The sequence below is a fragment of the Solanum lycopersicum genome, chromosome 10, assembly GCF_036512215.1.
Source record: "Solanum lycopersicum chromosome 10, SLM_r2.1".
Lineage (NCBI taxonomy): Eukaryota > Viridiplantae > Streptophyta > Magnoliopsida > Solanales > Solanaceae > Solanum > Solanum lycopersicum.
In genome coordinates this window covers 1,544,848-1,609,000 of record NC_090809.1, presented here as the reverse complement: position 1 = coordinate 1,609,000, position 64,153 = coordinate 1,544,848, and the positions used below count along the sequence as shown (strand labels likewise).

Below are 64,153 nucleotides of genomic sequence, written 5' to 3'. Positions count from 1 at the left end.
TACGAGAAGTCAAAATATTAAAAAGTGGACGCACACGAAATTCAACATATAGTAAACATACATTCAAAAGATTAACACCCCTAGGAAAAATGTGGCTCCGATACAGGTTTTAGCGCCTCTTATTTCACTAGAGCAAGAAGGGAGAAAGTTGTCTTTGAGAAAGAAGGGCTTCAATTCAACTACGTTGCTTAGACTATCTAAAAATGTTATCACGCCCCGTGTTGGATCAAAAAATGCACTACTTTTTAAGAGGATCCAACACGCATCTGATACATAGCTATTTGTTTAGGTCCTCAGCAAAGGGCGTAGCAGCTACACGAAAGCCGTGGCAATTTTTATGCATTACCTGTAATTGAACCAACAATGATGAGTCTCTTTGAAGGATAATCAGATTGCTTCAAGTCATCAAGCAACAATCTCGAAAGAAGAAAATGTCCAAGATGGTTAGTTCCAACACTAAGCTCAAATCCTTCTGCAGTAAATGAAGGCTCTTTAGCAGTTGGTTGGTAAACAGCAGCATTAGCAACCAACACGTCAAGAGGTCGTCCCGACCTCCTGAAGTTATCAACGAATTGACGTACACTGTCAAGAGAGGCGAGGTCCAAATGCATGATGGTGTAATTCTCCTTAGACATCCCAACTGATTTTGCAGCTTTCTCAGCTTTTAAAAAGTCCCTACATGCCATAATAACATGCCATTTCCCTGTTTCAGACAGAGCTTTTGCTGTGGCTAAGCCTAATCCTGATGAGGCACCAGTGACTATTACACAACCTTTTCTTAGTGTTTTTTTTCCTGATGGAGAGTTAGTAGTTACACCAGGAGAAGCAACCATTGTAGCTCTTACAACACCGCCATTTGACGATCTTCTTTGGTTCTGTAACAAATCAAATCTCAGTAAAACATCATACGTCTCTATAACAACATTTCGTTATAAACCCCCAAATAATATAATACAACAAATGATGCCGTTATAGAGAGGTTAAACTATGCTCCCTTCATTCCAAATCATTATGACACTTTTTACTATCCCCGAGAGGCAGTGGCACACGGCTAGACATAACGTGTCCACCTTCTACCCTTCTCCACTTAAATACCAGGATTTCATCTCGGACAATAGTCAAACATCTGGAGTGCACCTAATCATATCACATCGCGGAGAGGTGCAACGATCATTAAACGAAAGGACTCATTGCAAAACTTTAGACTATTAGACTTCTATACAATCTACTTTACATTGTTAATATCTTTCAACTATTACTAATGTAATATACAAACATAATTAAACTTAATGGATACAAATTATAGTCACATAAAATGAAATGAAGATTAATGTACTACATTAGTACCTTAACTCTAAATGAAGATGAACCAAAATCAGATTTAGTATAATCAGAAAGAGAAGCTCCAAAAATACTAGAATTCTTCAAAGTTGCACTAGCTTTGCCCTGCAATATTAACAAAAATGAACAAAAAATAAATAAAAAAAATTAATCAACAATAACTTTGAGAATTCAAATTGCACACTAAAATACAACAACATACTTAGTGTAATCTTACAAGGGGATCTGGGGGGAGGGTAATGTTCGCTACATTAAAAATGATCATTAGCGCCGCTAAATATGTATTTTTAGCGGCAAATTAACACTCTGTGTATGTCCCTAAACCCTTTAGCGACATTAGTTCTAATGACACTTAACTAATGCTGATAAAGACTTTAGCAATTCTTTATAACTGTCAATATTTAATGAAGCTTAAAGTTATTTTTGTTGCAGTGTGTGTACGTAACCTTACCCCTACCTTGAGAAGGTAGAGAAGTTTGTTTCCGATAGACCTAAGGACATAATTAGGGTTTTCTACACATTTGGCCACTAGATTAAAAATATTTCATTTTGTAGTCGATATACATAAATTATACACTAACTATACAGACTAAACATATATTATACATCCGCCAGACTATTTTTTTAGTACAAAAGAAAGAAAAAATGTACCTTGGAGAAAGTAGAAGGAAGTAGAGAAGAAGCCTGAAGAGCCATTAAGAAGTTCAATTTTGGGAATTTTTAGTCTGTAGAACTACTGGTACTGGCAGAGGTTTGGTCACACACACACACATATATATATATATATATATATATATTTTTATTCATCTGATATTTGAAATTCATTAAATCGCTCTCGATAAGTCAACAAAAGGGGTAAAATTTCCTTCTGTTTCGAAACTCAAACTTAAGATATCTAGTTAAAGATCACTTAATTAGCTCTCGATAGGGTCCACTAAAGGGGTAAAATCTCCTTCTGTTTCGCAACTCGAACTTCAAGATCTCTAGTTAAAAATCAGGGGAGTAAATGATTTATGAGTTAAAGAATTCTCGTGAACTCATTAGCTTTTGTTCGGATCTTTTGTATATGTATTAGAAAAATTCATTAACTAGACTAAGTAATAAGTGTCATTTTTATTTATTCATCTGGTACTTGAAATTAACTGAATCGAGTAATCTTGATTTCTGCTAGATAGAAACGGTATGAGGTAAAAGCTCCCGATTTTAGCCGTAAAATTTAAATTTGAGATCTTTGATTAAAAAACGAGGTATATGTAAGAGGGTAGGATAAGATTGTTTTTGGTGGAAGTATCATATCAATTCTTAGCCACCAATGAAAATTCAAGGTTTAGATTTCCTCTGATATTTTTGTAACTTTTTTGTAGAAATGGCCAATTATTGGATGGATTATATAGAAAAAGGATATTTTGGCACACTGCCCAAGGCAATCCACTTCAATTAGGTATGGGTTTTTAATGTATTCCCATATCTTTGGATTAAAAAAAAAAGAAGTTTTAAGATTATTTTTAAATCGAGAAATTTTCGAGAACCAGTAATTTATGACTTGTTTGTGCAAGAGTTTGAATGTGTAATGTGTATATTCATACATCACGTGTTGCATTTTGATTTAATAGACGAAAACCTTATTTATTTGTTATAATGTGATGGTCTATCATAATTGAGTGTGTTTTAAGTACTATTAAATGTTGTGTTAGAGTAATAGAGGTGAGAATGTAAATATAAAATATCTCCGAAAAATAACTCAAGATCATCAACCAATATGATATTTTCTCCATCTCATATTAATTGTTCGTTTTCCTCTTTACACGTCTTTAGAAATTATAAATGCTATAACAACTCAAGTTAGTTAGTTAGTTAAATTTAGGCTGCTAGACTTCGAGGTGAAAGTTCCACAATATTTGCCTTTTATTTTCAATTATAAAAGATGGACATTTTTGAAAATATTTTTATTCTTTCTTGGGTGTTTGAGTTTATCAAAATGGATAACGGTTAGAAACTAAAAAATTAATCAAATCGTAAAAATAAAAAAAAGAATCAAGATAAGTAAGACAGTTTTAAAAAGTCTAACGTAGGTTCTACATCAAGTAAATAAAAAAGAATGTTAAATTTTAAGAAAATAACCAATAAAACCGAATCATCGACACGTCGAGTTGTCAACATAACTAAAATATCTTGTCCCAAAACATTTGTCAAACTTGTCAATTTACAAAATCAAAAGATATAACAAATTACTTATCCTTAAAATTAGTTACTTCTTAGAGGAAATAATATTAACTACATTGGGAATAGTTTAAAAAGAATAAACTAGTGAAAATCCTTCTTAGTTAACTTCTTAAAGAGCTTAGAGGAAAACATGACAACTAATATGCGACAGAAGAGTAAATTTTATCGCGAAATATCACACTCGGCTCTCATTAAGGGCGAAAAATTTTTATCACCCCTTTTGTGAAGAAACTAGGAACAATTACATATAAATGTTGAAGAAACAATTACACATACATTTTCTACATTTACTAATGTATACAAATACTATTAGAAATTTGAATGAATTTTCAAAGAATTTTGTTTCAACTCAATGAAATTACAAGATTTCCATCTCTACAATTGCTGATTACAGAAAACAAACTATCCCTTTTCTACCTTCTTTTTTTTTTTCCTTTTCATCAATACTACTCTTATATCATTATAGATCTTTTCCCCCTCTTCACAATTCCTTATCTAAGTTTTGATACAAAAGAAAGAAAAAAATCACTTATATTACAAATCTATCTGTACAAAGTTGGTAACTTGGCTGTAGCTGTGTACTGTGGCATCTCGGCAGACACTCCGAAAACATGGACCTTCTTGTTGGCACCTTAAATCCGAAATGGTAAGCCAAAATTTTGGAAAGTCCTGATCTCCCCGCGGTGGCTTGCAGTTACAATGACCAAACCCCAGCAGAACTTTGTTTGAGTTAAGCCATTGGAGAAGTCGATACTAGCATCTGTACTCACTCGAGGACTACGATATTTAGTAGCTAAGAGAAGTTTTTCCTCCGGCCATGTTGCTGAGATTCTATCAAAAAAGTAGTTGTTTGCGGCACTGGATATGGTTCCATGAAGAGGACTGTTACCACAGCCAGAAGTCAATGGCGAGCACTCATTGTCAATCTCTTCAACAGGTGAAGGTGGATGGTTAGCAGTGGAGACCTCGTCGAGACCATCATGACCACTTAGTTCTCCAGAAGATGAAGTATGATATCTCCAAGTATCCAACATACCAGGCCAAGGAATGGCCACTGAAACATCTTGAGAATGAAAATGCTCATAAGACTGTGTAACAGTAACACCTTTATTTCTGCTTGGTCGAGAGTGACCTTCGTGTTTCCAGATATAGACATGTGAATCCTCGCTAGCACAGACCACATATCTACCATCAGCCGTCATAGATGCTGAGATTTGCCTACTCGTATTGCGGAAACCTATCATAGTTGGAGCTAACTCAATGACTAGGAAGAGTACACGAAACAAAAACTGAAAATTGTACACAATAGTAATACATGACCATTCCTAAATAGCTTAAAAATTCCAAGGCACACAACAGGTCTATGCAGTGAACGGTGGGAAAGACTATTAGCAGCACAAAATAACAATCCAATATATTCATACTATGATTGTACCAGTGGTCAATGAAGTGGGACAAGAACCATGAGGTCCGAGGTTTGAATCTTAATGGAGATAAAAAACCATAGGTGATTCTTCTCAAGCCTAAACACTTGTGGGCAGAGTTACCGAAGATAGTGAAAGTAGCAGGTAGCAGATGGAGCAGTCGAGGAGTGCGCAAGTTGGCCCTAATATCACAACTTCTGATTAGCTTGTTTTCTCAGTTGTGCCAACTCAAAGCAGGAAAAAAAACCTCACCTTCATTTATCTCTCGATGAAGTTCAAAGGAGCATGTTGGCACTCAATGAGTAAAATGACTAAAAGGGTGTACAGTGCAATAGACCATGAAAAAAGGACTAGACTACTAAGCTATCGTGAACTGTAACAGAATAAGCACTTCTTTTTCAGAAAGAGAAGAAGAAAGAATGAAGAGAACTGAATGCAAAACCTTATCCAAATTATCTAAAAAATAAAGGGTACTGAATTCTCAAGGATCTCAATGAATTATTAAGATGCCAATTATTAAAGATCTATTCATCATTGAGAACATCCCATATATCCTCTCTCTTTCACATTCACTGATTATTTGAACAAATATAAATCCAATGATGTGCCCAAACAATAACAGTAATGTGTAATTTTGAAAAGTTAACTCAAGTACCATCAGAAGGGGTGAAAGAAGTGAATATAGTCATGCTACTCTTGTGAAATATTTAAAACACTACTTTGGTTACTCGCTACTCGTGTTTAACAACTGCATATTCTACACAAGCATATGACCAAGCAATCAATGAAACTGGTATAAGACTAGAATACGACATATGACCAAGCAATCAATGAAACTGGTATAAGACTAGAATACGACATATGACCAAGAAATCAATGAAACTGGTATAACACTAGAATACGAATCCTAGTTGAGATTTTTTTAAAAAAATGATTTTTTTCCATTTGCATGGACCTACTTAACTCAACACTTGTCTATAGGAGTATGTTTGTCCAAGTAAAACAGTCGATTTGTGTACAAGCTAGCTCAAACATTATCAAAAAAAAAAAAAGGAAACTCATTTTCCCAACTAAATGCTCCAAATAATTCAATTTATGTCTATCTAGGACAAGTATAACAAATTTCGAGGGCCAACCAACTAATTCTAAGCAACTGAACATTAAACTAAATTGTTAAGAGCTTGAGATTTTAGTAAACAAAACAATTGTGTGAAAGCCAACAATGTAGACCTACACTTTTGGGAGCTAAGTTCAAGAGAAATCGTAATGACTGGGAAGTGGATAAGTTCAAACAATTCATCCAATTGTTTGAAAGTTTCAGATTTCAGGAAATGGAACCTGACATATGGGCTCCATAAAGTAAAGGTACTTTCTCAGTCAATAGCTACAAGTTCCAATGACCTCCACTACATCAAAACGGAATCACAGCTTGTGGCTTGATGACAAATATGGAGGTTCAGGGACCATACAAGGTACTGTATTTTTGTTGGACTGTCACATATGAAGCAGTTCTTACACAACAGTCATTACAGGTAAGGGGCATAACTATTTGCAGTATGTCTACTGTGTGAAAAGAATGAGGATCCTAATCATCTTTGCATTGTAATTTGTAGCTTCACAACTCAAGTGGAATCTATTTTACAACATTTCACTAGTTAGCTGGGTGATGCCTAGATATATCAAACAATTACGGGACTATTAGACTGCTAAGGGTATTGGGAAGGAGAAAAAAGAGTCTGGGAGACCATTCCTTCTTGCATATGGTGTGTGTTGGAAGGAAAGGAAAATGATGTTTTGGAAGCAAATATGGAAGTATGCATACAATGAAAAAATATAGATGTAAATTCTTTTTGCCTTTTTTTGGTAGACTAGAAGATGTTAATACATCAAATAGGATGTTAGATGTCCTCAGTTTCCTACAGTGATGTAAAAGTACTGATTTGCATGAAACTTGGCAGAAACTTCGTGCTTCTGTTTATAAAATGTTACCATTCTCAGAAAGAACTGTTGAGAGGCCAACAGCCACTATAAAGCAAAAGCTGGTGCTTGGCTTCATTTATCAGTAGAAACCCAGGGCAGGCCAATTACTTAAAGAAAGTAACTCATTTCTCTTGTAACCATGGTGTCCGTTCAAGCTTACACGCACCTCAACTAATTCCACGGGGTACTTGTTGTTGAGGTGTGTGACCATCTTAAGCTATTAGAGAACACACTTTTATTAGATAATTATATTCTCAACACTTGCTACCTCCCACCAACATAGGTACCGGGAAATTTGTCTAAGGAACTCATTTCAAAGTAGCTCACAACATAAAAATTGTGTCCATCTTTATCCAGGAAAAAAAAAAGGAATCAGTGAAATCAAATTCTGGAAAAGGACAAACAACTCCAACTTAGGTTTATCATATTCTAAGAGTCAAGTCGACCAAATCTGAAGCTTTAATAAGTTCTGACAAAGTTAATCAATGCTACCAACAAGCTTCATATGTTAAATAGCAGTTAATATACCTTTGAACTTGTGAAAAAGATCAGCATCATCCACAACCCGAATTCTTGAGTCTGCAGATGTTATAAGCACTTGTGACATACTTCCTGGCACAAACTGTTCATTAAGAAATATAAGTTACTAATTAGCACACAAGGTAAGGACAAAAATTTACTTGGATTGCTTCATCCATTACAAATTTTGCCCTACTTCCTATTTTGGATTGTCCCAAAGTTAACTTTTTCCTTTACTTTTCAATATCTTTATGTGCAATATGTATGTGAGACTCAATTCTATACTCTAGAGAAGTCCCAATTCTTCAAACATGTAATCTTATCTCAAATATATTGACCAAATTATATTTACGTATGATATAATTCAACTTTACATCAATAACTGAGCCAAGTAAAATTGGATTATGAATTAAATAGCATGATAAAGGGTTTTAGCGATGATTCATCACTTTTTGCCATCTCACTTTTCCTGCTCTCTGGGGAGAGAATTTAGCTCCTAATCTATACCACTAGAAAGTGCAAACACCTATTTGTATGTGTACCCTACTTCCTATTTTTTACTCATTATTCAGTATTTTTGTTATTTTCTTTAGCTTGAAAAAAACCTTCACAAATTATTTACTTTGCCTTTTAGAATATAACAGCAGTAAACAGTTAAAAGTTGGTTTAAAATATGCACATACATAACACATGCACAGTATCTTGTTAATACAAGAGAAGTACTTCGCGTCTTCGAATAACTGCATCTGGGATAATAGAGGCGGCATATCTGAGCTAGCACAGATAAGCTCCAGCATCAGCAATCAATCAAAGTTACTGTACCTGGAAACCAGTAATTTTCCTTTGGTGAGTCCTCTTCTTCTTATTCTGCAGATTGATTTGAGCTTTTTGCTGCAATTTATTATCTGAAAGAGAGAAGCATAAATTATCAACACGTGCAAGTACATAACTTTCCTCTACAGAAGAAGGGAATAAGAGAGACAGGAAAGGCACAATAAATCAAACCTAATATGTTGTACAAATGACAGCTCCCCTTGTATGACCCAACAAGTGCCCCCTTGAAAAATAAGAAACAAAAACACTTTAGAAACTTAACTGTGAAATATGCAGATAAAAAACACCTAGTTTTCACCTTTATTAGGTTTGGCACAACATCAAAGCGAGCTCTATGTTTAGCAGAGTCTCACCTGACCATCTGGTGTGTAGCAAGCAGCAGTGACCATCTCATGCAGATCATTCCAATCAACAACTTGCCGCTCAGGAATGCTCCATATGCGAACCTTAGCATCTAGGGAGCCACTGATGAAGTATCTATCATCAACAGGGTTAAACTGGATGCAGGTTACTGAATCAAGGCAAGGAAATCAAGAAAACATTGTGATCAGCCAATTAGTGAAAAAGCTCCAATCTACGTATTCATCTATCATCAACTAATGCACACAAGGGTGTGGTCTAGTGGTCAATGAAGTGGGTTGATAATCATGAGATCTCAGGTTTAAATCCCAATGAAAGCAAAAACATGAGGTGATTTCTTCCCATTTATCCAAGTTGGTGGATAGAGTTATCCGATACATGTGTTGGTGGGAGGTAGTAGGTATCCGTGGAATTAGTCGAGGTGCGCACATGTTGTTCCGGACACCACGCTAATAAAAAATTATTCATCTATTGAAAAATCTCTTCCTGTCCACAGAATCTTACTACTGAAGAAACATTGAACTCTAAAACTGGTCTGGGAAGTAGAGGTGAACATATAAGAGTTTAGGTACACATACCATAGTCACTGTGTGAGAAGATCTTCAGACAAGTTTTACTAGACAGTTCCCAAAGCCGCACTGTTTTGTCCATTGATGATGAGAGCAATTGCTGGTAAAGGAAAGTGGGACGAAGACAGATGTTAACGAGATGTAGAAAAGATCATCACATAGCGCTCACTTGTTTAATAGAGGTAGGAGTAAGGTTTGGGTACACTCTACCCTCCCCAGACCCCACTTGTGGGATTACACTAGGTACAATATAGGAACTTATTGCACATCCGGACACAAATTTTTGAAGATAGAGGAGAATTCCTCGGGGGTTACCATTCATCAGTGTTTTTTTCTGAAAATTTAATGAAATTTTATAAGAGATAATCACCCAGCAAGTGCAATGATACAACCCAAGCCGTATATATATTAGCTGCATGTAAAAAGAATAAAGGAAATTAACCATATCCTATCTACTTCCTGTGCATTTTCATGGTTACATCGAAAGGTTAAAAGAGCTAAACATCTATGCTATAAGGTACAATTTTTTTCCCTTTCGCCTTCAAGAATCATAATTTCTTTCCTTCTAGACAATCCACCATGTAGCCACTAGAATAGTGCTCCACAACATTTTGATTCCTTTTTGTAGTCTCTTCTATTCAAACAATGTAGAAGGTCTCTGAAGATTCTGTCATGCACCATTTGACTTCAAGCAAATTCAAAAACATGTAGCATTATCTAGTTTGTGATTCTACAGATGAATAATTACTCACATCTTCATGATCTTCTCTGATCACTTCTTTGAAGTCTGTTAGGTTAAGAAAGCCTCTCTAGCCATGAGCCATGAAAAACACTCTACTTTGTAAGGTACTTTGTTACTTCATATTTCCATACCCATATTTGTTCTTGCTGTCTACTTTGAGACAATAAACTCAAGTTACCCAGACTTTACTGAGAAATCGTCATCCTTACTTTTTCTTTCATCCTCCATTTCTTAATCGTTCCACCTTCTAAGGGCTACTCCAGTGAACTTTTACTGTGGTATTGTGATTATTTATTACACTGAAAATGGTAGGGAACTGATCTTTGAGGGGTATATGTCCTCACCAACTTTCTTTCTTGATGAAGGTCCTAACAATCTTTCTTTCCAAAATAAAGTTTTCTAGTATCACCTTATTTTATATAAATGTGTTCTGAGAACATTTCCATAAGTTTCTGATATATTTTGAATTCCCAACTCCATACAAATGATTTGGTGTTACTGTGATCCAATAATTTTTCATCTTGTCCTTTCTCTATATTCACCTTCCTCCACAGTGCCTCCTCCTTATTGCGAAATCTCTAGAGTCACTTCATCAGGAGATAGTTGTTGTGTGCCCATTAGATTTACAACTCCCAAGTCACCTACTTTCTTACTAGGTTACCACTCACTAGTATTTTGCAAAGATCAGCCAAAATTTGTGTGAGATTATTATCTGATGTAACAGGTATTATCCTGAAAATATACTAGAAACCAAGAATGGCATAGAAGCTGGTGATTGTAACAACTTAAATCTGCCAGATTATAATGAACAATCCAACTAAAAGCTGCATCATTTTTTTACTTTTTATTTTAGATAAGCATAAAAGCTACAGCAATCCTAGGCAGCAAAGAAGAAAAAGACTGCAAAAGCATGAAAGAGTCATTGAAATAAAAACTCTGCTATCATCAGCCTATTTTCTGTGACTTTGTAGCGCATTTGTTCCAGTAATAACACACAAAACAATAACAAGGGGGGAACTGGCGCAGTGTTAAAAACGACAATTAGACTGTTGGTTTACTAAGCTCAATTCTTTTAGAATCTTTAGTACGCCATTTTATTATCTTACTAGAAACACTTTTATTGGAAAGACTCTCGTGTACAAGTAGTATACAAAAAAGTAGAGAGCCTACACAAAATATGGTTTTCTACAAATGACACCAATATATTATCTTCAGCGTCTATAAGTAACTGTGATAAGAGTGGTTCCGATGTCAGACTCGGCATCCTCATGTTACAAAAGATTATATCTATCACCAATTCTTTTTCTCGCTGTGTACTTGCACATAAAAGTAACTTTATGATATCATACTCCGAAAAACCATGAAAGTACCAGTTCACCTACCCCACAAACTGGGCTCACCATAACAACCAAATCTATTATTTAGTGTAAAACTCGCCCATTGAATTAATTCTCCAGCAACTTAAGAGACATTTGCAAGTAGTTTACAACACCGGAAGTCTTAGTCATTTAACCTTGAGGTGGCAAAGTTTCCATTCAAAAATAACAGTCTGAGAACTAACCAAAAGAATCATCTTTGTTGCATTTGAACAAAAGAACAAATGACTAGTGTTAATATCACATATTTAAAAACCACTCACAGGGTTCTTCTAAGGGCTCGTTTGGATGGGCTTAATAAAAGCAGCTTTAAAAAAGTACTTTTGAAAGTGCTGAAACTTATTTTTAAAATAAGCAGTTATGCATTTGGATAAAAGTGTTGGAAGTTAAAAAAAAGTTGATGTGTTTGGCAAATAAGTGCTGATAAACAGCTTTAAAAAAGTACTTCAAAAAGATCTTGTTTCAAAATGTCTGAAATAAAAATGTGGTCAACTTAAAACAGCTTATAAGCTAAAAAAAAAGCACCCCTACCCCAGCTTTTGACTTTTGGCTTAAAATAAGTTTTTTTTTAACTTAAAATAAGTTATTTTGAGTATTGTCAAACAGCTAAATAAGTCAAATACCAATTTTTAAGTCAGTTTGACCAGCTTTTAAGCTGAGCCAAACAGGCTCTAAGTTTGTTTGTAGATATTCAAAGAAACAGAAAGCATCGTGTACTCTAATTCATTCTATTTTATTTAGGCCAAAATTATTATTCTGTACTAAATTTAAGAAGGATAAATATTAAGCTCAAGCAATTAGATATTAAGATAAAAAATACGAAAATTCCAGCTAACCTGAGACTTGGACCACGAGAGGTCAAGCACATCATCCAAATGTCCCTCAAATGAACAGATGGGCTTTTCTGAAAGAGCAAAAACTGTCTCAGGCACCAAAATATGGTCAAAGCACATTGATTTTCGACTAACAGATGACCTCCCTCTCCGTTTCTTCTCCTCCAAGTGGACATCAAAATTTGGTGACATAGTTGTTGGCTCGGGAGAAGCATTTGCCGATATCAATAGGTTCAAATTCCCATCTTCTGGTTTATCCAGCAATAGATCACCCTTTCTCTCTGATGATGTAACCTCCCTAACATGTATGATGCGATCCTCACCGGCACTAGCAAGATATTTTCCATCCAAACTAAATTGTATGGTCCAAATAGACCCGGTGTGTGCCTGTATCTCTTGGCTCTTATAAAGAGCTGTAAGTTCTTTGCTGGACTTCCCATACTGCCTCACCCTAACTCTTTCAGGTCCATGAGGGGAAGCATCCTGACTATCATCTGTGGCAGAGCTTGACCGTCGACCACCCTTTTCAGAAGATGTATCCCTCTCATCACTACTCCGACGTTCCTTATGACCTGCCACCGAGCTAGCCACATTTCTAATGCTCTTCAACCAGCTACCCCTCTTTTTATTCTTAGGACCAGTCCCACCAATCCCATGCGTATTACAATCCAAATTATTATTATTCCCATCTTCCACATTCTGTCTTCTCATCAATTCCTGCACTATTGGTGAAGTTCCAACACACATATCAAATTCTTCAATAGTCAACTGCTTTCCTGTACTGACTTCCTTAAGTTTGTTCCACATCCCGTCCTCCCTCACTTCATTAACCACAAATTCCTTTCCATTATCAAGATTCTTTATCGTGCACACACTCTCCTCAATTTCAACATCTCTATTTGATTCCAAATCATCCTCAAGCTCACCATTTTCCACTATCGGTAACAAATTACAGCTCTCATTGTCCCTGGAATCGGTTCTAATCGTCAATACAGATCCATTGCCCTCATGTAATTGATCATCACCGCAACATTGACCTGAGTTTCCATCATTATTTACAACTATACATTCACCACCATTGGCTACACTGACAGATACTGATGACGAGGAAATAGAATTGACACAAAGAATATCACTACTTTTATGAACTGAAGAACTATTGCAATTGGAATCGCCATTCAATTTTGATGGAATATTCTTAGAAACACTACACTTAACACTACTAGCTTGGGAACTACTACAATTAGGTATACCTTCAGCACAAACAGCTTGACACTCCAAATGAACTGATGAAACCGATCTGCCAGCACCACGACTGAGACCCATTTGACGAAAAAGCCGGAGTCGACGTTCTTCAATAGAGGAAGGTTCAGAGATCCACACGTCATAGTTATTCAAAACTCCCATTGCATAATTGGGGAGACCCCAATTTGAAATACAATCTCTATCTTCTTCTCCTTCGTCTTCAGAAGGCGAAGAAGATGAGGAACAAGAAGTGTTTGCAGAAGAAAGCAAACGATCAAGAGAATCGTGAAAGCACTCGTTCTCGTCTTCTCCTTCTCTTGCTTTGCTCATTCTTCTCCTCCAAATGGAGGCATTCCCATGAAAATGCCACCAAAATCACCTCCCCCTACAAAAACACTAAGATCCACCTCACAACTCAGCTCAATGTAGCTTTAAACGTTCAAATCTTCAACACCCATTTCATCAAATTGACTAAAACCGATCAGTGAAGTCTAAAAAACGAGTTTGTGGGTGTGTGGGAAAATTCCCCCAAATCACCTCAACCCCCGCGAAGAATACTGAGATCCAGCTCAAAACTCAGTTCAACAGTTACTTTAATGGCCAAATCGTGCACACCCACTTCGTCAAATGGACTAATATATATCTCTGTGTGACTGAAAGTGACCAATACAGAGTCAAAAACGAAAATGGGAGTTTGTGAGTATGTTAACAATATCAGTTAAGGAGATGGGTTAGCTTTGGGAACTCAGATCCAATGATGGGTTTTAGAGAGAGAAAGAGAGTACACTGTATGTGAGAGAGAGAGAGAGAAGGGTAACAAGCCCAATGAAGAGGGTGAAGAAGAACAAAGCAAAAACCAAAAAATGCTCCATTGAATTGGGAAGATGGGGTGAATCAAGTTGAAAAATCTATGAAAATCTAGGACTTTTTTTAGTCAATTATTATTACTACTACTCTTTTTTATTATTATTTGCGTTCGATACTCGTATTGAAATTCAATTAAATTTGAATTCACAATTTATATAAGTTAGTTTTTAGGAAAAATGCATAAGTATGCTCGAAATTTCAGAGACATATTTACTTTCGAACTTATTTTATAAATAATTTTCAATCTCTTTACGATCTATGTAACACTATCTTCGGAGTCCAACGCGTGTTGACAATTTTCTCAAGTTATTCGATTGTTATTGTCACGTAAGCTTAAAAGGATAGAAAATTATTCATAAAATAAGTTTGGAGATAATAAGACCTTAGTATAGTATGAGCGTGTGTTTTGAATTTCAGATATAAATTGAAGATTATTTATACATTTTCTTTATTTTTAAGTAAAAACGCTTTAGATTATAATTTTTTCAATTGAGATTCTGATTAAGAATAAAGAGATTTCGTCAATTTGATCATGTTGAATTTTTGGTCAAGTCAATGGTTATTTGGTACTATGTGTATTTGGTTAAAAATATTTATACTTTTCAAATAGTGTTAAGTGAATCTAATAGTGTCTTTGATTAAATCTTTGAGTAGTAAGAATTGATGATATAAACGCGAGTTAAAGTTGTGATATGAAAGTAAAATTAAGATGATTATAAACGAAAATGACTTAAACTTAAAGGTGGGAAAAATTATTTTCACGAAAATATTTTTAAACAATCAAGTATAAAAAGAATATTTATAATACCTTTTTTTTTACATCGAAGACATTTATTGAAAAATAATCTAACATTTGTAACACTTTTCGTTTAGAAAATAGTTTTGGTTTTTTCATATTGATCTAAAAATATTTCAAAGAAAATAGATCCTTTAAATATTTAAAAGCAATGTAATTTTATAGCAGAGTTATAAGAAAAATAAGTATCATAAAAAACATTTTAAATTCGTTATATTTTATTCTGACCCCAACCCCTATTATATCCACCCTATTCAAACAGGTCCCAAATAAGAAATAACAATGATGTATACAATCTAATTCGATCGATACATCATTTAAAGATATTAAAGGACACTACTTAATTTTGTATATGTTACCAATATTATGAAATGAAAATTTCATATATGACATATATTATATTAATAATTTCAAGTTATAACAATAAGTATGAATAAAACGATAACTAATTAGGTACGTTATTCATAACTAAAAGTTATATGATAGTTAAAAGAGTAATATATTCAGTCTAATTTATCAATAAAATTTTAAAAAATAACGCATACGTCAACTTTACTTCTATCTTCGTAAAATAAAAAACTTATTTTCATACACCAACAAATTAGTTGGGCTTTGAAACTTGGAAATGGGAAAAAAAACAATTTTTCAACATTACCACACGTTGGCCTGCAGCCCATCACTATGAGAAATTTTGATTGTGACATGAGCTTTCTATTTATTTTTTTTCGTTTTAATTCGTTTGTTTATAATATTTTAATTGATATAGAGTTTAAAAAAGTAAATAATTTTTAATTTTTTTTTATAATTTTAAGTTAAATATATGTCAAATATATCAAAGTGTTTTTTGATTTTATCATTTTAAATATATTATTTGACAAATTAACATAACGAGCAGCACAGAAGAGAAGAAATATTTTTTTTAATATAAACAAAAACCAAAAATAGTACAAACAAATTGAAATGTATAAATTTGTGTTGTTTATACAATTTTTCAGGTTCTTGAAGAGTTCATTAATTCACCTCAACATAGATTTAGCTTTGACTGATTAATATTTAGTTCATATTAGAAATATAAATACAATGAATATGTGATCATATGTCTTTTCGATAGGAATAGGTTATTCTGAAATTAATTATATATGTGTGTATGTTATTTGTTTTATTTGGCATGATAATTAATAAAATATTGAAGGATATGTCAAAAAGGAAACTTACATAAATATACTATAATAAAAAAATATTATCATTTACAGCAATAATATTTCTTTTTCACTTGATCACTTTTAATTCATTTATAATACAAAAAATAATTTTTTATTCACATATAATACAAATTTTAATGATAGATAATTCATTTATCGCACATTTTAATACAATATGTCAAATTTTTATCAACCAAACCTAATATATTTTTAAAAATAATTATAATTCATATATATTGCATACATAATTCACTTTTAATACATATTGCAGATTTAACATTGTATTGCTATAAATGGTAATAAATAAAAAGTATTGCTAAAATTAGTAATTATTTATAAAAATGTATCAATTTATGTAATTTTTCATATATTAAATTAATTAGGCTAAAAAGATCCATTTTCATAATTTAGGGAAAAAATCAAAATTAACCATTATTTCTAGCAAGTTTAACACCATGTTAATTGTTGTTTAAGAGATTTCAAAATGTTAATCATACAATATTGAAAATGAATGGATTAACAAATCATTCTTGGACTTATAAATTGAAGTGGTATCTACTAAATTCAATTTTTTTTTAATAGATTTGACTGCAAAATATAATCCTCATGTTGATTATGAACCACTAGAAATTAACACATCAAAAGACACAATATTCTTTTTTCAACAAATTCTGGCTTTTTTGTTTAATTAGTAGACATTATAATCTATAAAATATCTTGTGTTAATAGGATTCACGATGTATCGAATGAGTGTGATGTAAATAATTATTTTAATATAAATATTAATGATTATATCTATTGTCTAATTTATGACCTATAAGTAACACAAAAACAATTTTATATATAATTGTTTAACAAGTGTGCACATCTTTACTGGTATGATTTTTTATTATAATAATAATAATAATTATTATTATTATTATTATTATTTATTATTATTATTATTATATATGTTTTGACATTGATTTTTGGGTAAAATATAGAAATTCTACTAGTTTGTTAGAAGTTAGTTACTTAGATTGTATCGAATTGGATTCACATGTATCTGACTCTCTCGCACATCTCTATCCTCTCTTACTCGCGACTCTCCTTTGTCACTTACCTCTCTTCTTGTATTTAGTATACTCGATACATATATCTAATGTATTTCGCTCGCCTATCCTATCTTGTTCACCTCTTCTTCTCTCGACCACTTCTCTCTCTATTACATCGTATCTAGTAGCAAAATTACATATATCGAAGTATATCTTATATGAATTATTAATTAGTAAGATAATATATAATTACTTTAAATTATAGAGAGATTTAATAAATATGACGATCAAGAACTTATGTCGTGATTTGTCAATTTTGCTTGTGTGTGGATAACCTCATAAGTCTCCTAATTAATATTTTCATTCAAAAAAATGATAATTGACCAACTATATATCACATGTTAAAAGTCGTTAATAACAAAATTTATGTATACATTCAGTGTATATAACTTAAATCTTTCTAAAAATTACTAATACTAATATCATTGTCATGAACATAATAATTTCCAAGGTGAAATGTATTTGTAAAGAGAATATATCCATTAAGTTTTTCTCCAAATATAAGTGAATTAGAAGTAAAAAAGAAGATGAGTTCTTTATTTTTGGCTAAATTTGGTTAAATAATGTGATCAATATGTGCTAAGTTATCATTTAATATTTGATGAAATGAAAGCTTTATCTTCAATATCCACTACTTGCTAGTTTAAAAAATAAGTTTACAATAAGATGATACTTTTAATAAGATGATCCAAAACTTATGTATATATATATACACAAATATACATATATAGTATATAATAACGATGAATTTCACGTCAGAAAAAATAACTAAGTAAATGCTATAAACCCTTTTTTAAAAAAATTAAGAATGTATCCTCAAATTCTTCTCTTCAATGGATATTGTGAAATTGATTTATTAATCATAAATGTTGTTACGGTCAATATAAACATAAATTATGTCACGAAGAAGTGATTTTGATCTTAAGCATCTTGATATTTAATTTATCATCATTCTTCATCTCGAATGCTTGAAACTCATATAAAAATACATGAATATAGCTTGTAGAGCTCTCTCACTTCTTGTTTTTAATTTTATTTTTAATTTTAACGTTCTGGCGTGATCTTTTAGATAATTATGCTCTGAAGACTCGAGTAGTGTGACCTCTAACAAAGGCTATGCTTATTTTGATAGATGTTCATTTAAATGGGCTAACCCAATAAAATTGAAACTTTAATTTAAATCTATTTAATTCGACTTAAATATACCCAATTCAATTATATTAGTTCATGAATTTAAGATATAAAAAATCACAATTGTGCTAACTAGTATTTTCATTTAAATACTGTAACATCAATTGATAATCTGATAAAAATGATATAAATAGTTACTTAGCATATTAAAATTCATTAACGATATAAAATATTTACATTGTCAGCATATTTAACTTAAATCATTTTCAAATTAATATTAATATCATTTTCATGAATAATATAAATGTTAAGGTGAATTGTATCTGAAAAGAATCTATCCATTATATTTTCTCCAAATACAAGTGAATGGATATGGAAAAACAGATGAGTTATTTATTTTTGGCTAAAATTTGGGTGATCAATCAGAGATTCAGAGTCCGTTTAGATAGGCTGAAAAAATAGTTTTTAAGTAAAATTAATAATAAAAATAAAACATTAAATGATTTTTAAGTCAAAAAATTAAAAATAGAGGGAGTTCTACTTTTGGTTTATAGCTTTCATAAGTCAATTTAAATTTATTTTAAGTTATTTTCAGCTTTGCTAAATATTTTCAAAAGTTTAAAGTGACTTCAGCCAATCCAAACAGGCTCTAAAGGAGTGTTTGGATTGATTTTATTTTTTATTTTTTGGTATTTTTTCAGCTTTGAAAAGTGTTTAAAAGCACTTTTGATGTTATCTAAATACTTTCAAACTAGAAAAATACTTAAAAGTCAAACGTCACTAAAAATAAGTCAATTCAAATACTCACTAAGATACTAAGTAGTTTATTCACGTGTGCTTAGTAGCATAATCGATTGATTACTGAACCTTTCACCTTATTCGCGAGAGTTCTAACTACCTTGTAAGTTGTAGTCCTATTCCTAGTGTCGTTTAAAAGATAAGTATACAATGAATATACATTTCTAGTACAATAAATGAGCTTAACAACTTGTTTTAGAATTGATAGATTTGTACTAGAATTCTTTGTATCTTGATTGTTGAATTCAAATTCAAATTTGATTGTGTGATTGATTTATAATCATCATGAATGCTTTTTACGAACATTAATTATTTCACAAAAAATGTGGTTTTAATGTTGAATACATTGATGTGTTTAATTTACTATCGTTCCTTATTTTGAATGCTCGAAACTCATATAAATCACATGTATACAACTTCTAATCGACTCTTGAGCTTAAAACCCGATTCGATAGATGCTCATTTAAATGGGCTAGCCCAATAAAACTAAGGAAAAATTACATAAATTAATACATTTTAAAAAATAATTAGTAATTTTAGCGATACTTTTTGTTTATTACCATTTATAGCAATATTGTGATAAATCTGTAATATGTATTAAAAGTGAATTATGTATGCAATATATTTGAATTATAATTGTTTTTGAAATATATTATGTTTGTTTGGTAAAAAATTGTCATATTGTATTATAAATGTATTTAAATGTTTGATAAATACATTATTCATTATTCAAACTTGTATTATCTGTGAATAATAAATTGTTCTTTGTCATATGTATTAAAATTGTATTATAAATGAATTAAAAGTGGTCAAGTAAAAAAAATGTTATTACTATAAATGATAAATATTTTTTTATTATAGTATATTTATGTAAGTTTCCCTAAAATAAAATTTCATTTTAAATCTATTGTTATTAGACTTAAATAACCTATTCAATTATATTAATTAGTTTATAATATTTATTTGAACTAATAACAAACTTATGATATAATTCAAATTTTTAGGCCTTTCTGAATTTTATTATCTTGATTAATTTTTTTTATTTTTTTAATTTTGTTTGTGACACTGACATTTGTGTATGTGTTTTTGTTAATTACCCAAATCAATGGAGAAAATTAAAGCATTTTGTCTTCATGTACAAAAATGGGAAATGGATTGAACCCTTAAACAGTGAGAGATTAAGACATGATTAAGCATACAGCTAATTAGTGAAAGCAACAATCAACTACGTTCGTGTGATGATGCGGTAAGTATTTATCTGTATATTTTTAATTAAAATTTTTTTATTCGAGATTTGAATATGACATTATCTTTTTTAAAAATCACTTTGACCCTTCAATGTGAGACTTTGTGACGCGTATTTCAATTTCAATTGGCTGACAATATAAATATCATACACTAAAAATAAGAAAAACAACTCACTAACGAAAAATTATGATGGAACGATAATGAAATATTATTTTATTTTTGTCTAGTGATCATGTAAAATAAGACAGAAAATATACTTTTTTTTAACAAAAGGGGATTAATGATGTTTTTTTTAAAAAAAATAAAAAATTATACTAATTAATGGAAGTATTTGCTTTTGGTGTCTGACGTAATTGTTATACTCAAAACTCCACTTAGCTAATTTCCTCCCTAAATATTGCAGGATTCCTGCCCTTTTTTTTTTCGCGATGCACGAAACAACTCATGTTTATATATGTTAGGAAATGGATCGCATGCACCTTTACGGGGGAGGAGTGTCTAAAGTGGGCGGTTTTTTCGGAGTACGAAGCTCCAACGAGGAAGGTGTACTAATATTTTATTATTAGGTTAATAATTCAATAATTTCTTTCTTGTGCTACTCCTAGGGCGGGAAATTGAAGATAAAAAAGCATGAAGCGATTTTTTTGTTTTTTTTTCAATATATTATTTTAAAATTTTTGTTATCTCAATCAGTTAAATTTTGATCCAGCCTATTATATATGAGTCCAATCTGACGTAAAATTAGTAATTAATTTTATGACTCGATTGAATTTTAATATATATATATATATATATATATATATATAGATAGATAGATAGATAGATAGATATATAATGTTATTCCAAAGCTCCAAGATAATGTTGCTATAAAAAGTTTTAAAATATATAATTAACTTTTAAGTGATCTGATAAATACCTAGTTAAAACTCACTACAATTAAAATTTCAATCGTGTGTTTAAGAAAGAATAAGAAATCAAAGAAACTTACGTAAACTTTTTCCAAAATATGTGAGCATTTGTTATCTCATAGAAATGTCATATTCATACACTTAATCCAGCCTGGTTTGTTTAATATCTACGGAGTTTAAGCCAAAATTACTGATTACGAAATTAATTCGTATTTAATAAAAGTATTATACTTGTATATCTGAAAAGGACGTATGATTTGACATGTAAGAAAGAGTGTGTATCACGTAAATTGAGTTACAAAATAGTACTACTATTTAGGGAATTCTCGTTCCTCTTCTTTTTTTCTTTTACCCCTTTCGTTGCTCACTAAAAATTAAAGGATCTAGAGTTTTTGAGCAATAATCAGGTTATTTTTATGTCACGTTTAATTTGGTTACGAGTTTGACTCGTAAAAGTAACTAGTCAACTATTAATACTTACATTAGGATAAATTACGTATACCACAATCCTTATTGAACTCTACGTGATCGGACACAAAATATTTTATGCACCGAACTATCTCATTATTTATTAAAAGTTGGAAAAGAGTTTTAGAACCATGATAAAGTTATTTCTATGTAAACTAGATCACGAGTTCTAACCGTAGAAACAACTACAATTAATACTATACAAAAATAAATTATAATTTACATCGTAATTTTTTACCAAATCTATGTAAATATAAAATACTTTGTATACCGAATTGACCTAGAGATTATTGAAAGCTCATGCAAATATGACTTATCTTTGTGGCGTAATATCTGCAAGAGAAAATGACCTTGTGTCTTTTCAAACGTCTACCCAACTCGTCTTTTTTCTTTTTCGATGTATATATTTAAATCTCGATAAATTTAAATTTACATGGAATAAAAAAAATTTATAAATAGAAAATAATTTATTTATATACAAAATTAATACAATATTTGATAGATAATTTAGAAATCTACATAACTAATTATACATGTATAAATTTTAAGGAAATCTATGTATTGTTTTATCGACGATAGAGGGTGGAATAGTATAGGCATGTATAATTAATGCACAACTAATAACTGCATAAAATAATATATATAAATTTACTCATAATTAATCATTACATTACTAATATATGCATAACTCTAACTAGCTGCTATCAAACTACCCCCTAAACTCTCTCCTTCTTCTTCGTCATTTTTCAAATCATTTTTGTCGATAGAATGGATAATTCATCGAGCTGAAATTCTTATAACTACGGTGAGATTAACTCCAACCAGTATCTAGGTAATTTGTTAATATAAATAAATTAAATGTATATCAATAATTTATAAGAATGTCTTTTGGAGGTGAGTAATTGTGAATTTTTGAGCCGGTTTAAATAGATTTTAGTTAAGATTTATTTATGAAAATAAACGAGAGTCAAAAATTTCAAAACACCCATGTTTCAAAATATTTTCAGGATTTCATTATTATATATTGTGTCGATGTTATATTAGTGAATGTCAAATGTCATGACTCAAACTCATGACATATATTGTGCCTTTGGTTCTATATATATATAGTTCTTAAGGATTTGTCACTTTAATAAGCCATCATCAAATCGACTTGAAAGTGTGTGTACCATGTAAATCGTATAATGTATAATGCCTTTGTATATTTCTAAACTTATCTTTCTCATTATTTTAACGGGGAACTCACCTAAAATAGCATTCATATACTCCTTCAAAAGCTTACAAGTTTTTCTCCATCGACCCGTGCTCATCTGTCTGTCTTTTATTGCGAGCATCATGGAAAATCACGAGAAAATGCAAAAGTACATAAGATTATGCAATAATAGAATCAGAATTTTCACTAATTATGTGTATTCAAAACATATGAAAAAGTAAATATACAAAAAAAGTCAAAAAAATTCAACATTTACTATATATAACAAAAATAATTTAAATAATATATAAATAGTGAAATTTTTCGTCAAACGACTTTCAACCCTATCTAGCTTCGCCCTCAACTATGTGCACATGCATATTTACACGTGTTTATTCCCTAATTGACATTAAAAATAGCAAGTTAGGTTTTCCCTTTTACATAGAAATAGATTGATAACCATATAATTTCACATAAATATTGTACTTTATTATAAAAATATTTGACTTAGATTCACATGAAAGGCTTAAAAAAACACATGTTTGAGAGCTTAAATTTTCATTTTTTATGATATTGCTGCCTTTTAACTTTATATTAAAAAAAACTATGACGCACATACATAGATTTAGGATTCACTATGTACATTGATAACGTAATTTCGATATAATATGATGTAATATTGTTCGTTTTGGATTAAGACATTAAACAAGTACAATCATTTCTAAAAGGCCTACCGTGCAATAGTATTTGTAATATCTTTTTTTTCTTTTCAACTATTAACTAATATGGGATTTGACAACCTCTCGTTTAATCTATCACCAATAACTAGGTTTTTTTGAGCTTTACACCTACACTATTTTCTCCGCTCTGTCTATGTGACATAAATCTTATTTATTAGGTTATTTTAAGGAAAATAACATATTTTTTCGTTCGAAACTAATTTGCCTTTAAAATACCTCCTTTTCCTTCACATTTTATATATTGTACGTTTGGCCATGGATAATATAATTTTCATATTTTGTGGAATTTTATTTCAAAAAGCTTTTTTGACATTGAATTGTTATAATTTTTCAAAATTCTAAAAACTTCAAAAGGCTATTTTATAAAGTCACTCACAAAAGCTCAAAGCAATTTTAATTTATATTTATGTCCAAAGTCAATTAATATAACTCCAATTTCCATGTATTATTTTCAATTTTAAAAATAAATACTTGCCCTTTATTTTTATTTTTTGGTCTTGTATGAAAAGTAACTTTGATTATCACATGGATTGATTAGCCTCTCTTTAAATTTGCAATTCCAAAATCAAATATTCCATTATGGTTAATTGTTTTTATCTTCTCATACATTGATTTGATATGTTTATTTGAATGTCTAGTGATGAACCTTTACTATAGATGACACACTATAGTAAAGAATTAATAGACTGAAGGGCTAGTTATTGATTAATTCTCGAAAAATGGATGAACGCGAGCTAGACATAAGAGTCAAGGAGCTAGTCAGCTTGCTGTAGTTGCTATGATAAACTGGAGTGAGACGAGTTGACAGTAGAGACCATAGGAAGAAGCCCGAAAGTGAATAATATATACAAAAATAATTTTATCACACAAAAAAGTAATGCATACATATATATATATATAAATAAAAAGGCAGAGGAAAAGATTTGACAGCCAATGCAAGCCTGGTCAATGAAAAATCCAACATTTAGACCCCACTTATACTAAAATCAAGATTTTCATACTTCTATGGTGGAAAATTAGATCCATGTCAATAATATTTGTTCTTATAATAGTCGTGTTCGATCGATTTAGATGTATCTCGATTAATTTTATAAGTAATTATTTGGCGATTAATTTAATATTAAAATATTACATCTATTATATGGATAATTATACAGAGATCGATTACCTAGTGTTTTAACTCTATTGTAACTAATTTAAAGACTCAATTGACTTCGCAGATCACAAATCATATTCTTTGATTCTATTAATATTTTTTTTTGCGATATTTCTATCTATCTTTTGGCACTTTTAGGAGATTTTTGTCACTTCAAATCCTAATAAGACAAATTTATGGTTCTTGTTCCCTAGATATTTATATTGTGTGTCATGGTTTATAGTCGTGAAATTAACCATTAATATTTGCGTCAAGATACACTATATATCAATATCGCACCACCAATGGATGTGGTTCTTCCCTTTTCTGATCTGACATTTATGAAATACTATATGCGTCTTTTTTTCTGATGTGTTGATCAAGAAAAGCTAAAAATATAATGAAAAACTAATTTTATGTGTGTAGCCTGATTTTTTAGCGAAGAGATTCGAATAAGCCTACTTTACCCCTTTAAAAATTTATCCATGTTGTCACTTGACCATATATATAGAGATTTAGATATAATTTGATGTAAGCATTATACGTGGACAAATTTTTATAGTTTGATGTAAACATCGAAAAATAAATAATTCAAAAGCAAATGAAGGACCATTCAAAAATTGTCCAAGTTAGGGCTACTAATTTTGAAATAGATTCCACTTGCTTTTTTCTTTAATTAGGTAAGTGCAACATCCATAAATATTTTTCAAGATATTTTTCCGTAATTCATTCACAATTTTTTTTAAAAGAATTATTTAGTGTTTACCTGTTTACATTTATATTGAAATTAATTAAATTTAAAATCATAATTAAGAGTGGAGAAATTTCATTTATCAATAACCTAAATACTTAATTCTCCAATGAAACTAACTATAAGATTTTTCTCCCTAATAATAGGTTCATTTATTTTAGATTGGTCATGTGAAGGATATGTGTTGAAACAAATCCCTAAATTTCTTATTCTTGTTAAGTTTAAAAATAAAAATGCTAAAAAATTTTTTTACAATGAAAGAATATTATAAAACTAATTAAATCCGTCCAAATTATATCATACGTATCGCGAGGATTCATCATAAATTGACTACTAGTCGTCGTATTTGTTGTCTCTATCCGAGTTCAAGATCAACGATACTATATATAAATACATCGATAGAGACAAGTTGTTGTAAAAAAATTCCAAGTGTGACACTAGGCCAAATTTGTCCAAAGAGTAGCCTAGAAATGCTTTCTTATCTTATTATCTGTCTGTCGAGTCATGTCAAACTTCTGTTGTAAAATTTAATCACTCCTAATTCGATATTTCAAAATCGAGTTTTGCAAATTAAGAAAATTTCATTGTAGGACGAGTTTCCTCTTTAATTAAATGATTCATATGAGCGCCACGAATTCAACTGAATATCAAATAAAATACTGAATGATTGATATAGATCTCTTTATATATCTTGTGCAGGATAAAGTAGTTCTGCGTATATGCCCCTTTTACTCGATTGTCCACGTGTTGGTACCAACTTGCATGCGTATCGATTAATTATATTGCCTAATTTTCAGTTATCAAGCTCTAATTACATCATTGTCATGTATTAATCTAATCACCTCTTCAATTTATGCTAATGACGACCTCCACTTCTAATTTAATATTAACATATACACTATTTATTTTTCCACTAACGACTAATTTTTTTAATTTTTTTTTGACAATATTTATATAGTAATTTCTGCTAAGGTTAATTCTTAGTTTTTATCAACTCATTTTTACTATATATAATTAATGTCCTTCTCAAAGCCTAATAACGCCCATTTTACGTTAAGTTAAACTGTTAGAATTGACGAAATTAGGATTAAATTTTAAAAAGAATCTTGAAATATGATTTAAATATATTCACAAAATTATATCAGAAAAATAAATAAAAAATTTAAAATAAAATTGTGTAAGAAAAAAAGAATTGTTATCGATTTTAAATAAAAAAGAAAAAATAACATATATAAAACGAAAAAAAATATATTTTTCTTAGTGAGTAGATTTATCCACACTAGTAATTGTGTGATTATTGTAACATATTATTCATTAGTCTAGGTACGAATTAATTGACTCGAATATTATCGTCCTAATAAAAAAAATATTCTTAATTTTGTTCTATTTTTTAATTAGCTTATTCCAAAGTAAAAAAAATCAAAGACATGTTCTTATATTTATGAACTTCTTAATTAAACATTTATAATTACCACAAGAATCTCAAGACATGTTTATAATTAATAAATTTAGATGTCTGTTTTTCTTTCTAATTAAATTAATATAATTTTACCTTTGATAGCATATATTTATAATTACCATAGAATTCAAAGCATGTTTACTGTTAGATAAATTTAAATATCTTCTATATTTTCTAAAACCTTTGGCGTCCAATTCGATCAAAGTATGTCCACACAATTCAATACTACAAAAACTTTCTATATAAAGAGAGATAATAGTCAAAATACATCTGAAATGTTACGTTTTTTGTAAAATTTCTATTTAAATTATCACGTGCTCAATTTTTTTTACCTAAATCATTATCAACTATTTAACAATACACATCTCAATTATCAGTTATTTTCTTTTTCTACTTGAATACAGTAATATTTCAGATAAAAAAAGAAAAAGAGAAACAATTGATAATTATATTAACGCGTGATTTGATAAATAATTAATGAGTTTATGTATAAAAAATGAACACCTCATGGTTCAAAAAAAAATCTTGCAAAAATATAATACTCTAGATACTATTTTTTACCATTAAAGTATATATTTCAATATATATATATATATATATATATATAAACAAAAATATATGTAATGGCATTACTGTAAATTCAGTGTTGCCTTATACCATATATAAGTAAGTGTGGGGGCTAAATTAACCAACTAAATTCCTTCTTGTTTATCATTTTCTCTCTTCCCAAAAAAAAATCCCAAAATTTAATCATAATACAATTCGAATTTATCAACCTCGTACTACGTACATATTTTTGTTGGTACGTAAAATACTGAATTCAGGTCAACTCAAACATCGTAAATTGTGATTTCTTTATGGAAAGTACGGATTCATCAACCGGGACACGTCATCAGCCTCAACTCCCACCGGGGTTTCGATTCCACCCGACGGACGAAGAACTCATCGTCCACTACCTCAAAAAACGAGTCGCCGGCGCTCCGATTCCGGTGGATATTATTGGTGAAATTGATCTTTATAAGTTTGATCCATGGGAACTCCCTGGTACTATTTTCACCACTATACTATATTTTCTTGCCCTATAACTTATATATAGGGGAAAAAGATCGGAGTCAGCGATGAACAATTATTGTGTCTAAATTAAATTTTAAATATGCAATAGATTGGTGACGAATTTCGTTGCTAATTAATTTTTTAGTGATAAATTAATATTTTTCCCCTTTTTAATCTTCATGTTTTTTATCACAAAGTTTTCTATGACCAACTTATAAAGATTTGAACTCGATCAATTTTTTTTTTAGAATGAATGAACTTATGTTATATATAGTGATATTTTAAATGCTTTTTTATATTTTCAAAAGATATCCACGATAACGTGTAAAAAGTGAATTTGCAAAAAAAAAAATGTAGTACCTTTTATTTAATTTTATTGTAGATAATTTAGATTTTAATTTTGAATTTGTTTAATTTAAATTCTGAATCGTATAATATTTATTTAATTTCTATTTTTTGAGTTTTTTTTTGGAGGGTGCTTAAAAAGTAGTATTCACAAATATAAAGTAGTGGACAAACATAAAGTAGTGGACCCATAATTTATTTTTTTAAAAATTATATTAAAACTATTTGTTAAGTTTAAATTCTGAATTATCTTCTTATCATGTGTTTAACGCAGCTAAGGCAATATTCGGAGAGCAAGAATGGTTCTTTTTTAGTCCAAGAGATAGAAAATATCCTAACGGGGCGAGGCCAAATCGGGCTGCAACATCGGGTTATTGGAAGGCTACCGGAACCGACAAGCCGGTTTTTACTTCCGGTGGAACACAAAAGGTTGGGGTAAAAAAGGCGCTCGTTTTTTACGGCGGTAAACCACCAAAAGGGGTAAAAACTAATTGGATCATGCATGAATACAGAGTTGTAGAAAATAAAACAAATAACAAGCCACTTGGTTGTGATAATATTGTTGCCAACAAAAAAGGATCTTTGAGGGTAAGTCCTAAATTTTGCATCGAAACTAATTTCTCTATCGTATCAGATAGGGATAAGATATACGTATACTCTAATCTCCTTGAACCCCACAAGTACTATACTAGATATGTTGTTGTTGTAGATGACTTGATTCAACTTTCAAATTTTTGATGAAAATGTTTAAGTTATATATACATATATATATAGGCGGAGCTAAAAATTTCGATAAGGGGGTTTAAATCTGAAAAAATGGATATACGAAATAGCCGAAAGAGGTTCGACATAGATTATTTTAACCATATAAAAATAATACAATTTTCATATATATATACGCGTGGTTAATATGAGGAATATTTTATACTATTAATGTACTTTAACCAGGGGCGGCTCTAGAGTTGATGAACCCTCTCAGCGAAAATTTACGTTGTATATTTAAGGTACCTTTTAATAATTTTTGTATTTATATATTAATTTTGAACCTCTTGAATATAAGATTAGACGTTGACTTAGTGGTTTCAGGGGTTCAAATCACTATTCTTTTTTTCCTAACCCCCTTAATGAAAATCCTGAATCGGCCACTAACTTTAACTGGTTATAGAAGGTTAATCTTACTAGAAAAAAGCATGAAATTCTAACCGACAAAGATGTAGTCGCCCAGTTAGATAAGACGTTTAAATTGGGACGGATAGAGTTACTTTATTTTTCACTGTCATATGTTACTATATATTGACACTTCACTTAAAGAGTTATCATATCGATATTTTTACTATTAGTGTACATAACACAAACTCGAATAAATTCAATGTTTCATTAGCTAGTTAATTAGTCTAACTTTTTTAAAAAAAAATATTTTTCTTACTCCACACTATTTTATTTTATTTTTTTGCAGCTAGATGATTGGGTTTTATGTCGAATTTACAAGAAGAATAACACACAAAGGTCCATAGATGATTTGCATGATATGTTGGGATCGATACCACAAAATGTACCAAATTCAATATTACAAGGAATAAAGCCTTCAAACTATGGTACAATATTGCTCGAAAATGAATCGAATATGTACGATGGAATTATGAATAACACGAACGATATTATCAACAATAATAATAGATCCATTCCACAAATATCGTCAAAGAGAACGATGCATGGAGGTTTGTATTGGAATAACGACGAAGCAACAACAACAACAACAACTATTGATAGGAACCATTCTCCAAATACAAAAAGGTTCCTTGTTGAGAACAACGAGGACGATGGACTTAACATGAATAATATTTCGCGAATTACAAATCATGAACAAAGTAGCTCCATTGCCAATTTCCTGAGCCAGTTTCCTCAAAATCCTTCGATTCAACAACAACAACAACAACAAGAAGAAGTATTGGGATCTCTTAATGATGGGGTCGTCTTTCGACAACCTTATAATCAAGTTACTGGCATGAATTGGTACTCTTAAAGATATAAAAAGGCAAAAAATAGTTAGCCCTGTAAAATCAATCGATCAATCAATCATAGATATATTATATATGGATTTCGTTATATTTTACTTTTAGTTAGAATTAATATATAGAATATCTTCTATCTCACATTAACAAATAAGAACATTTATAACAAATAGTGAAACTAAACTATCTACCATTAGATAGACATTTTGTTAGACGTCGGATACTTTTTCAACAACTATATTTAGCGTCTACGGAAAAGGGTCTAAAATACCCTTAAAGTATTGAAAATGGTACAAAATTACCCTTCATCCACCTACTGGCTCCAAAATGCGTTTTTCATCCACCTATTGGCTCCAAAATACCCTTGTCATCCACCTTTGAGTTCGAAATTGACCACTTATTTAATGATTTTAAATTTTTAAACTATTTAAATATTTATAAAATTATATTTTAAAAAAGTGCATGAATTAATTCGGGATGTATTACTGCTTTAAATTTAATCATAAATTTCTAATTCAATCTTGAAAGAGAATCAAATTGAAATAAGCGGCTCAGCATATGTTTAATTGGGGATTCGACTCTGACTCGAATAATTTTGGATGTCATTTTCATTAATTTATAATTTCATTGTGTTTTAGTAGTGTTTATGACGATTTTGATATTATAGTTGAATTATTAATTGAGTGAGGTTTAATTAGTAATGGGTGGGTAGTGGATTGATTTATAAATTACACTAATAAGTTAAATTATAACAAATAGTTGAGCGCCACGTATTTAAAAAAATATTTAAATAGTTTAACTATAAAATCGTTAAATAACTGGTCAATTTTGAACCAAAAGGTAGGTGGAGAGTAATTTTATATCATTTCCAATACTTTGAGGATATTTTAGACCTTTTTCCGTTCCATCTATTCGATTCAAATGATTGCAACAATAAATAAAATTATGATCGACGCAATTATCATTGTTATGATAATCTACAACTTTTACTATGTGCTTGTGGACCTATATAACTTGATATGTTGTTTTGAAGAGTTAAAATAACTAGCTAAAATGAGTTGATTAATTACACTAATTATATATATATATTTTTTTATAAAAGTTAATATATATTGTGTAATTAAAATGATTACACAATATGTTTTGTAATCATTTTTGTACTTAAAAGAATGTTTTACTCCTTTATATGAAACTTCTCATTATTTAAATTTAATTAGATACCAACAAAAATATCGAATACCCAAATAAAAAATAAAATAAGTCTAGGGGAACTAAAAAAAAGTTTTAGTTGATGGAGTATCGTCATTTATTGGAGGAAATTACGTGGTGAATAACGTACATTGGTACTTGTCTTCCTCAAACTTATTATTACGATATAACAGACATTTTATAGTTGATTTGACATAAAATTTAGGGAAAAGGGTCTGATAGACCCCTCAACTTTGTTATTTAGAGCTGATATATCCCTTGTTATGAAAGTGACTCATATATACCCCTATTTGTAAACAAATGGCTCACATATACCCTTTTCCTCTAACGGAAATGAAAAAAATAATAATTTTAATCTAAATTTTTATTATTTTTTTCTAAAAAATATAATACCATATGAGTAAATTTAATCCTTGTCAAACATATTTTTTTTGACTTTTTTTGTTTCAATGACTAATTTATAATTATTATTTTGATAATCAAATTTATTTATGTTTCACTAATATTCTTGTAAAACTTATTGTAGATGACCAAATTTTTTCTTCCAATACGAAATTAAATTACAATATACACAAAAAAAATAGTTTAATTTTTTATTCTTTAAACTAAGGAATGAAAGAAAACAACAAAATAAGAATAAGAAATTCAAATAATTATAATAAAAGAAGTCAAAAAATAATTTATGTATGAAAAAAATTAAAATATACCTTAAGCTTTGATAGAAGAATAATATATACCCCTAAATAATTTTTTTTTAAAAATTAGAAGTAATAAATATAAATTTAAAACTAATTTTTTAACTTCCGTTAAATGAAGGGTATATGTGAGCCATTTTATAACGGCAGGGGTATATGTGAGCCGTTTGTATAACGGTAAGGGCATATATAAGCCACTTTTATAACGAGGGGTATATCAGCTCCAAATGTCAAAGTTGAGGGGTATATCAGACCCTTTTCCCTAAAATTTAATAGCTAATGAGTTAATTTTTTATATATCGTATTTCTTTCAAAATTTATATTTGACATATTACATATGATTTAAAGTTATGGAGATAGACATCAATTGATTTCTCTATGAGGTCAATTTATTTAATTGTATGATGTATAATGTACTCCAATTAAATAAAATTACATAACACATAATTAAGGGATCGGAATTTTAATTAATTAAGAATAAAATAAAAGTTGACAACAATACTAATTAACCTAAATTTTTGTCTTTTTCTCCACATATATTTTAAAGGAAATTTACATAAATATACTGTATTAAAATATTTATCATTTATAGCAATAATATTTTTTTGACTTGATCACTTTAATATATTTACAGTACAATTTTAATACATATTACAACGAACAATTTGTTATTCACATATAATACAAGTTTTATTGATGGTTAATATATCTATATCACATTTTAATACACTAATAATATGATGTGTCAATTTATTGCCAAACAAGCATAATATATTTTCAAAAACATTTATAATACATATATATATTGCATACATAATTCATCTTTTAAATACGTTTTGTATATTTAACATTATTTTGCTATAAATGGTAATAAATTAAAAGTATCGTTCAAATAAATAATTATTTATTAAAATATAATTTTTCCTATATTTTATTTGATGGGCCTAGTATGATCCCTAGCAGTCCCAACAAAGATTTTCTTTTTAAAGCCCAATTCTCTTTTGGGTTACTATTTTGCTGTATCATAAAATTGGTATCAAAATAACAAGACAGGAATTTATAGCTTAATTTGGCTATTAAGATTTTCTTATTTCCAGAATTCAAATTAAAAAATAATATAGTATCTTAATTTATAATTATTTACGTTATTAATATGAATATGCATAACACCTATATTGTATACCAATGTATAATAGATATATAACATCTTATACCATATTATACTGTGTAGATACTTCATTATATTACTTAATATAAATGATTGGAAAAGGTTTAATTTAGAGAGGGTGGAGTATACGAAATTCTACCTCTATTTCATATATGAAGAGGTTATTTTCAATAAACAATCGGTTCAAGAAAAACGTAGATTGAAAAAGAAATGACAGTGGAGAAATCATATCAAAATATTATAGCAAGCATGACAAAGCAGATCAAAAGAGGACGGTGCGTCGGAGTAAGCCGGTGGCTGGCTCGTGTTCGCGGTGCGGACACGGTGCTAAAGTGGCTGAGATGTATACATCAACTAGATTTTGTTCTATTCCACTGTATACCAAGTCTTGGAAGGCTATTGTTTGTAGTTTTTGTGGTGCCATTCTCAAATCCTATACATAAACTCATAACAATAGGTGATGGGTGATTAGTTATATTCCCTTTTTCTCGAGGTTGCGGAGGTAAAATAGATCGATGAAGGATGATTAGTTAAACACCTTCTGATAGAAAAAGAAGATAGTATGTATATCATGTATATAGGTAAAGTATTAGTCATGATTTGCATGCAAATATTTTGAAATATATTTTTCCTCTTTTTTATTTGTACCTTTGAAATCATGATGATCCGCTATGGTTTTTGATTATTATGATAATATATGAGCTAGTTGAACATAACGTAAATTCATACGGATTTGTTATGAGTTACACGTTACAGCTGTAACTCTGCATCATTTGTCATATTTGTCGTTCAACTTGAGGATATTTTAGTCTGAAATATGTTCATTAACCTAATAGAGTCATTTTCAGACAAAATTTAAAATTTAGAGACGATATATAAATAACGGCCTAATGTATATCTTTTCGTGCAAATCACCCACTAGTTTCGAGGGTCGAGTTATTAAAACCAAACATATTCGAATTTTTTTTTAATGTACAATTGTTAATTTGAAAATGGAATAAAAGATGAGCAATTTGATAGAGGAAATAGTTAATTTTTAGCCAATAATTTTTTTTCCTCCTAAAAATATAGAAATATATGAAGAGGAAGGCAGATGAGGACCCAACATTGTTGGTGGCCATGTGCATTTGTATAGAGGAAATGGACAAAATAAATAAATAAAATTATTAAGTAATCAAATTTCTAAATTTTCATTTTTGATTATATAAAATGCGTTTAAATTAGCAGATTAAAAATAATTGATAATATCATATATTAAAAAAATCACGTATAGATATTAAGTATTAAAAAGTATTTTAAGCGTTGAGATTAATTTATCATGTATGTTTATGCATCATTACTCAATAGTAGAAAAAAAAAGAATTAAATTTTACATTCAAAATTAAATAAAAAAGCTTATTAAATCGTCAGATCCCTAATCGCGAAATAAATTTAAAAAAAACATTATTAAATTACCAAATTCCTAAAAACTCCCTTTTTGGCGATGTAAAGCATGTTTAGACTAAGGGTCCGTTTGGATGGGCTTAATAAAAGCAGCTTTAAAAAAGTACTTTTGAAAGTGCTGAAACTTATTTTTAAAAAAAGCAATTATGCGTTTGGATAAAAGTGCTGAAGTTGTTATGTCAAATGTGAAAAAGAAAAATAGAAGAAAGAGATGTTAGGGTTATATGGGTAATTTGGAGATTGTATAAAAATATTAAGGGAAAAAACATAAAAATGTGGTCAACTTAAAACAGCTTATAAGCTAAAAAAAAAAAGCACCCCTACCCCAGCTTTTAACTTTTGGCTTAAAATAAGTTTTTTTTAACTTAAAATAAGCTATTTTGAGTATTGCCAAACAGTTAAATAAGTCAAAAACCAGCTTTTAAGTCAGTTTAACCAGCTTTTAAGCTGAGCCAAACAGGCTCTAACTAATTAAAAACAATAGGCATATATTATGTATCAAAAAACTATTTTATACGATGAGACTAATTTTATCATGTCTAATTATGCAGCAGATTAATTTATTTAATTAAAACAACATCCATAAAGATTTTTCTTGTTAAAATGAGCGAAATGCAATTAATATATTCGAGTTTGAGTTTTGAAAATGAAAACGCATGAGATAACTCTCGAGCCATGTGAATTCAAATATGGTCTATGATGAGATACTTTTTCCGTCCATTTTTAATTGTCATAATATTTTTTTTAGAGCCAAATTATAAGAACTTTAACTAACATTTTACAAAGTAATTTTTTAATCGATATGCAAAAAATTACAATTTATGTACCTTTGTATAGTTTTTGAACATATATTTTTTTTGCTTTAAATCAAATTAATGTAATCTAATTTAACTTTGAAAATTAATCAAATTGATTTTCGAAAAACGCAACATGACAAATAAAAGTAGCCGAATATTGTAGTTAAATTTAATTTTGAAAATTAATCTAATTGATTTTCGAAAAATGCAGCATGACAAATAAAAGTAGACGAATATTGTAGTTAAATTTAATTTTAAAAAATTAATCTAATTGATTTTCAAAAAGCGCAATATGACAAATAAAAATAGACGAATATTGTAGTTAAATTTAATTTTAAAAATTAATCCAATTGATTTTCAAAAAACGCAACATGACAAATAAAAATAAATAACATATCATAGTTAAAAATATGAATCTATTTACATAAATAAAAAAAAAATCTTATTAAAAACATACTTTCCATAAATGAGCCCTCCAATACGCGTATCTAGACGGCCTCCAACAAGCCAAACAAAGCAGAAAAAAACAATTTTATATATATATAGAGCCGCGTATTCTGAGGTCCCAGCAAGGCCTAATTATACAAAGAGGCTACTGCATTTTGGTTAATTTTCATGCAAAGACTAATTATACTAAGTTTAATGATCATTTGGAAGAACTTTAATGGCAAATTCAACTTAATTAAACTGGAAAGGCTGCTTGAAAACAGCTGTTTCAAATTGGGTATGGAAGTGGGGTTTAGAAATTCATTCTTGTGGTCCCTTTTTTGCTATCCACAGCCTGTTAAGAGCTTGCTGTTGGAGTAACCACTGAAAAAGCTCTTGTTCATTGTGTTTTGAATTGGGTATTTCTTGTTTCTTTCTTCATTTTGGTTTACACCCATGTCAAAAGATTCAATTTTTAATAATGGAATTGCACTAAAAAGCTCTTCTTGATTGTGTTTGAATTTGGGTCTTTCTTGTTTCTTCCTTTTGGTTTACACCCATGTTAAAAGATTCAATTTTTCAAGGGGAAGTTCTACTTGATAGCTCTTCTTGACTCTGGTTTTTATGGTGGATTTGCACTAAATAACTCTTCTTGATTGTGTTTATGTGGTGGCATTTAGGTGACTTGACTTAGCTCTTGTTGTTTCTTCCTTCTGGTTCACACCCTTTTCAAAAGATTCAATTTTCATGTTGGAGTTGCACTAAAAAGCTGTTCTTGATTGTGTTTTCATGGTGGCATTGAGGTAATCTGAATCAAGTCTTCTTGTTTCTTCCTTATGGTTCACACCCTTTTCAAAAGATTCAATTTTTCATGGTGGAGTTGCACTAAAAAGCTGTTCTTGATTGTGTTTTCATGGTGGCATTGAGGTAATCTGAATGGGGTCTTCTTGTTTCCTCCTTTTGGTTCACACCCTTTTCAAAAGATCTAATTTTTTATGGTGTGGTTGCTCTAAAAAGCTGTTCTTGATTGTGTTTTCATGGTAGCATTGAGGTAATCTGAATGGGGTATTCTTGTTTCCTCCTTTTGGTTCACACCCTTTTCAAAAGATTTAATTTTTCATGGTGTAGTTGCACTGAAAAGCTCAACTGTATTTTCATGGTGGTATTGAGGTAACCTTTCTTCTGGTGTACTGTTCGAACTCGGTAGATAATTGGCACACCCCTTGACCCTTCTCCACTTAAATACGAGGCTTTTTGTTATGTCCGCCTTACTCACAAATCAGGCATAGGCATTGCACTCTTACCACTGAACCAAAGCATCTAGGAGCATTTCCAATCTGAAGTCTAGAGGAAAGTTGTTCGCTCAGATCTTGTCTAACACTATTTTTTTCGTGCTTTTGGTGTTAATCATAGTTTATTGGTAGTTTCTTCTGATTTTTCAGTTAAGAAAGTTTTTTTTCTGTATCAAGATTGCTCTAGATAGTTCAGAAAGATCTATAATGCTATAGTGTAGGTTCTTAGTATCATCTGGGGAATTGGAACTTAGCTTATTCAGCCACTCTCATATCGACATTGAGGCGTAGTTATTGTTGTTGTTGACCTAACTGGAGCAGTGTTAGAAAGAATTGAAGTCCAGTGTTTACCAATAGGCTCTTTAGAATGGTAGACTTGAGAACAATGTCATGGATGCCTTTGGTGCTAGCAGTAGTTGTGTCCATCTTTTTGATTCAGGATTCGAATGCTGCATTCGTTCCTGCTGATAACTACTTAATCGCGTGTGGATCATCACAAAATGTGACCTATATCGGCCAGACATATGTTCCCGATTCACTCCATTCTTCAGCTGCTTTAGAAAATAAGGAAGATTCTATTGCTGCAACATCCAATTCAAGTGCTCCATTTTCGATCTATCAGTCAGCCAGAATCTTCCATACTACGGCGTTTTACAAGTTCGATATTAAGCAAGAAGGCCACCATTGGATCCGTCTCTATTTCTACCCTCTTCCAGGGCACAACTTAACGTCTGCCTCAATGACAGTGGTCACGGAAAATTTTGTTCTGTTGAACAATTTCAGTTTCAAGAGCTATAATGGAACATACCTTCTTAAGGAATACGCGATCAATGTCAATTCAGATAGTTTGATTCTTGCTTTGATCCCTTCAAACAACTCCGTTGCATTTATCAATGCCATTGAAGTTGTATCAGTACCTAATGAGTTGATCCCTGATCAAGCAGTGGCTGTATCTCCCGTAGCACCTTTCAGTGGCCTTTCTGGACTAGCCCTTGAAACTGTTTATCGTCTAAACATGGGTGGTCCTCATCTCACTGCTCTGAATGACACCTTGGGAAGAACGTGGGAGAATGATGTGAAGTACCTTCACGTCAACAGCTCTGCAGTGAATGTTTCAGTTATTCCTTCAAGCATAAAGTATCCGGCTACTATGACTCCTGAAATAGCACCAAATTGGGTTTACGCTACTGCTGAAACTATGGGAGATGCAAATGTACCTAACGTGAATTTCAATATCACTTGGGTGTTCCCTGTTGATCCGAACTTCATGTACTTCATCCGAGTACATTTTTGTGATATTGTGAGCGAATCTCTGAATAGTCTTCTGTTCAACCTATATGTTAATGATGACGCTGCTCTATTGGACCTAGACTTGTCAAACTTAGCTGGAAATTTGGATGTACCGTTATACAAGGATTTCGTCTCCAATTCCTCAGTAAACTCGAGTATTCTGACAGTGAGTGTTGGTCCAGACACGAGTGCGGATTGGATAAATGCAATTATGAATGGACTGGAAATCATGAAGATTAGCAATGAAGCTAGAAGCTTGAGTGGGGTTCAATCTGTTGAGACTCTCTTTGTGTTGCCTCACAAAAAGAAAAAGATAGGTATCATTCTTGGTTCTGCCTTAGGAGCATCAGCTGTTGTCGCGCTTATTGCATTGTGTTGTTGCTTTTTCATAGCTCGACGATCAAAGATTTCCAACCAAGGACACTCATGGATTCCGTCCTTGTATGGAAACTCTTTAACTTTGACGAAAACAACAGCTTCTAGGGGAACAGCAAGCTGCATCTCCCTGGCTTCACCGAATGTTGGACGATTCTTTAGTTTCCAAGAGATAATGGATGCAACTAACAAATTCGACGAAAGCTTGCTTCTTGGTGTTGGTGGTTTCGGTAGGGTCTATAAAGGAACAATGGAAGATGGAACTAAACTTGCTGTCAAAAGAGGAAACACAGGATCTGAACAAGGCCTAGCTGAATTTCAAACTGAGATTGAAATGTTGTCCAAACTTCGCCACCGTCACCTCGTGTCTTTGATTGGTTATTGTGATGAGAGGTCTGAAATGATTCTTGTATATGAATACATGGCAAATGGTCCTCTCAGAAGTCATCTTTATGGAACAGATCTCCCACCTCTCTCGTGGAAGCAGCGTCTTGAGATTTGTATCGGTGCTGCAAGAGGGCTGCATTACCTCCACACAGGTGCAGCTCAGAGCATCATTCACCGCGATGTCAAAACCACCAACATACTTTTGGATGATAACTTTTTGGCTAAAGTTGCTGACTTTGGTCTTTCTAAAGCCGGACCAGCTCTAGATCAGACGCATGTCAGTACTGCCGTTAAGGGTAGCTTTGGGTACCTTGATCCTGAATACTTCCGGAGGCAGCAGCTCACGGAGAAATCAGATGTCTACTCATTTGGTGTTGTTCTAATGGAAGTTCTCTGCACCAGACCAGCATTGAATCCGGTCCTTCCACGAGAACAAGTTAATATAGCCGAGTGGGCTATGATTTGGCAAAAGAAAGGCATGTTGGATCGGATAATGGACCCGAATCTCAAGGGGCAGGTTAACCCAGCCTCCCTGAAAAAGTTCGGTGAGACAGCTGAAAAGTGTTTGGCTGAGTATGGAGTTGATAGACCTTCAATGGGAGACGTGTTATGGAACCTAGAATACGCTCTTCAGCTTGAAGAAGCCTCATCAGCGTTGACAGAGCCTGATGATAACAGTACGAACCATATCCCTGGCATACCATTAACACCAGTTGAGCCATTCGACAACAGTGTTAGCAATATCCAAGGTATAGTTAACTCAGGAACAGATGATGATGCAGGGGATGCTGCTACTAGTTCCGTTTTCTCTCAGCTGGTAAATCCGCGGGGAAGATGAGAAGCAATACTCCCTCGTATACGTGCTTGAGTATAGTATTGAATCAAATTTTCCCTACTAAAATGTTTCGAGTGTGTATTGTTTTTCATTGATGTACCTAGCATATACGATGAAAATCATCGTTCAAATACTGCAAGTTGTAGTATTGTTTCCATTGTTAGGTGATACATTGCATCTGATAGATAGTCATATGAATATGTATTTGTAAAAGCACTATAATTGTATCCATTCACAGATAATAAATATTAAGCATATGTTGCCTTTCTCTTCTATTTGTTACTCCCTTCGTTTCAATTTGTTTGTACCTCTATCCTTTTAGAGTGACGAGAATATTGGCACGCCTATTAAGGTAGCTCCACTATCGACAATGAAAACATTGCCCGATACATATTCTGAAGAAGCATGGATTAAGTACCTCACGAGTGATGTTAAAGCCGGATCTGTCGTTCCAATAGTTCTCAGAGGAGCAGTCCTAGAAATAACACCATGGAACCATTTCTGTTGAATAAGGCTCTCTGTCATCTCAGACTTGAAAATGCCTGGTGCTATTGAGTTTACTCTTATCTTGTGTACTCCTAGTTCGAGAGCCATCATCTACCATCATTCAAATACAGTCAAACTTCTCTATAATAATCGTATCAACAAAAGTTTCGAAACACTAGCTAGTGTGTACCTCGGTGAGCTTGTCAAGAGCCATCTTTGAAGAAGCGTAAGCAACACCTCCAGGTACTAGTACCCGATTCAGACCAGCGACTGAAGACACATTAATAATAGATCCTCCGCCCTGTTTAACATCGATCATGTGTCTACAAACATATTTCGACACCAACCATGCTCCTCTGAGATTCGTCGTAAAAGTATGTTCCCACTCCTCCTCTGGCAATTCCAGCGAAGAACTTACACAGCCTATAAATATGATCAAACAACAACCAAAAAAGTTCTGTTACAATCAAACCTCTCTCTAAAGACGTAGTTTTGTCTACATATGTTTTGAATGTTATAGAATTTCAATAAGAGGTTCAAAATTAATAGAATTAGACACATGGAGTAGCCGAAGGGGGTTCGACATCTATCTTATATAGAAAAAATATTATTTTAACCATGTATAATTAATTTTCCATAGAAGGGGGTTCGGATGAACCCCTGTAACCAAAGGTGGCTCCGCCCCTGCCTCTGACCCATTTTATGTGGCACTTTTCGTTTTTCGAGAGTCAAGCAGTTTAACTTGATCGCACATTTGCATATGGAATTTACAAATTTTTTCAAACGAAATTTAGTATATTTGTAAACTACGTAAAGAGTACTATAAGTCACAATAATTAAAAGAACTTATAAAAAAAATTATGATCAAAAGATACACTTGTTTGAATCTCGAAATGCAAAAAGTGTCACTGGTGACAGATGGAGTATTGTATAAACAAATAATATAACATAACATGAAAATCAATTCCAAAGAAAGACTCGATTGTTTCAAAGACGTAACCAGAGGCGAATCTACAATCGATCGAGTCTGAGATTATATCGAGTGGATTGGTTGAAAAGTAAAGGATAGATTGAAAGATGATAACAACAGTACTCAAACCTCTAACCCCAGCATTGTTGATCAAGACATCAATATGTCCAAAGGCATCCCAAGCTATTTGCACAGCAGCCTCAATGTTACCACCATTGGCAGTAACGTCTAGCTCGACAGCGATTGCATTTGGGGCTGGATCTAATTCAGAATTACCACGACCATTAATGTGGTTGCAGAGAGATTTCAGCTTGTCAACACGACGAGCTGAAACAATGATCCTGCAACCCGCTTTCGCCAAGTCGATACTCAACTCTCTCCCGATTCCTGACGATGCCCCCGTCACCATCACAACTTTCCCGCTCAGCCCGTCTTGCCACAGCGCCATTTTGTTTTCTTTCAGAGAGCCATTGTGCAGTAATAGCTGTTTTATATAAGCAGAGAGGCATTATGTTTATATTTGAAAACTCACAGATACACTTATATTATATTAAGGTCGTATTGTTTTTGAACTTATTTTATTATTAATTTTTTATACCTTCTCGGCCTATGCACTGCTTGAAATAAAAAAAATCAATCAGTGTTGGGTCCACAGGATAGTGCCACGTATGTCAAAGAAGAATAGAAAATTACTTATAAAATAAGTTCGAAAGATAATAGGACCTTAATATAATATAAGTGTATCTCCGAGATTTCAAATATAGATTGACGGGATACTCGTGCGTTTTCTTTTTTTATCTTTGGTACACATTCAAACAGCACGAATTGTACTATTTAAGTGTGTGGACCAAAAATTTTCACTATTCAAAAACACATAAAAAAGCATGATTGATTAACCAATCCATAAGTCAAGAAATATGGGTCCAGCATATTGTATTCAAAAACACCTTGTAATGCATTTAGTTGATACCAATGAAAAAAGGCACGGAGAAAAGAATACAAATATATATGTTTAGTTCACAGTCTAATATTTATAAACATGAATGATAAATATATAACCAAAGAAATTAAAAAAAAAATTATGAAAAAGTAAAACATCAACTATTTAGTGTCTGAAGAGGATTATTGGCAAGGAAACATTATCTTAGAACCTTGATGACGATATAAAGTGAGGCGAAGCGCTTAACATGTTTTGAGCCTCGCTTCAGGACTTAAGTGCACTTAAAGCGCGTCTTTGATAACACTATACAATAGCTTGTACAATATCACTCTCTCCGTTCCAATTTACATGACACAATTTGGATCGAGACAGATTTTATGAAAGAAATGAAAGTTTTGAAACTTGTAGTCTTTCACATTTCATTTGTATTTGCATGGCTATATTAACTTTAGAAACTTGTGGCTTTAAACATTCCATAACATTTGCAAAAAAGACGAAATTCCTTATATTTTCCTAGTTTCACAAAAGGAAGAATTAAGGGAGAAAAGGTAGAATTTTTTACCAAATTAAGTCATTATATAAAATAATACATTTTTTAAAACTTTACAAAACTAGTATAAAAGTATTTCACAGTGACGTTTTAGGGTATATTTCATTTTTCAAAACTAATGGCGTCAGGTTGATATATGTTACTGTAAATAACATTATACTGTGAGTAACGTATATTAATCTAACGCCGTCAGTTTTTTTTAAAAAAAATATACCCTAAAACGTTACTGTGAACATGTGTATACTAGTTTTGTAAAATTTAAAAAAAACGTATTATTTTGGTGAATTACTTTATACGATGGCTTAGTTTGGTCAAAACTCCAAAAGATAAATAGTTAATGGTTTCCAAATTTAGCAATGTATTATATATTTTTTGACTTTGCGTTGCATCATAGGCTGAAGCAGCTAAAATCTTAAGAGTTCGATTCAATGCAAACATTTTTATAATTAACGAAAAATGTAAATATGTTCTAGTTTTTGCACGACAAGACATTAATATTTCCAAATATGACGAAAGATATGTGCATAATATTTACAATAGTTCGAGGTATATTTATCTTTTTTTCTCATATTTTTATAATCATAATATTCAAGTTAGTTAACACTTACCCAACTAATTATATGGAACATTTATTATTATCTTCGCTGATGATTTAAATAGATAAATAAAATAATTGATAATCGAAGTCATGAAAAGATAATAATTCAAATTTTCATTAGCAACTCAATACTTGATAAAAAGGGGTTATGAACCTAATTAAGAATAAAATACATAAACACACTTCTTAGTGTATAGTAATATTGTATAAACATTATGGTAATGAAAAAATATGGTCTACCAAAATATAATACTCCACGTGACATTTTTAAGGCCACAAGATTACAGGACAATTTTGTATATTTGACATAACTTTAATTTATGACCACATGATCAAAAATCTTGTCTATTTTCTTAAACTCTGTGTCAAGTCAAACTAAATCATTCTTTGTGAACTGGAGGGAGTATTGATATTATACGAGAGTTACCAACATTTATAGTCGCGCACTGATGGAATGTTTCACCTTTAACAAAAAATTTCGAGTTTGAGCCTTGGTATTAGAGTCGTCAAAATGAGCTTGACCTGCGAGGTCGATCCAACCCAACCTTTGAATTAAGTGGGGTTGGGCCTAATTTTTTTGACCCATTTAGGAACGAAACTTTTTAGCCCAGCCTCACTTGGCCCGCTAGCCTCAGAGGCCAGCCCGTGGGCCATGAATATTTAAAAATATTATATATACATATATATTTAGTAGTGTTTTATTTGTAAATGTTTTATCATTAAATATGTTACAACCATAAAAAAATCAAGTCTTTTAACCTAGTTTTTTTTTTGTTTGAGAAGAATGTTTGAATGATCAACATTTTTCCGCTAAATCTTACGTTGACTATTATGTATCTTGGTAAGCATTCATCAAAGTGTGAGATTCATAAATGTACTTATATAAGTATTTGTTGAAGTGTGATTTATAAATGAAAATTTGTATGTATTGATGTCCTGTTTATAGACGTCAACATTTGATTTTTTTAGATACTCCTTCTAAGAGAATAATTTTGTTCATTTTTTGGTTAAAGAGTCACCTGCCCCAACCCGTGGCCCGCTAAGCGCTGAATTGGCTGCTATTTTATTGGCCCTTTAACTAAAAGGGTAAACCCACCCCAACCCATTTAACTTTCCAACCCGTTAAAATTGGGTTGGGTCAGCCCATTTTAACAGCTCTACTTGGTATTGAGAAAATTGTTACTACTAAAAAAGACAAGAAAAATTACATAAATTAATACATTTTAAAAAATAATTACTGATTTTAGCGATATTTTTTGTTTATTACCATTTATAGTAATATTATGACAAATCTGTAAAATATATTAAAAATGAATTATGTATGCAATGTATTTGAATTATAATTGATTTTGAAATATATTATGTTTGTTTGATAAAAAATTGTCACATTGATAATAAGTGTATTAAAATGTGTGATAAATGTATTATCCATCATTAAAACTTGTATTATATGTGAATAATAATTGTTCTTTATAATATATACTAAACTTGTATTATAAATAAATATTAAAGGAAAAATTACATAAATTAGTACATTTTAATAAATAATTACTGATTTTAGCAATACTTTTTATTTATTACCATTTATAACAATGCTATGTTAAATCTACAATATGAATTAAAAGTGAATTATGTATGCAATATATATGAATTATAATTGTTTTTTGAAATATATTATGTTTGTTTGGTAAAAATTTGACATATTGTATTATAAGTGTATTAAAATGTGCGATAAATGTATTATCCATTATTAAAATTTGTATTATATATGAATAATAAATTGTTATTTGTAATATGTATTAAACTTGTATTAAAAATGAATTAAAAGTGATCAAGTGAAAAAAAGATATTATTGCTATAAATGGTAAATATTTTTTTATTTTAGTATATTTATGTAAGTTTCCCTAAATTAAAAGTGGTCAAGTGAAAAAATAATAATAATATTACCATAAATGATAAATATTTTTTTATTACAGTATATTTATGTAAGTTTCCGAAGAGATATTATACCAGAGTTTGGTATATTTTCCAAAAAAGAGAAAAAGACAAATAAAAATTTACTAGTAATTAAAAATTATTACTAAATTATGCAAACTTAATGAATAATTATAAATACCATTTGTTGAATGCATACGATCAATTCGAAAACGCGATTGCGATTTCTCTTCTTCTCATCCAGCTACACTCATCGGCGGTCGAGGAATTAGATCGGCGATAATTTTCCGATAGCTTCTCCATTTCTGGTAACTCCGGCGACCGGCACTATGAATGAGAAGGCCAACGTTTCAAAGGAACTCAATGCCAAGCACAGGAAGGTTAAAATCGACTCAATTTTATGTATTGCGTTTGTTCTTATTTCGATTTTGATTTGCGTTTGGTGCATGAATGTGATTTGTTTTTCTTATATTCCTTTTTATCGATTAATTAACGGTTGCTGTATTGATAATTAATAGCTGAACTTTGTGGTTATGATATTTTGATTATTGAAGGTATGATCTGCTTCAAAACAGGTGATTAATCTGTTTTCATGATATATTTAAAGGATCATTTGGATATGAGAAAATGCATATATATTTTTCTATCCACGGGATATCTGTCACCTCGCAGCAAGCAGCAACAATAGGTAGCTCTATACACCAAGCTAGGACAGATGAAAAGAAATCACCGAGTCTTATTTTGTATTCCTTGGGATTTGAACCTTAGATTTCGTTGAACACTATGTCACACTGTTGGGTGTTAGAAAATGGATAGATTTTCAGGAAAAAGAAGAAATGTTATAGGTTTTGAACTGGCAGGGATGAAATTTTACTTCTCTTTAACCTGATTAATGAAATTTCAGATGAAGTTTGAAATGAAGTCGGATTAACGTTGCTCTATTGGTTAATAACTGAATCCTTGTGGTTATTATATCCTGAGAGATGAGTACTGAAGTGATGATCTGATTCAAAAACAGGCAGTCAATCTGTCGTCCTAATGGAAACAGAGTGCTATATGTTTAAGGGATCAAACTTTTTATTCGACAAAATGGATAAAGAAGAAATATTAGAGGTTTTGAACAGACAGGGGTGAAATTGGCTTCTGTTAGGCCTGATGAATGAAATTTCTAGTGAAGTTTGTTTTCTAATAATAAGATAGATCAGAAGAACAACCAGCTTGATTTTTTTGAGCTATTAGGGATCGTTCTACGCAGGATAAGATGGTATATTCCAGGATAAATTTATACTGTCAACCAAACATAGTATTAATCTAATCCCAAATATCTCACCTTATCCCATCAGTCTTGGGATTATTGGATTATTTTATGCCACCTTCCAGGTGGGATAAATTAGTCCAAGGATTATAATTGCAGGACTATAATCCCGGGATAATTTAGTCCGCGTACCAAATGGCCACGTAATTGATATGTCTAAATATTAGCTGGTTCTAGCTAATATTGCTGATTATTTTAAATAAGAGATAATGATCACACATTTGAATTATCACTTTTTTCGCAAGTTTCACACCCAAACAATCAATTGTTCCCTTTTCATACTTGAATTATCACCATCTATGTTAGGTCAGGTAGGAAAAGTAGACAACTACGAGTGGTTAAGCCAAACACTTACTGAAAGTGTACTCTTTCAGTGTTCTTAAATTTTAATTGCCAAAGTTATACTAGGATCCTTAGCTTGAGGCGTGAAATTATAAGTACTACCATGGAAGTATTCTGCAAGAAAAGACATGTTGTAATATTTCTTGTTGGTGTACTTTCACTTGCCTCGGACAGGAAAAATGGAATTCTTTTCACAAATCTAAGCAAATAGCATGGCTTAACACATAGGATACGGAAGATTATCACCGATTCAGTGGTCTGATTTATATTTTTCTCAGTAGTGCTTTTTGCGTACACAATTTGTTTCCTGGTTTATTTCATTTTCCCTTTTTACATGCATTTTTTTTCGATGTAATGTGGACTGTGTTTGTTGGCAGATTCTCGAAGGACTCCTTAAGTTGCCAGAGAACAAGGAGTGTGCAGATTGCAAAGCCAAGTATGTACATATATTTAAATTTGATAGTGTGGCATTCAGAACTTATGCTGCTGAGAGGATTATTGACATTAAATGGAAACTGTCTTTAATATATGGATTTATTTAATAATCTTGCAATGATTGTGTTCTCTTTTTTTCTTTTTAATTCAATCCAGAGGTCCTCGATGGGCTAGCGTGAATCTGGGGATCTTTATATGCATGCAATGCTCCGGGATCCACAGAAGTCTAGGAGTGCACATATCAAAGGTAACTTACTGACTATTCTACACTCATCATGGCTGAGATTTTCTAGATATATCTGAACTATGAAATGGTGCAACAATGAAAATGATCATGGTCTACTATCCTGCACTTTATACTTTAATAGCCCTTTTTTGTATACTTATTAAGGCTAATATTCTTAATTGACATAAGAACCATTTGAACTACTAAATATAAGTGCTTGTAGATACTAGTACAACATCTTTCTATTTAAGATATGTGCCGCCTTTATACAGTTTGATACAACATTATCTATTTTAGAAACAGGAATTAAAGTAGTAGATCTTTTAACCCGTTATAGCCGTGGAGGAAAAATCGGACTATTCAAGGGAGCTGAAGTGGGTAAAACAATACTGCTTGTTTAGTGCTGTGGGTGCGAATATATATGTATATATATATATATATATTGTTTTTTCTGATAATCGTAATGTCCGATCCAACTATATATATACATATATATATATATATATGTAATGTCCGATCCAACTTGTGTGCACTTCGACCAATGTTACGGGCCCTCCCACCAACACATGTACCAATTGACTTTGTCCTCCAAGACTTGGACAGATGCCAAGAAATCACCTATTATCTTTTGCCTCCTCTAGAAATTAACGTGAGACCTCTTGGCTCTCAATCCACTCTATTAACGACCAGACCACACCCTTGGGAGTGCTTTGAACTACTAAATATTATGTGGAAAGTACACTTATACTTTTTTCAGCCGACAGCCCCCTAGTGAAATACATTTATCCTTGGATCGCCAAGATAGAGATGGCTATACATCTACCTTAGTTATGACTTTATGGTGGGCACCGAGAATGCCTTTACCAGTTACCATACATACATTAATGTACTTTATCTTCCCACCTAAATTTTATCTCAAGTGGTGGAATTGAAAGTTATTAATGTACTGTGGTTGAGCAGCACTCTACTTTTACTTGCCTCTATGGCTGAAGTAGTGGATCGGGTGGGACAACTTGTGCATTATGCTGTTTGTTCAAGTTGCCTCATAGTTTTAAGGGTCTTGAAGGGAAGCAAGCCAGGATTGGTTTCTCTGTTTCTAGGGCCCTCAATATTGTTTTTTATAAATTTATTTCTGGTTATTAACCTTAGTCATAAACAACACGCGATACATGCCTAGCATCATTTTTATTTGTGACTATGTCTGATATGTGAACAACTTATTAATTAAAAAAATTGTTCTGTTTTCTGTTGTTTGTGTATTTTTGCAGGTTCGATCAGCTACACTAGATACATGGCTTCCTGAACAAGTTGCCTTTATTCAATGTAAGGTTTCCCCTCCAAACTTTTTACAGTTTTGATATTGATGTGATACAGAAGTAGCCCAAAACTGTTGATCCGTTACATTAATGGTCTAATTGTATGAATCCTTTTACTGATGCTGGTATAGCAATGGGAAACGAGAAGGCAAATAGTTATTGGGAAGCACAGGTTCCTACAAATTATGATAGAGTTGCTATTGAAAATTTCATCCGTGCAAAGTATGTCCTTACTTATTCCTGGCTTAAGCAGTCCTTCAATCTATTATTTTGCAACTTCATCCAAGGAACTATACTGTGTTTTGTCTAGGTATGAAGATAAGAGGTGGATCCCTAAGGAGACAGAAAAATCAACTTCCAGGATTCAAGAAAGAAGGGCCACAGAGAAACAACAAAAACATTCTGACAGAAGTGGGTTTGAGCATGCTAGTAACTCCGGTGGGTCATCTGTCGAGAGGGTAAGCCTACAACGCCCTAGCACAAAGCAAGACTTACCTGCGGCTAGATTCAGTATACCTCTGCCTCCAAGAGGGCCAGAGCAAGTACGTCAAACTTATATTCACCAAGCTGATTCTTTTAGATCTGTTCAAAACTTTGAATCTTACTGTTCAACTCATGAAACGGTATCTTTGGGTGTGCTTCCTCACCAGACAAGTCAGACGACAGAACCAATTGCAGTCACTGAATCTGCAAAGCAGGTCACAGCAATTGCTGATCCTCCTAAAGTTGAGACTGCTACTGATCTTTTCGACATGCTTTCTATGGATTCTCCAAGTGACAATTGTGCAAGTGCTGCTCCTGTAGAGGATAACACATGGACAGCTTTTCAATGTATTCGTAAGTCACAGTTTTGTTAGAATTGTCTTTTCTGTATCTTTACTAGGAGAGGATGGTCAATCCCAGCAGAGGCAAAATATTTAGTTCATCTCCTCCCATCTACTTAAGTATTGATGGACAAGTTACGCAAACCTAGACAAAATATTTAGTTGATCTCTTCCCATCTACCCAAGTCTTAGTGGACAAGTTACGCAAACCTAACTTTATTGATACCTTCCTCTTTATCTTGAGGTCTACATGGGTTCAAATCCCAATAGGGATAAAAAAAAAAGTTGGATATTCTCCTCTCATTTGCGTAAGTATTTGTAGGCAGAGTTGCCCAATAATAATTGTAACGGTGGAAGAGTTCTTGTTGCAGTTGGATTAGAGGTGCATGCAGATTTGCTAAGCCACCAGCATTATACCAAAAGAAATCATTTCTTTCTCTTTTTATTATGATCCATTATTTTCAGTTCCTTATGTTTCTACTTCTGGAAAGAGGGAAGAGAGTGATAGTTTGAGAAGAGCAACATGTCACGGACTTTTAGACTCGGACAAGACTCCGTGCGGCACTTGACGTTTTTGCTCACGAATCTTTCACGATCTCGCAAAATCAAGTCAGCCTTTCACAATTTGGATCGCTAAGAGAAAGTAAGAAGAAAGACTAGAGACGGAAATTGGAAGAATGGACTAGTATCTTTATTAGTCAAATTTGTTGGATGCTTTACAAATACATTGACCCTACTATTTATACTACTCTACAAACTAAGAGTAAATAAATGCTATATACAAGTCCCTATGTACATGCTTCTTATTCCAAGAAGATGTCTTGATTTCTTCCAAAAGGACTCCTAGATTTCTCTAGTCTGCCCCAAGACTCTAGAAGACTTCTAGAATCCTTCCCAAGCCTCTCCAATGCCCAAGGCTGCTGCCCCTTGGTCTGCTGCACGCCCAGGCCGCTTCTGCCCCTTAGTCTGCCAGGCTTTTGGGCCGCCTGTGCAGCAGTCTGCCTGGCGCTGGGCCTTTGGGCCGCCTGTGCTGCAGTCCGCCTGGATGGGTGGGCTGCCTGCTCCCTTGCATGCGCTGCAAGCTGCACGGGCTGGTGACGTTCTGCTTGGATAATTGGCGGGATGTCACAAACAGCTTGAAAACACTCAGGAACCTGTATTACAGTTGCAATCTCGTTTCTTTAGCTCATTTTATTCTAATCAAACCTTGTAAACTTCTCAGCTTCTCAAGAAGAAGTAGAAGCAAAAAGCGGTGTTGCAAAATCTGATCATCGGAAATGCCAATCCGCTTCTGCAATTGATGATTTATTCAAGGATTCATCAACACTGTCATCATCAGTTTCAACTTCTTCCTTGTCAGAGAAGCTTCCGAAAGATGTCAAAAATGATATCATGAACCTTTTCGACAAGGTACTAATATGCTATTTAATAATGGAGCTTTAGGGTGGTTGTTATTATTATTATTATTATTATATTGTCATTGTTGAACTTGATTGGGGCAACATGGTTAGTGAGGATTCATATAGCTATTCTCAACTAGCATAGGATTGAGGCGTAGTTCTATATAGTCAAAAAATCATTTTATCTAAAATAATGTACTTTCTTCAGTCCAATATGGTGTCACCATTTGCTATGCATCAGCAACAACTTGCCCAGCTAGCTCAACAACAATCTCTTCTTATGGCTGCTGCCGCTGCTAGTGGCAATTTGAAAATCCCTGGGGATGTTCAACAAAGCCCAAATGGCTCCAACATAGTAAACCAAAGTTGGCCACATGCAGGCTACCAGTTCCCTGGAATGATGATGCCAGCCAGTGGAAAGACTGAACTGGAGAAATATTTTCAGGTAAAATGTCTGAATTTTTCAAGTTCTATTGAAATGTGCCCTATAGACTCTGCTAAAAACTGTTTTTCTGTGCTTGTAAACTAGGCGGGAGCAGCACATTCAGCTGGAAACTTTGTGCCAGTATCGACATCCAGGTACGGACTTCTTATATGTCATTTGAGGACTGTTATAAATTGGTCTCGCAGTGCTAGATTTAGATGCAACAATATTTTTGGAAGGCATTATCTGAGGTGAAATACCTGAATATAGGCTCTGTCTATGCAAAAAAAAAAACGTTAATTAGACACAGTCTATCCTCAAGTTTCACTTCAGATTCCCATGCCTAGTAAGCAGAAGCGTAAAATAGAGAAAACTGTAGCACAATAAACAAGTAAAATGAATAAAATCAATCATCAACTAAAATTATGTGCAAATATTTACGGAAAATGCAATATAAAGCTTAAATCATGGATCCGTCTCTGCAGAATGCAATATACTGGAGAGTATCTGCTATAAACCTCTCCCTTTTAATTTTCCTCTTGTATATTGCAGTGTTTATCAAATGGGACAGAATTATTCCGGCAATGGTACAGTTCCTTCTATGCCGAGTGGAGATGCTGCTACCACACTTTCATCAAGTTCTACACAATCGACAAAAGAAGACGACTTTTCATCTCTGACTCAAGGCATGTTCTCGAAACGCTGAAACTTTTTAAGTATACTAGTTTTCGGATCATAGTATACATATAGAGTTTTAATAGAAAAATAGCTACATACTGAGAAATATGCGTTGCTTAGGATAATAAAGATATTGAACAGTTCATCTAAGAACAGAAACAGCTAAAGTTAAAGTTCTACTTCTAAAATTAGATTTATTTGCTCAACTCATTAGCAATTTTATTTATACATTTGGGGTCAATTGGTTTTGTAATTCTCATCTTGTTTTTAGTTATATATATTTTTACAATAGATTTTTATTTTTGTGCAAGACTTATTTGCTGTGTCGTAAAAATTGTACAAAGCTATCGTGTGAAATGCTTGAATTGTGAGTTGGATTTTCACCGAAGAAATTCAAAATATAGAGAAGCAAACATAAACTCAAAGGGGATTCATTATCTACTAGATATACGCAAGGAAAAAAATTTGACGCAATGTATTACTGCGGCTATTAGCACAGAGTTAGTTTGATGCTTATTCCCCAGCTACTACTTCATTGTGCCATTTAGGATTTCATTTCCTAGCATATTGATCAAAATGAACTTCTCCCTCCATTATTTGTTTCAAATTTATGTTCCTAGAAGGAAAGATAATTATATCGACCAAAATGAACTTCTCCCTTCATCATTTCTTCTAAATTTATATTCCTAAAAGGGAGATAATCAAATTATGTGATTAGGTGTTCCAAAATCAAAGGAATGGAGGGAGATCGTAGTGTTTTTTCTTTATGTGAGAGTGGAAACCCTAAAAGAAGAATTGAGAATTTTTCTAGGAGATCGTAGCGTTTTTTCTTGGAGATGGAAAATCACTCACGATTTATTTGGTATCTAAATATATGGTTCATTTCTGTGAATTTTAACCGGCCTTTGTAACAAATTTTATTTGGATATTGTTATACGCAAGAATAGAATTCCCTTGTTAGCCGACTTTTGTAATAAATTTTTATTTGTTCTTCGCCTCTTTGGATTGTAGGGCTTACTTCCTAGACACCGTGGGAATAGTAACTGTCATTATAGGTCGTTAGGCAGCTGAAAAGTTGTCACAAGTAAATTTGGGGGGACTAAGGCAATTCTTTGTGCACCAACCATGTAGCTTACTAAATCAATGCTACGAAAGATAGGGTCGATTTTGATACAACCACAATCTACTCAATATCTTCCTCATACAAAACACTAAATATTTATAGCTAACTTGGTTGTTTAAATCGAGATAGTAACAAACTCATATGGCTTGAGCATATTTCTTCCTAAAAAATCTCTCATTGCACATCCTTTTCATGGAAAAAACTTTTCCGCACAAGGTTTTTACACCAAAATTCATTACTATGTGATTTAATGAAATAAAACAAACATTAATTAATTAAGATTGAGTAAAATGAACCGTAAATTTAAACACGTGGTATTGCATGTATTAAATTGATGTAAACACCCGATGCGAGTAAATTTTACCATTAAAGTTTTACCCTTAATAGTCTCTTGTCCTTTTCCATTAAAAGATCAATTGCATAGATATAATTCATGTGAAACTTATCACACAAATTAGCAAAACTACTTTAGATTTTTGATAGTTCTTAAATGGTGAACAAGTGTAATTAATGATCTAAAATTATGACTTCTCATATGCAAAAACTTGTAGAAAGAAAAAGATAAAATTATACATAATAAAACCAAATATAAATTAAGTATGGCAATGGGACCTCAAGTTACAACAACTATGCCACAATCTCGAAACAAATTGTGATCAGGCTATATGAATCCTCTCTATTCCTCAGAACGACCTCAAGTTGATACAAAATAATGATTGGGTTTACAATCAAAGTATCTATAGATATTCCATCAATTCCATAATACACGTACAAGATCTGAGTATAGTTCCTGTGAACCTCATAAGTTACATGTAGATCCGCCTCCGGCATCGAGCTGAGATCTGCAGAACATCTTAATCTTCAGCTTAGTAGATCATCAAACTAGATCATTAGTATATATGAGTTTCGTATTCATCATATCATATATAGAATTCAAATAGAAATATTATATACAACTTCAACCATGATATATAGGTGCAAACTTTTTATGATGACATATGGAAACTTAATAATGAAGGGCGGAAACATTTTGCATTCACTCAATGTTTGAGAAAGAGTTGCACTCCAAGGGGGTGTGGTGCAGGCAATCTACCCCTGACGCAAGCATCAGCTCAAATCCGTGAATTATGTATCACAACGAGAGAATTTTACCGTTGCTCCAAGATTGCCTTCAAAGGAACTTGTAGTTTTCATACACAAAAGAGTATTTTGGTCGGTGAATTTTACTCTTTGTACGATGAGTAAAGTTAAGTAACCGGCATCAGATTCCAAACCAAACTCAGGATGTTGTTTCAGAGACCAAAAGGGAATAAAATGCATGCAAATCAAATCAAATTTAAGGACTAGCATAGGCACTTGCAATGGTGTCTTCCATACCATTTCAGCACATTGTCAGCATTTAATCTAGGATATAATGGTCAAAAACACATCGGAAACATCACTCTTTTGCGAGTTTCCACCCGGTGTTTACGTTTCTTATCTGAACTGTCACCAACTATTTATTAAGACACACATCGATTAGTATATGATGGTGTGGTGTACACTCTTTTTTTGTTTAAAACTTGTGTCGAATGGCACTCCATACGAATGATTAGAGGAATTAATTAGAAAATCTAAAATAAATGATGAAAAGCACACTTAAACGACATTTTTTACGAGTTTATTATTTGAACTATCTGGTGTTTGTCTCCTACCTGAATTATCGTGAATTATTTATCAAAACATCTCTCGAAATTAATAAGTCAACTGTCATGCGAAAAAAAAAATTTATTGGCAAATTAACTTATCACCAACCTTTCGGTGATTGTGTACTCTAACACTTGGTCTAGTTAGCTTCGACGTGTGTTTTGATGAATAATTGGTGTAGTTCAAGTATAAAACGCAAAACACCTGATAGTTTGAGTATGAAACTCGCAAAATGTGATACTTCAAGCAGTGGCGGACCCAGAATTTTCATTCAGGGGGTTCAAAAAATAAAAGTATAACCGTGTAAATAAGTCTTTAGAAATGGGACCCTTGATTTTTTTTGGGTTCAAAACATACTTTTAGCACGTTTTAAAATGAAAAATAAGGCTAAAAAAAGCTTGAAAAACATATCTGATCTTTTCTTTAAAAAAATGAACTAAAAAAGGAAAATAAATAAATGTTGTCGTAGGAATTCGAACTGGGGGAGTGCAGTTTAATATTCAAGGACTTGCCACTGAACCATCTAATTCTATTTATTATTGAGGGGGTCCGCCCCTGACTTCCGGTGTGTTTTTGACCACTATCTCTTAAACCTAACTAAGTTCAAATCTCGTCTGGGGTAAAGTACAAGGTAACTTACGAGTTCAGCTAAACAAGCTAAACCCGTAGCTTTGGCCAACACCCTATATATATGTCGAGAAATCTACTACATATGTACAAGTATTCAATTTCGTACCTAGTAACTCAAATGATCAGTGAATTCAGTAGTATACCAAATCTATAAAGTTCAAATCTTGGATTGCCTCTAAGCTCACCGTCGAAAAATGCATATGATTCCATCATAATGGAACTAAAACTTCTCTTAACCCTTGCAAAGTTTTAGTTGGGTAATAAAATCAAAAGAACATGTCTTGCATACCTATGAGGTGGAAGAACCAGGCGAAGTATTCCTTAATCCCATGACCAGTTTCTGTCCTGGTTCAATTCGATAAAAAGTAACTGCAAACCAAAAAACTGCAACTCAGGGTCCGATAAACGATGTTCCATACATGAGTAGAAGGAGCATTACACTACACTGATGCATCTGAACATGTCACTACTTATAGTGCTATAATCAACTAATTCACTAATGGTCATCATAGATCAACAGGACATTCTATCAATTTTCTCAGTTAGAATTGCACTCTGCCTTTGAGTGGCATGTTGGTTTTATCTGAACCACTGTGAAGTCTTTTCTCGACATTGCAGATCCATTGACCACGAAGAAAGTACTCAAAAATTTAAATGGATAGATTACTTCAATTACCTACATCACCTGCTTGCCACTTCTTCGAGACCATGTAATCTCTAAGTCCTTCCAGCACATACATTTTACTCCTTGAATTAGGCCAAAACCGGAAGTGAAAATTCCATTCCTTGCCGTCGGTATCCAGTATATTAATGGGGATCTTGTGTGGCCCAGAAAGTGGAGGAAAGTAAGCCTACAAACAGGAGAGCTTAGAACAACAACAACAACTACAACAACATACTCAGTGAAACCCCACAAGTGAGGTCTGAGAAGGGTAGTGTACACCGACCTTACCCTACCTCATGGAGGTAGAGAGGTTTTGTTTCCTAAGGAGCCTCAACGCAAGTGCAGAAAATAAAAGTAGTTATGAAAAGGGAATGTGAAAGTGAAAAATTGGCAAGAGAAACTTGCTGAAATAAAAGATGTCGCAGGAATCAAAAATATAAAAAACAGTGGATATTCACATTTACCCCAAAACACATCTTGCTAAAGAAGGCATGAAATTCCAGGAAAAATAGAAACTCACCTCAGCACACTTTTTGGGAATCACAAGACGTGATAATGTGAGATCAGCATCAGTGGCAGTCAACGATTTTTGAAACAAAGGGGTGACACCATGCCCACAGCTAAGGTATGTCAAGGAGCACAAGAATATCAATCGTTAAATTCAAAGTGCGACCATGAAGAGAGATCTTGTTGTCAACCAAGTCGCATCTTTATGATTCAAAATCTCAGTCATCAAGTGCAGTTAATTTTTTTAAAACAATTACAACCACTGAATGAATTAGAATAACAAAGTCTCAATACGATTAATGACAATTCACCACTAGTCCATCCACTTTCACATCTAACCACCACCATCATCAACGACCACCACCACCGGCAATCACCACAGTCAGTCATCACCACCAATCACCATTACCACAACAGTCATCAAACACTTTTAACAAGCATCACCATTATATATTGTCAATCACACTATTAGTACTGCCACAATTAGTTGTCGTTATCATCCACCGTGATTATAAGCCTCCACCACCATCAACCACCACTACTAAACAGCATTGTTAGCCACCACCCACAACCATCACCATTAGCGAACACCACCCTCTGTCGACACACACAACCACCACCATTAGCCATAACACCACCACCCACCATATAATTTTTTTGAAGAATATTTTGTTGATATAGTATCTTATTTGAGTTTCATATTTATTAATTTATAAATAAAGATAGGTTCTATACATTAAGATGTTGAGGAAACAAATAACCGTAATTATATGGTATTCAAATCCTAATACAACATTTTAATATTCAGATATGTATTCAAATTTACATGTTATAATCTAAATATACGTGTTTTAATATTCAAATATTCAATAAAATTCAGACGTTTTACTCTAAATAAAACAATTAGGTTCTTATTCATCTCCATCTCCAAGAACTAAAAATGAGAGCAAACTTTATTTGTTTACATACCACTTATTTTATTTGCTTAAAAAATGGCTTCAGTGCTCTCCCTTTGTAGTTTTCGGAGGCCAAGATGACTGAGTATACAACAAAGGATATTTTATGGAGATCTTCTGCAATTTTGACTCTGTGACACGAGGCCTGTACTGAGATTCTATCATGGTTTGTGTGGCATCCAGCTGAGATTTTTCAGTTGGTACTGGAGTTTCATGGGACAAGCAGCGATTCCGTGCCTGCATTAAATAAAACTAGAACTTCATAGCATTGATCTCCTTGACCTCAATAGGAATGGCAATAGGATGAAGAACATTTTGAAGCATACCCTGATAGTTATAACCTAAAAGAGTTGACCTTGCAAAGTTGAAAGTTTGGAAAGTAGGGAGAAGAGTTGCGACAAACATAGTTCAAAGTAGACTAGAAGTTACTATATGTCTAGAAGTCAATATTTGAAAGATCCAAGAGTAAACTGGAACTGGTGTAAGAGCAGCTCTGTTTAGCTAGATTTCACCCATACTAGTTTTCAATGGATCTTACCAATTGCAACAGGCCAAAAGTCAGTTATGACTGAACCCCAGAGCTTCCATTACTCTGAGAACTTCAACAAGATTCAGCAAAGAAATAATGAAACATCTTCTACATATCAGCCATAAACTAAACTTGTGTTGCATATAGTACAAATAGGATGGAGGAATATGAAGCTGAATTCTCAAGAATCACTTTAAGTGAAGGTGTTAATGACCAACTCAAGAGATAGCCTTGTAATTAGGAACAGATTTTCTTGGAGGAAAACATGTGCTGTGAATTGTGATCACATATTTCAGGTTAGAAAGGATGGCACTTATCTAAGAAGCAGCCATCATGGTTAATGCTCTTACACTCAGTTGGAAATAGTCCATCATAAGTGGATTTTGGTGGGAGCAGGCATTCAATGTTGCATTTTCTATTATAGATGGTGGATTGTGAAAACGATGGATTCTGCTATGCAGGTCAATTGGTCATCAGATGAAGGCATACTAAACTGTTCTAGTTGGCATTGTAAGCTGGAAAGAAAGTGAGAGAGAGAGATGGTCGATAAATATTGACAAATGATCTGGAGGGAGTAACAACGAGTTAACTACAAATTAAAAATGCCTAAAATATTCTTACAAGAATGAAGTTCTTCTTTGAGCAGTCCATGCACATAATTCCACCAAAATCCAACAGCAGATATGAGTTGAAAGACACAATACATCCACAATGGATCAACTGCAATGAAAAAATATCACTGCTAAGAAATGCTTCTCACAGAGCATACAATATACAAATGAACAAAACCCTTCATTCATAGACATATCTATCTTTGTATCTACACAACTATGACTGATACCTTTTCCACTAACCTTCCCACAAGATTCACAATCTCTCCAGCCATCGTCACTTGGATGGAAAATCTCACAGAACCTCCCGTACTCATATACAGAACTAAAGGAAAATAAGAAGTAATCAGGCCAATGAAACTCTCATGTATCAGAAGAAAGATTGCATTTATTAATAGCCCTGCAAGCCTCAACATGTTACAGCACATTAAGCCAAGTAACGGGGAGAACTGGAATCTCTTCATCGCACTCAGCACAATTATGACACACACAATTTTCCTGACACAAATTATCATCACAAAGAAAGCATTTTTTCACATCTCCATTTACTCTGTGAGGAAAGGTTCTGCACCATAAACTTTTTTTGGTTTACTGGATATTGGCTTTGCCCAGCAAATACACGATATGAACTAAAGCTGTTGTATTAAACCAAACCCATAGCTCCGAATAAGGGGGCAATTTACTTTAAACGCTAGGATAGCCACATTACGCATTCGTAACTGTATTTTAAATTCAACTTCTCCACATTTATGGTGAATTTCTTACTACAAGTTCATATAGTTCTGCAGCATAATCTTTAAAAAAAAATTATTTTTTTTATGACAAGGAAAACCCGTAGCCGCTACCCTATGGGTGCGCAGAGGGTAAAACCCCCACTCCTATGCAATAGCTCGCAAACCACATAGGAGAGGTAACCCGCACCAGGCCGAGCTCGACCCAGAAGGCAAACCCCTTGCTTTCGCGGCAAGGGGTTTCGAACTTGAGACCTCCAATAAGGAAGTCCCAAGCTCAAATCACTGGTCCACCTTGAAGGGTAATCTTTTATTTTGTTTAATGCATTTTAAATATATTATTAATACATATCAAGCAAATTTTTAAGAGTTTAATGATAAAAAAAAACATATCTAAACTATCTCTTGCGAGTTTCATACCTCAACTTTCCATTATTCAAATTTACCTACCTAAACTATCACCTTTTGACGAGTTCATACGACAACTATCACTCCATTTGTATTAAAATTCAAAACACACCTCGACTCCAAGGTGTATAGGCCAACTCACCATCGACATGTGTTTTGATACAAATGTATTGATAGTTTAGGCAGGTAAAGAGAACAACGAATAGTTTAGATATGAAACTCGCACTCCATTTTTATTAAAACACATCTCGATTCTAAGTTGGCCTACACACCTTATAATCAAGGTGTGTTTAAAATTTTAATACAAATGAAGTGATAACTCACGTATGAACTCGTCAAAAGGTGATACTTTGGACCAATAAAGAGAACAATGGATAGTTGAGACATGAAACTCGCACTCCATTTCTATTAAAACACATCTCGATGCTGAGTTGGCCTACACACCTTAGAATCAAGGTGTGTTTCAAATTTCAATACAAATGGAGTGATAACTAACATATGAACTCGTGAAAAGGTGATAGTTTGGGCCGGTAAAGAGAACAATGGATAATTGAGATATGAAACTCGCAATCCATTACTATTAAAACACATCTCGATGTTGAGTTGGCCTACACACCTTAGAATCAAGGTGCGTTTCAAATTTTAATACATATGGAGTGATAATTGACATATGAACTCGTCAAAAGGTGATAGTTTCGGCTGGTAAAGAAAACAATGGATAGTTGAGATATGAAACTCGCACTCCATTTCTATTAAAACACATCAGTTGGCCCCCACACCTTAGAATCAAGGTGAGTTTCAAAATTTTCTTAATACAAATGGAGTGATAATTATCGTACGAACTCGTGAAAAGGTGATAGTTTAGACAGGTAAAAGAAAACAACGGATAGTTGAGATATGAAACTCGCTAAAATTGATCGTGTAGGTATGTTTTCTACCACTTATAAACTATTTGGGGTCATTTGTAAAAGTTAAAAAAAAAAAAAAAACTTACGCGCAACGATGACAAAGCTGTGCGAATTTGCCACTACGAAGGCGCCAGCCATTTCTGAAGGTAACTGAGTTTGATGAATCTTCACATTGAAAGCAGAAAGTTGTTGTCGAAGAAGAAGGAGAAGCCATAGATAGAGAAGAAGAAGAAGAAAAAACGAAACCCTAAAAACAGAGCAAAGACAAAATTTTCAGAATGGAAACTGATTAGTATTCAAAAAAAAAAAGTGTGTGATTAACATTTATAACAGAAACAGAGAGATAATTATGTAATTACTTTGATTAATTTTTTCTCTCAAATAAGGAAATTAGCAGTTAAACAAGATTAATTGTTATTTTTTTTAAACCATAAATACAAAATTGGAAATGAAGAATTTAGTCTAATTTGGTAGGTTGATGAAAGGGCATACATTGGATTTTGGGAACATTTAAGACATATTAGACCAATATGGCTTGTTTTGCGACCAGAAAGTTTTGAGTTCGAGTCTTTCGAGAACAGTAATTTTTATGTTAGGAATATTTTGATAAGTATTATTTCATCTTTACTCAAAAGATTTAAGTTCGAGTCTTTTGGATATGGAATTACTTCTATTAGAGAGCGTCAAGTCAGCAATGTTGAAACTTCCCGCGCAATTTTAAATTTGATTGGATTTCAATGTGAAAACTGGTGAGGTGAGAAACCAAAAGATAAAAACTTAGAAATAAACCTTGCAATGTCTAAATCTTATTTTGATTGAACTTTAGTATAGATATTAAATATCGAGACGAAAAATAAAAAAATATCATATTAAAAATGTATACAAATTCGTAATTTACCTATTTAGAAACAACTCAATTTTATCTAAATGTGGCTCAATTAGTGAATTTTGCTCACACTTCAGTTATTTTTGTCTAAACTTTGACTAGTTTTTTGAATTTTTTGTGCATGTATAATTGACATTGAGTCATTTTTATATGAATAAATCATAATAATAATAGGGAATTATCTCCTAGCCTATACCCAAAATCTCTACGGCACACCTTATCTTTGATGAGGTCCTATTACCCCCTCCAACTTTTTTTTTAAGTAATATATTACCCTTGCGTGCCTACGTGGCAAAAATAATCTGCAAGATCGATTTGTTTGTTGAACACGCGTCGGGACCCACTTTTTCAGTTTTCGATAAACTGACTTTAATGAAATATACTCCTCCTCTCTCACGTCCCACCCCACTCCCTATGCCCCATAATTAATAAATCTATATGAATAAAGATAATGAGTTTTGTTTCAAATTGTTAATATTGATCTTTTATTATTTTATCATTTGGTTTAATATAATTATCAAGTTTAGAATTAATAATCGACATAAAATAAAAATTAATAATCGACATAAAAAGATGTAAAGAATATATTAAATTTTACTTTACCTTTTCAAATCAAGGAGCTTGAATGATAATGGATGGAGTTTCTTCAAAAATGAAGAATCATAAACATGGGGTTATTTTTTGAAAAGAGGAAGAAGATGCTTTGAGAGAAACAATAAAATTTATTTTTTATTTTTTTTTCAAATTGCTTTGACACGTGGCTCATTTTTATTGGCCATTGTTAGCCAAAAGCTGCACTCACTCCGCACTCACGCGCCCTAGATGGGTGAAATCACGATTTTTGCCACGTAGGCACGCAAGGGGTAATATATTACTTAAAAAAAAGTTGGAGGGGGTAATAGGACCTCATCAAAGATAAGGTGTGTCGTAGGGATTTTGGGTATAGGCTAGGGGTAATTGAGTATTATCCCTATATAATATTGTCTATAATTAAGTATAGGTATTATAAATATCATACTTATACATTAAAGGTTATACATATATGTTGAATTTTTTTTTTCTTTTTATACATTAGGTTATACATAAATTTTAAAGAAGCAAATTTTCATTAAAAGCTCATGCATGAGCATCCAACCTAAATTACAACTATATAAACTAAAACAAAGTGGAAATTATATATTTTAAAGGTATTTGTAGTAGAAAAAAATGTAAGAATTGTTAAAAATATATAGATTACAACTATATAAACTAAAAAAAATATGGAATTTATATATTTTACTTAGAGTGGGTTGTGTTGGGCAATATCAGAAGAATGTTGAGTGTATTTTGAGGAGAAATTGACACAGATATACAATTATTATATACAATTGATAATAAATAGTACAATATTAATTAGCAATTAATAATTCAAAAAAAAAAAGAAGCACGTAAGTCTAAAAGGAATATAACGATTTTTTATAAATTTTTTTAACCAGGATTAATTAAGGAGATGTGGGATTATTTTTCTTCCTTA

General features: G+C 32.2%; 7 protein-coding genes and 1 long non-coding RNA gene across 16 annotated transcripts in view; 4 read left to right on the top strand and 4 right to left on the bottom strand.

The window, feature by feature from the left end:
- The window catches only part of POR (protochlorophyllide oxidoreductase), a 3,715-nt gene extending 1,619 nt beyond the window's left edge, over nt 1–2,096 (bottom strand). Inside the window, exons 1-3 of the mRNA NM_001317974.1 lie at nt 1,993–2,096; nt 1,348–1,446; nt 347–875 (exon numbers count right to left, since the gene is read on the bottom strand). Of these exons, the coding sequence (NP_001304903.1) occupies nt 347–875; nt 1,348–1,446; nt 1,993–2,037 (673 nt within the window). The 5' untranslated portion in view covers nt 2,038–2,096. The remainder of the gene's footprint in view (nt 1–346; nt 876–1,347; nt 1,447–1,992) is intronic.
- Nucleotides 2,097–3,841: 1,745 nt separating this feature from the next.
- On the bottom strand, nt 3,842–14,376 carry LOC101245001 (uncharacterized). The gene is made up of 7 exons (XM_004248226.5): nt 12,205–14,376; nt 9,260–9,350; nt 8,675–8,832; nt 8,493–8,544; nt 8,310–8,392; nt 7,497–7,590; nt 3,842–4,801 (listed from the first exon to the last, which is right to left on the bottom strand). Exons 1-7 carry the CDS (start codon nt 13,774–13,776, stop codon nt 4,197–4,199), a joined length of 2,655 nt encoding a protein of 884 aa, XP_004248274.2. The 5' UTR covers nt 13,777–14,376; the 3' UTR covers nt 3,842–4,196.
- Nucleotides 14,377–22,527: 8,151 nt separating this feature from the next.
- On the top strand, nt 22,528–26,365 carry LOC138338995 (uncharacterized). The gene is made up of 2 exons (XR_011211941.1): nt 22,528–22,790; nt 24,529–26,365. It is a non-coding gene; the product is annotated as an uncharacterized lncRNA (long non-coding RNA).
- Nucleotides 26,366–27,927: 1,562 nt separating this feature from the next.
- On the top strand, nt 27,928–30,815 carry NOR (NAC transcription factor NOR). The gene is made up of 3 exons (NM_001247723.2): nt 27,928–28,279; nt 28,908–29,221; nt 30,090–30,815. The coding sequence occupies exons 1-3, from the start codon at nt 28,093–28,095 to the stop codon at nt 30,654–30,656; spliced, it is 1,068 nt and encodes a 355-aa protein (NP_001234652.1). The 5' UTR covers nt 27,928–28,092; the 3' UTR covers nt 30,657–30,815.
- A 5,985-nt stretch (nt 30,816–36,800) lies between these two features.
- On the bottom strand, nt 36,801–42,825 carry LOC101245297 (uncharacterized). Its single transcript, XM_004248227.5, has 3 exons — nt 42,148–42,825; nt 41,239–41,471; nt 36,801–41,159 (listed from the first exon to the last, which is right to left on the bottom strand). Exons 1-3 carry the CDS (start codon nt 42,464–42,466, stop codon nt 40,881–40,883), a joined length of 831 nt encoding a protein of 276 aa, XP_004248275.1. The 5' UTR covers nt 42,467–42,825; the 3' UTR covers nt 36,801–40,880.
- Nucleotides 38,043–40,837, top strand: LOC104649482 (receptor-like protein kinase THESEUS 1). The gene has a single exon (XM_010328840.4). It carries the CDS (start codon nt 38,043–38,045, stop codon nt 40,563–40,565), a length of 2,523 nt encoding a protein of 840 aa, XP_010327142.1. The 3' UTR covers nt 40,566–40,837.
- A 3,391-nt stretch (nt 42,826–46,216) lies between the features above and the next one.
- On the top strand, nt 46,217–53,292 carry LOC101245592 (ADP-ribosylation factor GTPase-activating protein AGD5-like). The gene is made up of 11 exons (XM_004248228.4): nt 46,217–46,421; nt 48,076–48,134; nt 48,290–48,380; nt 49,628–49,682; nt 49,807–49,897; nt 49,986–50,217; nt 50,326–50,512; nt 51,722–51,909; nt 52,108–52,344; nt 52,429–52,478; nt 52,876–53,292. The coding sequence occupies exons 1-11, from the start codon at nt 46,371–46,373 to the stop codon at nt 53,027–53,029; spliced, it is 1,395 nt and encodes a 464-aa protein (XP_004248276.1). The 5' UTR covers nt 46,217–46,370; the 3' UTR covers nt 53,030–53,292.
- A 1,399-nt stretch (nt 53,293–54,691) lies between these two features.
- LOC101245891 (B3 domain-containing transcription repressor VAL2) lies at nt 54,692–62,445 on the bottom strand. 9 transcript variants are annotated; one of them, XM_010328841.4, is made up of 8 exons: nt 61,841–62,445; nt 59,951–60,032; nt 59,718–59,816; nt 58,671–58,804; nt 57,625–57,724; nt 57,117–57,291; nt 56,730–56,809; nt 54,692–54,966 (listed from the first exon to the last, which is right to left on the bottom strand). In XM_010328841.4, exons 1-7 carry the CDS (start codon nt 61,966–61,968, stop codon nt 56,730–56,732), a joined length of 798 nt encoding a protein of 265 aa, XP_010327143.1. In that variant the 5' UTR covers nt 61,969–62,445; the 3' UTR covers nt 54,692–54,966. The 9 variants fall into 9 exon arrangements, with proteins under 9 accessions (XP_010327143.1, XP_019071684.1, XP_010327144.1 ...); XM_019216139.3 differs by having other exon boundaries at nt 57,121–57,291; XM_010328842.4 differs by having other exon boundaries at nt 57,126–57,291.
- Between the last annotated feature and the right edge of the window lie 1,708 nt (nt 62,446–64,153).

Coding starts and splice junctions, on each gene's coding strand:
- LOC101245592 (XM_004248228.4), top strand. CDS start 46,371: ATGAATGAGAAGGCCAACGTTTCAAAGGAACTCAATGCCAAGCACAGG. Junction 48,381..49,627: donor TAGGAGTGCACATATCAAAG/GTAACTTACTGA, acceptor GTATTTTTGCAG/GTTCGATCAGCTACACTAGA. Junction 51,910..52,107: donor TCATGAACCTTTTCGACAAG/GTACTAATATGC, acceptor TACTTTCTTCAG/TCCAATATGGTGTCACCATT.
- LOC101245001 (XM_004248226.5), bottom strand. CDS start 13,776: ATGAGCAAAGCAAGAGAAGGAGAAGACGAGAACGAGTGCTTTCACGAT. Junction 9,351..12,204: donor TCTCGTGGTCCAAGTCTCAG/GTTAGCTGGAAT, acceptor TTCCTTTACCAG/CAATTGCTCTCATCATCAAT. Junction 4,802..7,496: donor TCTTTTTCACAAGTTCAAAG/GTATATTAACTG, acceptor CAACTATGATAG/GTTTCCGCAATACGAGTAGG.
- NOR (NM_001247723.2), top strand. CDS start 28,093: ATGGAAAGTACGGATTCATCAACCGGGACACGTCATCAGCCTCAACTC. Junction 28,280..28,907: donor TGATCCATGGGAACTCCCTG/GTACTATTTTCA, acceptor TGTTTAACGCAG/CTAAGGCAATATTCGGAGAG. Junction 29,222..30,089: donor ACAAAAAAGGATCTTTGAGG/GTAAGTCCTAAA, acceptor ATTTTTTTGCAG/CTAGATGATTGGGTTTTATG.
- LOC104649482 (XM_010328840.4), top strand. CDS start 38,043: ATGGTAGACTTGAGAACAATGTCATGGATGCCTTTGGTGCTAGCAGTA.
- LOC101245891 (XM_069289749.1), bottom strand. CDS start 61,968: ATGGCTTCTCCTTCTTCTTCGACAACAACTTTCTGCTTTCAATGTGAA. Junction 59,817..59,950: donor ATTGTGAATCTTGTGGGAAG/GTTAGTGGAAAA, acceptor TTTTCATTGCAG/TTGATCCATTGTGGATGTAT. Junction 57,725..58,670: donor TTGCAGAAGATCTCCATAAA/ATATCCTTTGTT, acceptor GACATACCTTAG/CTGTGGGCATGGTGTCACCC.
- LOC101245297 (XM_004248227.5), bottom strand. CDS start 42,466: ATGGCGCTGTGGCAAGACGGGCTGAGCGGGAAAGTTGTGATGGTGACG. Junction 41,472..42,147: donor CAACAATGCTGGGGTTAGAG/GTTTGAGTACTG, acceptor TCATATTTATAG/GCTGTGTAAGTTCTTCGCTG. Junction 41,160..41,238: donor CTCTTGACAAGCTCACCGAG/GTACACACTAGC, acceptor GAATGATGGTAG/ATGATGGCTCTCGAACTAGG.